This window comes from Mercenaria mercenaria, unplaced genomic scaffold, assembly GCF_021730395.1.
Source record: "Mercenaria mercenaria strain notata unplaced genomic scaffold, MADL_Memer_1 contig_4721, whole genome shotgun sequence".
Classification (NCBI taxonomy): Eukaryota; Metazoa; Mollusca; class Bivalvia; order Venerida; family Veneridae; genus Mercenaria; species Mercenaria mercenaria.
The window spans coordinates 1-57,605 of NW_026462972.1; the positions used below are offsets into that span (position 1 = coordinate 1).

General features: G+C 37.0%; 2 protein-coding genes across 2 annotated transcripts; both read right to left on the reverse strand.

Moving 5' to 3' along the window:
* Positions 1–4,222: 4,222 nt before the first annotated feature.
* Positions 4,223–19,547, reverse strand: LOC128554105 (caspase-2-like; the record flags this gene model as incomplete). Its single annotated transcript, XM_053535348.1, has 4 exons — positions 19,305–19,547; positions 17,546–17,793; positions 15,796–15,991; positions 4,223–4,393 (listed from the first exon to the last, which is right to left on the reverse strand). Coding segments are annotated over exons 1-4 (853 nt in total), but the record flags the coding sequence as incomplete, so codon positions are not given.
* Positions 19,548–30,771: 11,224 nt separating this feature from the next.
* LOC128554106 (uncharacterized) lies at positions 30,772–48,568 on the reverse strand. Its single transcript, XM_053535349.1, has 4 exons — positions 48,083–48,568; positions 44,151–44,340; positions 37,692–38,039; positions 30,772–32,556 (listed from the first exon to the last, which is right to left on the reverse strand). The coding sequence occupies exons 1-4, from the start codon at positions 48,173–48,175 to the stop codon at positions 32,228–32,230; spliced, it is 960 nt and encodes a 319-aa protein (XP_053391324.1). The 5' UTR covers positions 48,176–48,568; the 3' UTR covers positions 30,772–32,227.
* Between the last annotated feature and the right edge of the window lie 9,037 nt (positions 48,569–57,605).

The window sequence follows — 57,605 nt, forward strand, 5'->3', positions numbered from 1 at the left end:
GATCTTTATGAAAGTTGGTCAGAATGTTCATCTTGATGATATCTAGGTCAAGTTCGAAACTGGGTCACGTGCCTTCAAAAACTAGGTCAGTAGGTCTAAAAATAGAAAAACCTTGTGACCTCTCTAGAGGCCATATATATCACAAGATCTTCATGAAAATTGGTCAGAATGTTCACCTTGATAATATCTAGGTCAGGTTCGAAACTGGGTCACGTGGGGTCAAAAACTAGGTCAGTAGGTCTAAAAATAGAAAAACCTTGTGACCTCTCTAGAGGCCAAATTTTTCATGAGATCTTCATGAATATTGGTCAGAATGTTCACCTTGATGATATCTAGGTCAGGTTCGAAACTGGGTCACGTGGGGTTAAAAACTAGGTCATTAGGTCTAAAAATAGAAAAACCTTGTGACCTCTCTAGAGGCCATATTTTTCAATGGATCTTCATAAAAATTGTTCAGAATGTTCACCTCGATGATATCTAGGTCAAGTTCGAAACTGGGTCACGTGGGGTTAAAAACTAGGTCAGTAGATCTAAAAATAGAAAAACCTTGTGACCTCTCTAGAGGCCATATTTTTCATGAGATCTTCATGAATATTGGTCAGAATGTTCACCTTGATGATATCTAGGTCAAGTTTGAAACTGGGTCACGTGGGGTCAAAAACTAGGTCAGTAGATCTAAAAATAGAAAAACCTTGTGACCTCTCTAGAGGCCATATTTTTCATAAGATCTTCATGAATATTGGTCAGAATGTTCACCTTGATGATATCTAGGTCAAGTTTGAAACTGGGTCATGTGGGGTCAAAAACTAGGTCAGTAGGTCTAAAAATAGAAAAACCTTGTGACCTCTCTAGAGGCCATATTTCTCAATGGATCTTCATGAAAATTGGTCAGAATGTTCACCTTGATAATATCTAGGTCAAGTTCGAAACTGGGTCACTTGCGGTCAAAAACTAGGTCAGTAGGTCTAAAAATAGAAAAACCTTGTGACCTCTCTAGAGATCATATTTTTCAATGGATCTTCATGAAAATTGGTCAGAATGTTTACCTTGATGATATCTAGGTCAAGTTCGAAACTGGGTCACGTGGGGTTAAAAACTAGGTCAGTAGATCTAAAAATAGAAAAACCTTGTGACCTCTCTAGAGGCAATATTTTTCATGAGGTCTTCATGAATGTTGGTCAGAATGTTCACCTTGATGATATCTAGGTCAAGTTCGAAACTGGGTCACGTGGGGTTAAAAACTAGGTCAGTAGATCTAAAAATAGAAAAACCTTGTGACCTCTCTAGAGGCCATATTTTTCATGAGGTCTTCATGAATGTTGGTCAGAATGTTCACCTTGATGATATCTAGGTCAGGTTCGAAACTGGGTCACGTGGGGTCAAAAACTAGGTCAGTAGATCTAAAAATAGAAAAACCTTGTGACCTCTCTAGAGGCCAAATTTTTCATGAGATCTTCATGAATGTTGGTCAGAATGTTCACCTTGATGATATCTAGGTCAGGTTCGAAACTGGGTCACTTGGGGTCAAAAACTAGGTCAGTAGGTCAAAAAATAGAAAAACCTTGTGACCTCTCTAGAGGCCATATTTCTCAATGGATCTTCATGAAAATTGTTGAGAATGTTTACCGTGATGATATCTAGAACAGGTTCATAACTGGGTCATGTGCGGTCAAAAACTAGGTCAGTAGATTGAAAAATAGAAAAACCTTGTGACCTCTCTAGAGGCCATATTTTTTACAAGATCTTCATGAAAATTTGTGAGAATGTGCATCTTGATGATATCTAGGTCAAGTTTAAAAGTGGGTCATGTGCCTTCAAAAACTAGGTCATTAGGTCAAATAATAGAAAAACCTTGTGACCTCTCTAGAGGCCATATTTTTCAATGGATTTTCATGAAAATTGGTCAGAATTTTTTATCTTGATGATATCTAGGTCACGTGCTCAAAAACTAGGTCACTATTTCAAATAATAGAAACAACGACGTCATACTCAGTTCAACACTGAGTCATGTGGGGATAGGTGAGCAATTCAGGACCATCATGGTCCTCTTGTTTTTAAATCTTGTTTTGTTTGTTTCTTTTGGGTTTTATTGTCGTTTTTCAACAGTATTTCTGTCATGTAACGGCGGGCAGTTAACCTAACCAGTGTTCCTGGATTCTGTACCAGTACAAACCTGTTCTCCGCAATTAACTGCCAATTTCCCGCATGAATTATCAGAGGTGGAACTTCCCCACATGAAATGTCAGAGGTGGAGGACGAATGATTTCAGACACAATGTATTTTATCAAATCGTCACGGAAAACACACGCCCCGCCCGGGGATCGAACTCGCGACCCCGCGATCCGTAAACCAACGCTCTCCCTACTGAGCTAAGCAGGCGGGCTTTTTTGATCTTGTAATACTTAAAACTGATACTTCTATTCTTAGTGTGTGATTCAGTTATGCATAGCACACTCCAAATTTTATTTGCTAAAAGTTAAGTATATCGAGGATCCTAATATTTCGCAGGTATCCGATGTATACAGTAGTATAGACGCTGGTGGGGGTCCGGGGCCTCCACAGCGAACTTTTTGAGACTTAGATAAAAATGGTGCATTCTGGCGCATTTTGTTGCATACATGTATAATCCTAGGGGACTTCGGACATTAAAAGGTCACTATTTCGAAAATTTGAACCGCTGAAAGTACCATTTTGAGTAAGATTGTGAGAAATATTAACATTGACATAAACTGTTTCGACCTCTCCAGGCGGTGACTCATAGCTTTCCCAGCGACAGTTTATATATATTTTTTTCTTGTTTTTTTTTATTCTTTTTTAAATAACATTTTCTGCTAACGAAAGGTGCCTTACATTACTTGCACTTGTAAGTACTATGTTTAAGCATATATGTGATGCGTAATGAACCCCTAATTCAGTGAAATTAGTCACTGTCGTGGGTGTGGGAACGCTAAATGGGGTATCATACTCGCCTGCTTGCATTAAAGGTGCTATAATTTAATAAATCTTGTTTTGGCAACAAACATACCTGGAATTTTTTACATTACGCACGTGCGTACTGTGCGTAATATGACTGATCAACAAATAAACATCTACAGTACATCTACATTTTAGGCCTACTGCCCAACAATCAATACTGATTATAACTGGGAGGCGCTTTGTCTATAAATATTAATATATGCAGTATCTTTTTCTTACAAGAGAGGTAGGGGTGGCATTGATAACTGCTAAGGGTTGTCTAAACCACACATCTGGCGCTGAAATCTTCTATGTCTAAAATTACATATAAGTAGATAGATATCTTTATTCCCCCAATTGTGGAGAGCACAGAAAAACTCAGAATAATTTATCAATTTTAGCATAAATTATACTTTTGAATAAATCACGAACTTCATCGAATGTGCGGATAAAGTTCGATCGATTAAACATGTAGACGAAAACTATGACACTTTTAAGCCATATTTATAGTCGGTATTTAGAAATTAAGCGTGTTTTCACGACTATTTTTGTAAAAACAATTAAACTAGGATCAATTCTGTACAATCAAGAATAAGATTTGTTGCAAGTCAGAAACAAGAAGGCTAGATAATCGCAAAGTTTCAGGATTATGCGGTGGTTAAATTTTGTTGTTATTTACGTTTCCAAGCAGGTGCGCGTCACGTCAATGTGTTGAAACTGTCCTAAGTCAAAAGTTAAGATTATTCCTATGTACGAGAGATACGAGTGTTTCTTGAAACGCACATAAGTGCAATCTTATTCCAGTCCTAACTTTACACTTAGGAATAAGACTTAGGATTCTTTATGAAACGCACCCCTGGTTCTTGCGCATGACACTCGGTCTCATAATGGCGAACATTCATGCCGAGTTACATCAAAAATCCCACCATGCATGAAGAAGAAATGCTCCGGACAAACTTCAATTTGACATTTGACCTCCAACTGTGACCTTGACCTTTGAGATAGGAACATGAGGTTTGCGCGTGACACTCCTTCTCATTGAGGTTAACATTCATGCCAAATATAAACAAGATTGGTCCATGCATGTCAAAGTTATGGTCCAGACAAAATCGGACGGATTCACGCACGCACAAACACCAACCCGCCAAAAGTGACGACTAAGTCGAGTTCACCGCAAGCGGGCTCGACAAAAATCATATATCTGACATCAAGCTTTATGTTCCTTGGATTCTCTATCATAAATATCCCTTACGTATAAAATATATACCTGATGTAACAGGGTACATGATAAGACAATCATCTGGACATGTTAATGCAACAATATCGTATGTTGACTGCCGAACAGGTCTTATTGGCACTGGGGTTGGGGGGTCTGTTTCGACAGGTCCTGCAACATTTTGTTGTGGCGAATCCCTTCTAGGTAACCAACTGTCTGTTTCTGTCAATATATAAAACAATAAGCTAAGTCCAACAGTAATACTAGAACTCACAAGTATACGAAAATAATTGTAATGAGTGAAACATTTACGAGATAATTATTCATGAATTTCATTAAACAAATGTCATCTGTAGGTACAGAAATACTGAAGCAGTGTCTTTCTGAAATACTCTAGCATAAAACTGCTGTTCTTGTCACTTTTCGGGTGTGTTTTAACAGGAGAGAAAACGTGTGTTAACAGAGAGTTTTGTTTGTTTGTTTTGTCCAGTGTTCCTGGATTCTGTACCAGTACAAACCTGTTCTCTGCAAGTAACTGCCAATTTCCCCACATGAATCAGAGGTGGAAGACTTATGATATCAGACACAATATCGTTTATAAAATAGTCACGGAGAACTATTACGCTCCATCCGAGAATCGAACTCGCGACCCCGAGATCTGTAGACCAACGCTTTTACCTATTGAGCTAAGCGGGCGGCTGTGTTAACAGAGAGATTTTCGCATTCACGTGCTGTTCAAACACCTTTTTATATTTGCATGTTCCATGACAAAGTGCAAACATACTGCAGCCCCAAAACGGATAATTCAAAAGGAAATGATGTCAACGTGAAACAAGAGCTGTCCGTAAGACAGCCAAGCTCGACTATTCGAAATATTGTCCCAGAAGCAGGAAAATATTACCCAACAAGAGTGCCAGAATGACACAATATACGCCCGTCACAGCAAATTTCTTTACTCTAGCACCTGTATTTGCAAATGGAATTTTAATTTTTTGGTTGTTAAGTAATCACTGTAAGTCTTTTGTTTTTCTAAGTCCACAAAAAACTCCTTACCAGGTAGAGATATCTTAAAATACATCAAAAATTGGAAAGTAACATCTATGTTGTACCACAGAAAAGTGGTCTTGGTTTTTCCCTACGGTCAATTATAAACAAGAGCTGTCTCCATAGGATGACACATGCCCCCGATGGCACTTTGAATGAATAGTTATGGCCGATGTTAGAGTTTAGGACCTTTGACTTACGGAGCTGGGTCTTGCGCGCGACACGTCGTCTTACTGTGTTACACATTCATGCATAGTTATTTTAAAATCCATGCATGAATGACAAAGATATGGACCGGACACAACCATCAATGCACTATCATGAAAAATGACCTTTAACGTCTAAGTGTGTCCTTGACCTTTGAGCTACGGACCTGGGTCTTGCGCGCGACACGTCGTCTTACTGTGGTACACATTCATGCCAAGTTATTTGAAAATCCATCCATCGATGACAAAGATGTGGACCGGACACGCCCATCAATGCACTTTCCTTTAACGTCTAAGTGTGACCTTGACCTTTGAGCTACGGACCTGGGTCTTACAAGCGACACGTCGTCTTACTGTGGTACACATTCATGCCAATTTATTTGAAAATCTATCCATCGATGACAAAGATATGGACCGGACACGCCCATCAATGCACTATCCTTTAACGTCTAAGTGTGACCTTGGCCTTTGATCTACGGACCAGGGTCTTGCGGGCGACACGTCGTCTTACTGTGGTACACATTTATGCCAAGTTATTTGAAAATCCATCCATCGATGACAAAGATATGGACCGGACACGCCCATCAATGCACTATCCTTTAACGTCTAAGTGTGACCTTGACCTTTGAGCTACGGACCTGGGTCTTGCGCGCGACACGTCGTCTTACTGTGGTACACATTCATGCCAAATTATTTGAAAATCCATCCATCGATGACAAAGATATGGACCGGACAAGCCCATCAATGCACTATCCTTTAATGTCTAAGTGTGACCTTGACCTTCGAGCTACGGACCTGGGTCTTGCGCGCGACACGTCGTCTTACTGTGGTACACATTCATGCCAAGTTATTTGAAAATCCATCAATCGATGACAAAGATATGGACCTGACACGAAAATTGCGGACAGACCGACAGACCGACAGACAGACGGTTCAAAAACTATATGCCTCCCTTCGGGGGCATAAAAAGTTACAATATAAGTTATTTATAGTAACAACTAAGGGAAGTTAATCTTAAAAAAAAAAAAAAAAAAAATCCAAAAAAAAAATTTGCAAGTCCACAAAAAATCTTTACCAGGTAGAGATTTTTCAAAACAGACCTCAAAATTGGATGTAGCATGCATGTTGTACTACAGAAAAGTGGTCTCAAATTTTCCCTACGACTAGTAATGAAAAAGTTACAATATAAGCTATTTATAGTAACAACAAAGGGAAGTCATTCTAAAGAAGAGAACTGCGCATGACACTTCGTCTCATGATGGTGTATAATTGTGCCAAGTTACATCAAAATCCCTCCATGCATGAAGAAGAAATGCTTCGGACAAAGTCATTCTTGTATCTGACCTTTGGCCTCTAAGTTTGACCTTGACCTTAGACTAGGGACCTGATTTTTGCGCACTTTTGACACTCTGTCTCGTAGTGGTGAATATTTGTGCCAAGTTATATCAAAATCCCTCTATGCATGAAGAAGAAATGCTCCGGACAAGATTTTCATTCTTGTATCCTTTGACCTCTAAGTGTGACCTTGACCTTAGACCTAGGGACCTGGTTCTCACGCATGACACTCCACCTCATGGTGTTGAACATTTGTGCCAAGTTATATCAAAATCCCTCTATGCATGAAGAAGAAATGCTCCGGACAAAGTTTCCATTCTTGTATCCTTTGACCTCTAAGTGTGACCTTGACCTTAGACCTAGAGACCTGGTTCTCGCGCACGACACTCCGCCTCGTGGTGGTGAACATTTGTGCTAAGTTATATCAAAATCCCTCCATGCATGAAGAAGAAATGCTCCGGACAAAGTTTTCATTCTTGTATCCTTTGACCTATAAGTGTGACCTTGACCTTAGACCTAGGGACCTGGTTCTTGTGCATGACACTCCGTCCCATGATGATGAATAATTGTGCTGACTTTCATCAAAATCCCTCCATGCATGAAGAAGATATGCTCCGGACAATGTCATTCTTGAATTTGACCTTTGACCTCTAAGTGTGACCTTGACCTTAGACCTAGGGATCTGGTTCTTGCGCATGACACTCCGTCTCATGATGGTGAACAACTGTGCCAAGTTTCATCAAGTCTGTGGATGCCGCCCGCCCGCCCATCCGCCCGCCAGGGGCGTTCCCATAATACGTCCCGTTTTTCAAACGGGCGTATAAAAAGGTTAAATATCAAAAGAGTTTTAAGTTCAAAAGGGGACATAATTTGACCAAAATGCATATTAGAGTTATGGGACTTGGTGCTATCAAGTAGTTTTATAACCCCCAAGTCACATGTGAAGTTTCAATTCAATATCTGCATTAGTGTTGGAGATAGTAACTTGCATGTAAAACTTTAACCAGAATTTTCTAAGTCCAAATGGGGGCATAATTTGGCTAAAATGCAGGTCAGAGTTATGGAACTTGGTGCTATCAACTAGTTTTATAACCCCGAAGACACATGTGAAGTTTCAGTTCAATTAAAAATCTGCATTAGTTTTGGAGATAGTTACTTGCATGTAAAACTTAAACCAGAATTTTCTAAGTCCAAAAGGGGGCATAATTTGCTCAAAATACATGTCAGAGTTATGGGACTTGACCAAGTGAGGTTTGTAATTGATCTAGAAAAAGAAAAAATAAGTTTCAAATCTATATGCCTTTTAGTAATAGCTGTATGCACTTGCATGCAAAACTTCAACCAGAATTTTCTAAGTCCAAAAGGGGGCATAATTTGGCCAAAAATGCAGGTCAGAGTTATGGGACTTGGTACTATCAACTAGTTTTATAACCCCGAAGACACATGTGAAGTTTCAATTCAATATCTGCATTAGTTTTGGAGATAGTAACTTGCATGTAAAACTTTAACCAGAATTTTCTAAGTCAAAAGGGGGCATAATTTGCTCAAAATACATGTCAGACTTATGGAACTTGACCCAGTGAGGCTGGTAATTGACCTAGAAAAAGAAAAAATAAGTTTCAAAGCTATATGCCTTAAAATGATAGCTGTATGGTACTGCAAAACTTGCATGCAAAAACTTAACCATGGTGTGATGCCGGCACCGACGCCAGGGTGAGTAGAATAGCTAGACTATTCTTCGAAAACAACTCAGATGTGCCCGCAGATTTCATGAAAATTAAATGATGCTGAGGGATAATGTATTCATATATTAGTTTTTAATGTTTTATGCTAGAATAGTGTTAGCACATTTTCTTTTCCTTTCATTTTCTTTTTTCTTGAAAAACTGTCTTTTCTTTTATGTATAAACAAAAAACTACTATTGGCGCCATGCTTGCGCGAAGAATCAGTCCCATCATATTTGATATAAATTTTACAATAAAGAACATCTTAGAATTGAAATAATTCATAGCAAAACATTGCTTTAACACTATTCATACACTCGGGCGGTAATATGTCGTCCGAAATAATTTCACTTGGGCTGCGCCCTCGTGAAATTATTACACCCAACGTATAACTGCCCATCGTGTATAAATAGTGATAAAGCACTGTTTTGCTATAAATTATTTCTTAAGTACATGTACTGACAAAGACTATGCTCACTGAAATCTTAAGATCACAAGATTAAACAAAGACTCAGTACATATAAAAGATATAACAAAAACAACTAGAGCTATATATCACTGAAGGTGATGAATGTATCCCCCCACCACATGCACTGACACTGTACATTTCAATTTGACACACACAAGATTGCATAATTACGTGGACTGTATGTATATAGACTGTATGTATATAGTATAGTAATAAAAATTAAAGTCCCATAACTCTGCAGAATATTTTTTTCTGAAAGAACCTTACATGCACCATGCACAAGTAAGGTTGGTACTAATCACTTGTGTGAAGTTTCATTAAATTGTGTGCAATCGTTTGGGAGATTAGGCACGCACATGATTGCATAATTATGCAGACTCTATAATGTACATTGTATATAGTAGTAACAAAAAAAACAAAGTCCCATAACTCTGCTGAATATGTACCTAAAAGAAAGTAACATGCACTATGCACAACTAGGGTTGGTACTGATCACTTGTGTGAAGTTTCATTAAATTGTGTGCAAGGGTTCAGGAGATTAGGTGTGCACAAGAATGCAAATGCAGACTCTATGTATATAGTAAAGTAACAAAAAACATAGTCCTGTAACTCTGCATATTTTTTTCTGAAAGAACCTAACATGTACCATGCACAACTACTGTTGTTACTGATCACTTGTATGAAGTTTCATTAAATTGTGTCAAGGGGATGAGGATGGTGTGCACAAGATTGTGTCTACAGACAGACAGACAATCTGAAACCAGTATACCCCACTTACAACTCTGGTGTTCAAGGAATACAGTAAACAGTGTTAACTTCCGAAAACTGCACATCCTCAGTGTTTGGAAGTGCAGAGTAATTTGGAAAACTGCATACCATAAGTCATTTTTTGTGACTCTGAGTAAGTTCAGTTTTTTTTTTGTCATATCGACTGACTCAGTCATTTAAATTATGAAAATAATAAACATTTCATAAAACACTGTGATTTTAAAGGGTTTCAGACACCACTAGTAGGTAAACAATGAAATAGCAGATGAAATTTTCCAAGAAGTGAACAAATATCTACTTTTTCGTATCCTGCAGTTTTTTAAAATAAAACTGTACTGAAATAACTCAAATTTTTTCGAAAACATCATTTCGTGTTCAGAATTTGGAAGTTCTGATATTTATATGTAAAGTCTAAATAGACAAGAGGGCCATTATGGCCCTATATCGCTCGCCTGAGGTTAGTTGCTTGCTGAAACAAATTTCTTTGCTTAAGCTTTACTAACAAAAACTAAGTGAGTAGGTCATGGTAACGATTATTCAAGATAACTACTAAATTCTGTTTAAAAATGAAACTGGTGGTCCAAACATTTTTGCTTTAGCTTCAAAAACGAAAGTAGGTCAGTAGTTCAGGGTTAAGAATATTAAAGGTGAGTATTGAAAGTAGTATCAAAAGTTATAAACATGGTCCAAATTTTTACGCTGTACCTTCAAAAACAAGGAAGTACGTCAGTAGGTCATGAATAAAACAGTTCAAGATGAATATTGAAGGCTGTATCAAACATTATGCTTGTGGTCTAAATTTCTTTGCCACTGCTTCAATAAAAACAAGAGGACCATGATGGTCCTGAATCGCTCACCTGTCCCCACGTGACCCAGTTTTGAACTGAGTATGAAGTCGTTTTTTTCTATTATTTGACATAGTGACCTAGTTTTTGAGCTTATGTGACCCAGTTTTGAACTTGACCTAGATATCATCAAGATAAAAATTCTGACCAATTTTCATGAAGATCTATTGAAAAATATGGCCTCTAGAGAGGTCACAAGATTTTTCTATTATTTGACCCAATGACCTAGTTTTTTAAAGCACGTGACCCAGTTTTGAACTTGACCGAAATATCATCACGGTAAACATTCTCACCAATTATCATGAGGATCTCATGAAAAATATGGCCTCTAGAGAGGTCACAAGGTTTTTCTATTATTTGACCTAATGACCTAGTTTTAGACCGCACATGACCCAGTTTCAAACTTTACCTAGATATCATCAAGGTAAACATTCAGACCAATTTTCTTGAAGATCCATCGAAAAATATGGCCTCTAGAGAGGTCAAAAGGTTTTTTTTCTATTTTTAGACCTACTGACCTTGTTTTTAACCGCAGTTAACCCAGTTTCAAACCTGACCTAGATATCATGAAGATGGACATTCTGACCCACTTTCATACAGATCCCATGAAAAATATGGCCTCTAGAGAGGTCACAAGTTTTTTTATTATTTGAACTACTGACCTACTTTTTGAAGGCATGTTATCCAGTTTCAAACTTAACCTAGATATCATCAAGCTGAACATTCTGACGAACTTTCATGGAGATCCATTGAACAGTATTGCCTCTAGAGAGGTCACAATGTTTTTCTATTTTTAGATCTACTGACCTAGTTTTGAAGCGCACGTGATCCAGTTTCAAACTTGACCTAGATATCATCAAGATGAATATTCAGCATAAATTTCATACAGATCCCATGAAAAATATGGCCTCTAGAGAGGTCACAAGGTTTTTTTTATTATTTGATCTACCGACCTAGTTTTTGATGGCATGTGACCCAGTTTCAAACTTTACCTAGATATTATCAAGGTAAACATTCTGACTAACTTTCATGAAGATCCATTGAAAAGTATGGCCTCTAGAGAGGTCACAAGGTTTTTCTATTTTTAGACATACTGACCTAATTTTGAACCGCATGTGACCCAGTTTCAAACTTGACCTAGATATCATCAAGATGAACATTCTGACCAACTTTCATAAAGATCCCATGAAAAATGTGACCTCTAGGATGCTCACAAGCAAAAGTTTACGCACGGACGGACGACGGACGCTGCACGATCACAAAAGCTCACCTTGTCACTTTGTGACATGTGAGCTAATAAAACTATGTAAAACAAGCGACCTACAATGTTGCACCGACAGTTGTTGATAATTATGTTCAAGGGCCATAATGCCGAAGTGCCTTGGATGATTTGGCTAGTTATCGAACTTGGCTGAGGTCTTATAATCAAACACATTTTGTTCAACTTTGGTGAAGATCGGATGAGAAATGTCCGACTTAGAGTGTGGACAAGTTTTGTGACAGACAGACAGACACACAGACAGGAGTAAATCAATGTGTGGTGGGAGACATAACTATCTAAGCTCTGGACCTTATGGTTTTTCCATGTACAAGTCTACTTAAACTATATAACCCCAGGGCGGGGCCATATTTGAATCTTGGGAGATAATTTGAATACTATTGGCAGAGGACCACTAGATGATGCTACATACCAAATATCAAAGCCCTAGGCCCTTTGGTTTTGGACAACAAGAGTTTCAAAGTTTTTCCCTGTATAAGTCTATATAAACCATGTGACCAGTAGGGTTGGGCCATATATGACCCTAGGGGGATAATTTGAATAAACTTGGAAGAGGACCATTATATGATGCTACATACCAAATATCAAAGCCCTAGGCCATGTGGTTTTGGACAAGAAGATTTTCAAAGGTTTTCTCTATATAAGTCTATATAAACCATGTGACCCCCTGTGCGGAGCCATATTTGACCCTAGGCGGATAATTTAAACAGTCTTAATAGAGGACCACTAGATGAAATTAAATACCAAATATCAAAGCCCTACGACCTGTGGTTTTGAACAAGAGTATTTTCAAAGTTTTTCCTTTTGGTTGCCGTGGCAACCAGACTTCTGTATGGAATTCAATTCTTTGAACAACTTTTAAAGAAGACCATTGAAGGAACATCCCAGTGAAGTTTCATCAAAATTGGCACAGTGGTTTAGAAGATGTTGTTTAAAGGAAATTGTGGACGGACACCCGGACGGACGCTGGACAGTGAGCCATCACAATAGCTCACCGTTAGTACTCTGTACTAAGGTGAGCTAAAAATAGAAGGAGAACACCTAATTGGCCTTAAAATTGGCCTTGGAATCATCAAGATAAACATTCTGACCAAGTTTCATGAAGATATGGTCATAAATGTGGCCTCTACAGTGTAAACAAGCTTTTCCTTTGATTTCAGCCGTGACCTAGTTTTTGTCCGCACATGACCCAGTTTTGAACTTGACCTAGGAATCATCAAGATAAACATTCTGACAAAGTTTCATGAAGATAGGGTCATAAATGTGGCATCAAAATTGTTAACAAGCTTTTCCTTTGATTTGACCTGGTGACCTATTTTTGACTCCATATGGCCCAGTTTTGAACTTGGCCTAGGAATCATCAAGATAAACATTCAGACCAAGTTTCATGAAGATATGGTCTTAAATGTGGCCTCAAGGGTGTTAACAAGCTTTTCCTTTGATTTGACCTGGTGAACTAGTTTTTTACCCAACATGACACAGTTTCTAACCCGTCCTAGAGATCATCAAGATAAACATTCTGTGTAAGTTTGTAACATATCAAAGCATAAATGAAACCTCTTTATGACTTAAAGTGCTAAAATAGAAAATTTTGCCCCTTTCTGGGGCAGTTACTCTAGAGCTCATGATGGAATCTAGCTGATTTTTGAAAGGAACCAAATATCTCTGGAACCCATGGTAGGATCTGACTAGTTTTCAAAAGGTACCGAGATATTATGCCAATACAAGTTGTGTGCATGTCTGATTAATATTTATTTTAATATGTTGTCTCTATCGTGTTCACAAGCCTTTAAGGGGCCATAACTCTGGAACCCATGATGGGATTGTGGAAGGACAGATGACAGACAACGAACAAAGTGTGATCACAAAAGCTCAACTTGTCACTATGTGACAGGTGAGCAGAAAATCTGGACCGAGAAAATCGTTTAATTTTCAGAAGTTTCCGGATTTTGGAAGGTCAGATATTCAGAAGTTCAACTGGCAACACACGTACACAGCATCTAACATATCCTCCATCTATACACAGGATCTAACAAAGACTACATACATATACAGGATCTAATAAAGGCTAGGGACATACACAGGATCTACCAAATGCTATGTACACAGGATCTAACATAGGCTACAATATCTATCAAATACTACATAAAAACAAAGGATCTAACATGACAGGATCTAACAAGAAACGCGGCAATGCCACAAAACCAGGTTTTCAACACTTTTCATAAGAATAAAAAAGTATACTGAATCACAGTGCACCACTTTAAAGCACATTAAAGAATAATGTCAGTGTCGGAATCCGAAAATTCCGTTGTAACGGATAAAAAATGCTTACCCTAACCCTAAACCCTAACCCTACTATTTTTAGTAACAATGACCTTGACCTTGATCCCGGAAACCCCAAAATCAATCCCAAGCTACAACTTTATATAAGTTTTCTATACACCAAGTTTCATCATGATAGCTCATTCCTAAGTCAAGTTATTGACCGTAAACCCTTTTTCTATTTTAAGTAACAGTGACCTTGACCCCAGAAACCCAAAAATCAATCGCAGCCTTTGTCTTGATGTAAGCTACACACATACCAAGTTTTATTCAAATATCTTTACCGAAACAAAAGTTATTGACCGGAAACACCAGTTTGACGCCGCCGCCCGCCCGCCCGCCCGACCAACGACATACCCCAATCTAATAACTCAGGTTTTCGTTGAAAAACCTGGTTAACAAAGACTATATACACAGGATCTAAAAAATACTAGGTACATACATAGGATCTATCAAAATGCTACATACATACACAGGATCTTACATAGGCTTCATACATTCACAGTATCTAAGACAGGCTAGGTACATACACAGGTTCTATCATAGACTTCATACATACACAGGATCTAATAAAGGCTAGGTACATACACAGGATCTAATAAAGGCTAGGTACATACACGTAATCTAATAAAGGCTAGGTACATAGACAGGATCTAATAAAGGCTAGGTACATACACATAATCTAATAAAGGCTAGGTACATACACAGCATTTAATAAAGGCTAGGTACATACACAGGATCTATCATAGACTTTATATATACACAGGATCTAATAAAGGCTAGGTACATACACAGGATCTAATAAAGGCTAGGTACATACATAGGATCTATCAAAATGCTACATACATACATTCATTCACAGGATCTAAGACAGACTAGGTACATACACAGGATCTATCATATATTTCATATACAGGATCTAATAAAGGTTAGGTACATACACAGGATCTATCAAAATGCTACATACATAAATAGCATCTTACATAGGCTACATACATTCACATGACCTAAGAAAGACTAGGTACATACACATGATCTAACATAGGCTACAAACATAGACATGACCTAAGAAAGACTACCTTTATACACATGATCTAACAAAAACAACATATTTACACAGAATCTAACAAAGGTTATGTATATAAACAGGAACTGACAAAGACCATTAACATACACAGGATCTAACAGAAGCTATATACATACAGAAGATTTAACAAAAACTACACACATACTCAGAAACTCACAATGACTACATACATATATGGGAATCTCACAATTAAATTCTCTGGATCTAACAAAGATAAATACGTACATAAGATCTAACAAAGACTTTGTACATATCCAACATTTAAATTAAGCTATGTAGGCACAATATTGAACAAAGACTTTATACAGAAAAAAAGACCTGACAAAAGAATACCTTTGCAGAAAAGATCAATCAAACACTACATAAGTACAAAAACTCTAACGGAAACTACACAAGACATAACACAAGGTATAAGAATGACTATGTACACAAACAGGATCAACTGAAAGAATACGCACATAGAAAAAAATTAATCAAGTCCTTGAGTTCAAACAGAAGATCTAACAGACAACATACATACACAAGACCTAAAAAGGACTAACCGTTAACACATTCTTGGCTGATTCTACAAGAGGATAGAGTGGTCACTAGATCAGCGAATTTGTCATCGTGTAGCCCAGCATCTGATGGTTGAATGTTTGACAAATTGGTAGATGAAATGGACACTTTAACTTTTGCCCCTGTGTCATAACTGGCCAAGGCTCCGTCCCTGTATGCAAGGTGACCTGATCTACAAGCCTGAAATTTGAAAAACCAATACGACCTTCTCCAGTACAGCATTCTGATAGCAGCCAACATGTATAATCACCAAAATATTAAAAATCATCTCCCACATAACCAAACAAAACTAGATATGTGTCCATATGACACTACTCCCCCCACTCCTGTCACTGAATGAATATTTTTGACTAAGTCAAGGGCCATAATTCTGGTTTGGCTGTGTGAAATCCCAGGCAAAAAACTAGGTGCACAACTTCACATGCAAAATTACCATCCTGTGACATTTATAGCTACTTAAAAGCTACTCGCCCACGCTGTGTAACACCTCAGTAGCCTAGTGGTAGAGCACCCGCTTTGAGTGCAGGAGCTCGTAGATTTAATCACTGGCCACATGTCATAATACCAAAGACGTAAAATGGTTCTAGTAGCTCCCTTTCCCAGTGCTCAGCATTAAGAGGATAGTGCTAGGACTGGTCAGCCAAGTGTCAGTATAATGTGACTGGGTGGGGTATCATGCCACATGTATAAGGCGTGATATTCAATGAGGCAGCACTATAAAGTTTGGCATTGTGCTTACTGCTACACAGACCCACCAACAGTTTGGGCGAAATTTTTCAACATTTTCATTTCCACCAAGTTTGGCATAATGACAATGAATAATGAATAAGTGGGTGAAAATAAAAGTTAGATATTGGTAAAAATGCAAGAAGAATGTAAATTTTCTGCATTATTTCAAAAGCATTACAACAGTTAACTAATTTCTGCACAATATTTTTGATTATTTATAAGAAGTAAATATCTTATGTATAAATATCTTAAGTAATTATCTTGCAATAATCTTAAGAGAGTAAGTTTGTACCACTAGTCTCTTTCAGAGGACTCACCTTTTATTGACTTTTGAGAGAAATTATTTTTGCTTAAAATCTGTGGGTTAGTCCCTTTTATAACCCTTGGTCAAATACTTTGTAAGATATATATATATGCATGACACAAATTCGGACATATATAAGGACAAAGGCAAATTTGCTATCTGCCACCCACAAACATTTTTGGGAGCACAATAAACTTGCTAATAGGCTTTTTAAATAATTTCATAATATCTATAGCTATTCTTCATTGTTATTTGAATTCAGTAACTACAATATGGAGGGATTTTTATAGCGGAGTGCCTTCTCACTGAATCACTCGTCACATCAATATAGCTTCTAAATCACATTCTTCAATTAAGGGAGTCATGAAGCTGGCTTACGGAAGATAGGTGGTTCTAAGCATGTGCCCACCCATGCTTGAAATGTTGCACAGAGTCACAGGTACCTGGGATTTTCCTCCACCAGTAAAAGATGAAAAAAGTTGCCAAATGACATAAATTGTGTCAGAGGTGCTTCAAGCAAAACAATAACAACATGACAGTTAAATAATGTAACTGTTATATACATATTGTTAGAGAAAACTGAAACATAAAATGTTGTCTGCATTCAAACCTTATCCCTTGTAAGAGAATGAGTAGTTTTCAGTAACATTTCATGATATGCACAATGAAATGGAAGAAACAAATAACCTCAAACAAATTACCTGTAAGAAAAATAATTTTGGTTTCTCCTTTAAAAAACTCTTTTGATCACTCTTACTATCAAAGAGTTCTAGAATATCATCCACGTACACTGGCAGTCCGTCAGTCCCAAGTACAGCGTGACGCCAGACCGCCGCATCTTGTGGTAGATGCATATGCATTGGGGTTTCTGTTACCTCTTCCTCATGCCCGTGTGTACTCAATACAAGGACGAAGCAATCCGCATCCAAATTCACATATGATTTACTGGCTGTTGAATTAAAAGAGAGAGTAAAATGGTTGTATTTTATGCAAAGCATTGTTTGACACATCACAGTCGAAACCTAGGACAGCTGGGTTATAATATTAACTTTTGAAGTTGAACCCTGCTGTCTCACTGTGGCTCATACTAAAAGTCTTGTGTGATGTAAAATACTAATAATTTATATTACTGTGTGAAGAGGGTTATGATGACCCTGAATCACTCACCTGAGTAATATGAGCCACATGTTTCAAATGGCAAACTGATGCTAAGATATTAAGAAATTAGGTCAGTAGGTCACATTCATGGTCACTGAAAGTCAGTTTTTTGACCCCACATGACCCAGTTTCGAACTTGGCCTAGAGATCATCAAGATGAACATTCTGTGCGAGATTGCATCAAATCAAAACATAAATGAAACCTCTATATTGCTGAAAGGGCCAAAGTAGAAAATTTTGCCCCTTTCAGGTGCAGTAACTCCAGAACCCATGATGGAATCTAGCCTGTTTTTGTATGGAACAAAGATCTTATTGCAACTTAAATTGTGTGTAAGTGTGGTTAAAATCAAATGTCAAAATGTCACTCCTATCTTGTTTACTAGGTAAAAATTAACAAATGTTGACTCTTTCAAGGGTCAGCCAGGGGCCATAACTCCAAACCCTAAGATTGGATCTGACGGATTCATCATGTAATCATTGTTAAAGATAATTTGCAATTTTAAATCAAACAATAAACTAGAAATGCTTTTGAGAAAAGCGCATGTCTCCCACAACTGCCTTATCATCTAAATAGTAAGTCAGTCTTTATATACTGTTTACTTAATCCACATGTGCATGCGCTTTCTTGACACCAAAAGGACGCCTATACTACTAGTAGTATAGGCGCAGGTTTTGGGGTAAAACTGCGCAAGAAATCTGAGTGTTTTTGGTAATTCAAGGGCCATAATTCCAAAGTGCCAAGGCCAATTTGGCTAGTTATCGAATTTGGCCAAGCACTTATTGGCAGACACATTTTGTCGAAGTTTGGTGAAGATTGGATGAGAAATGTTCGTCTTAGAGTGCAGACAAGCTTTGTGACAGACAGACAGACACACAGACAGACTAGAGTAAATCAATATCTCTTCCACACCACTGTGTGGTGGGAGACATAATTAAGTCTCTATATGGCTACAAATGCCAAAATAGCAAATTTTGACCCTTTAAGGGGCCCTAACTCTGAAACCCATAATGGGGTCTGGCCAGTTTTCGAAAGTAACCAAGACATTATGCCAATACAAATTGTGTGCAAGTTTGAATAAAATCGATTTCAAAATGTGGCATCTATCGTGTTCACAAATAATTGTGGATGAACGCCGGACGGACGATGGACGATCACACAAGCTAACCCTGTCACTATGGGACAGGTGAGCTAAAAATAATTATTTAAGTCAGGTTAGAGTAAAGAAAAAATGACTTTACCATCATAACTTATTTTTTGTTCAAATATTCACACATTACTTCTCAACACTGAAACATAATTACCTTGCTTTATTATTTTTTTCATGTCTGATGAAGTCAAAGCCTTAAATACTGACACATGGAAATCGAGAGCTTTGAATAAAGTTTCCATTTTCAAAGCATCCATTTTTGCTCCAGAACGGTTTGGCACATTCCCTGTAAAATTCTCATTAGCGATAATAACAGCATGTCCTCTAAACATGTTGTTCATAGCATAGCACTCTATCCCAGGCTCTGTACTTACTTCCATTGGTTCCGTCATTTTCCTGAAGCACAAAGATTTCTGACTTGATAGCAGTAAAATAAACAAGCAAATTCAATGAATTGGTATCCCCCGCCGAAAGGGTCTGTGGTGAGGAACGGCAAAACAAGAGCTGTCTGATGACAGCGCGCTCGACTATTCGAAGAATTGATTGAAGAATGGGGTCAAAATATTTCCGCGGAGATTCAGGCAAAAGAAATAAATAGATTAGACAAACAATGTTCCTGTATTACTTTGATTTCGATAAGTCTTGCACTAAATGGCAATATATGAGCCAATTTCAAAGTCCAAAAAGGGCCATAATTCACTCAAAATAGTTATGTACTCTTGCCTACAGATGGAAATCATAATGATAAACATGTGTTCAAAGTTTAAAAGCCATATGTCAAATAGTTTTGACAAAACATGGACTTGTATGAAAACAGAACCAGTTTCAAAGTCCAAAAAGGGCCATAATTCAGCCAAAATAGATGACAGAGTTATGTTCTCTTTCCTACAGATAGAGACTATTATACTAAACAAGTGAAAAAAGTTTCAACGCCATATGTCAAACACTTTACAAAAAATATTAACTGGTACGAAAAACTTAACCAAGATTTTTAAGTCAAAAGGGGCCATAATTCAGCCAAAATCCTTGATGGAGTTATGTACTCTTGCCTATAACTGGACATGGTGATGGTAAACAGGTGTTGAAAGTTTCAAAGCTTTATCTCAAAAGACTTTGTCAAAATATGAACTGGTACGAAATATTAACCCAGATTTCTAAGTCAAAAAGGGCCATAATTCAGCCAAAATCCTTGATGGAGTTATGTGCTCTTGCCTATAGCTTGATATGGTGATGGTAAACAAGTGTTGAAAGTTTCAAAGCTTTATCTCAAAAGACTTTGTCTAAATATGAACTGGTACGAAAAACTTAACCAATATTTCTAAGTCGAAAGAGGCCATAATTCAGCCAAAATCCCTGATGGAGTTATGTACTCTTGCCTATAACTGGCCATGGTAATGGTAAACAAGTGTTGAAAGTTTCAAAGCTTTATCTTAAAAGACTTTGTCAAAATATGAACTGGTACAAAAAACTTAACCATGATTTCTAAGTCAAAAGGGGCCATAATTCAGCAAAAATCCTTGATGGAGTTATGTGCTCTTGCCTATAACTGGCCATAATGATGGTAAACAAGTGTTGAAAGTTTCAAAGCTTTATCTCAAAAGACTTTGTCAAAATGTGGACTGGTACGAAAAACTTAACCAAGGTGTGACGCCGACGCCGTGGTGAGTAGGATAGCTCTACTTATTCTTCGAATAGTCGAGCTAAAAATATATCCAGCAAAAAGTTACAAAGAATGTTACAAAGAAGCAAATAATTTCATTAGTCCAAAACAAATGAACAGAAAATGAATTTGGGGTGGTGAGCATGACTGGGTGGAGGAGTGAGGTGAGAGAATGGTATAACTTTGCATGTTGATAAACATTCATAGAAGGGTTGAAAAAAGAAATAAAAAAGGAATGAAAAAAAAATTGCGGGGGGAGGGGGAGGGGAAGGAGGTGTGACCAAGGCAAGGTGGCGACCAGGTGTGGGTACACAACTTCACATGTTTATAATAAATGTTCATGGAAAAGAATGAAAGAAGTTTAATGAAATTTTTCCAATTGGTTGGTTTGTTATGTACAAAACTGTGTTTTTTTAAATAATTAAAGGGCAATAACTGTATGAAAAATTGACCAATCAAAAAAGAAAATGACGGGCATCATCAAAGTATGTCGGTTCATATTTATTTCAATTTTCATGAAATTCTACAAACTTGTTACTGAGAAATGGCTGCAGACGTGTATTTTTCATTAAATCAAGGGCAATAACTCTAAGAAAAATCGACCAATCGAAAAGAAAACTTGAAGAGCATCATCACAGTATCTTGGTTCAGGTCTATTTCAAGTTTGATGAAATTCTACCTACTAGTTACTGGAAAATGGCTGCAGACGGACATTTTTCATTAAATCAAGGGCAATAACTCTAAGGGAAATTGACCAATCCAAAAAACAAACTAGACGGGCATCATCGCACTATGTTGGTTCATGTTTCATGAAATTCTACCAGGTAGTTACTGAGAAATGGCTGTGGACGGACGGACGGACAGACAACGCCATTTCAATACCCACTCCCGATTTCATTGGCGGGGGATAACAATACCTGTCTAAACAGACAACACACTGAACTATTTTGATTGCAGATATTGAAGAGGTATATACTACGTATGAGATAGCAGAGAATACTCCTAATATATATAGTGAAGCTATACATAACTCTAAATGGCTAGAAACTTTGTTTATTTCTACATTTGCTTATCAAAATAAAATTTCTAAATGTGATAATTGGGAAATAGATTTTAGTTTTTCATGCTTTGTTGGCAAATAAAACATGGTTTAGAGTTCAGATAAGTAGTAATCCAATCACAAAGGCCAAAGTGATAAATTATGATGCATCTGAACGAAAAAACTTGTTTTATTTGCCAACAAAGCACACAAAACTGTAATCTATTTCTATTCTAACACGTTCAAATTACACCAGGTAGGGATACTAATCTGGTATCCTTTTTTAGGCGTATATGGACCGAGTAAACCGGAATAGCCAGAAGTAGGTCATTTTGCGAAACGTATTTTAATCAACAAGACAATAAATGGTAAAATCCATTTTTGTTTATATAAATCAAAATCTTAAGTGTTAGAATCAGGGTTATATAATGAAAGGTAAATTTTACTTATCTCATTGATCAATAACTTGTCATAATGAGGTCAATAGAAAATATACTAACTGTAAAAAGTGATGTTCTTGTAAAGAAACTTGAATAAGCAACTATTAAAAAAAAATCTCACAAGCTATATTGTATTGCATAGAATCATTGAATACAATGCAGCATTGTATTACAGGTTACTTCTGCTTTTTGTATAGGTGCACCCTCCAGAGAGGTATTTTTCCTTTAAATGAACTGTGCTCAATAATTATAGGCTATTAGCTTTGTATCGGGTAATATGCACAAGTTCTTCACCGGAAATACTGCGCGACTTTAGGAGTGCAATTTTCTTCCCCTGAAGAACGAGTGCATATTTCCCGATGCAAAGATAATAACCTTTTTATTACATACTCATCTACATGTATCAATATAATGTAAGTATCACAAATTTTTCAATAACCTGAATATGACTATACAAATTTTCTCGACGATTAATTAAAATAATCGGAAAAAGTTGTCTCCCTTTGAACATGAATGCCATTTGTACTTAAAGTAATCGGAAAAAGTTGTTTCTCTTTAAAAATGAATACCATTTGTAAAGAAATAAAGATAAACAATTGCTGAAAACCATGTTCCCCCTTGTTATGCAAAATTTCACCACTTGCACACTATTGCAAATGCATCAAAACGAACATGCATATGAGTAAATGTTCTTTGAAAATGTTGAGTTTTTAAAGGCGTTTAACTGTCCGGAAATGGAGCTCCTTTAGGCAGTCCTTTTCCAGAATTCAATATTTATATCAGTATACTGACACTTGATTCGTAAATTAATATACATGTTTTACAAGCTGTTCAATTTTCATGTCAAACAACTCTTTCTTTCTATGATTTGGTGTTGTTTGATTTCTGTTTCTCAAGGCCTATTTCGAAACCTTAAGTTATTAAATAATTTTAAGTGTAGTCATAAAATTTATACACTTATTTCTGATAATATCTGTGAATATCTATCTCTGGACCTCAGACAAAAGTGATACTTACCCCATGATCATACAGTTTGATATTTAACAAATTTTATTTAAACTAGAAATGTGTCCATGGGACACAAATGCCCCCACTACATGACAAAGGACACAGATCAACTTTTGGAAAAAATATGTTGCTATTTAAAATAAATGCAAAAAATAACCATATATAATGTACATATAAACATATATGCTTTCTAGAGATTTTTAGATACCTGTCCATGGTGACTAGGTCAAATACTTTTATAGCTACACGCCACAAAACATTAAAATGACCAATCCTTAACTAAGTCAGGGGCAATAACTCCTACACGACTGAATGAAAATGGACGCGAAACCCCAGGTGCACTGCTGCACATGCTGACCAACATTCCTGTAAACTTTGGTGACTCGAGATCTAAGTCAAATACTTTTGGAGCTACGCGCAACACAACATTAAAATGACCAATTATTTACTAAGTCAGGGGTCATAACTCCTACACAACTGAATGAATCTGGACGCGAAACCCCAGGTGCACAGCTACACGTGCTGACCAACACTTCTGTAAAGTTTTGTAACTCTACGTCAAATACTTTTGGAGCTATGTGCGACACAACACTAAAATGACCAATTTTTACAAAGTCAGGGGCCATAACTCCTACATGACTGAATGAATCCAGACGCGAAACCCCAGGTGCACAACTACACATGCTGACCAAAATTCCTGTAAGGTTTTGTGACTCTACGTCAAATACTTTTGGAGCTAGGTGCGACACAACATTAAAATGACCAATTATTTACTAAGTCAGGGGTCATAACTCCTACATAACTGAATGAATCTGGACGCAAAACCCCAGGTGCACAACTACACATGCTGACCAACACTTCTGTAAAGTTTTGTGACTCTACTCAAATACTTTTGGAGCTATGCGCGACACAACACTAAAAGGACCAATTTTTACAAAGTCAGGGGCCATAACACCTACATGACTGAATGAATCCGGACGCGAAACCCCAGGTGCACAACTACACATGCTGATCAAAATTCCTGTAAAGTTTCGTTACTCTACGTCAAATACATTTGGAGCTAGGCGCGACACAACATTGACGGAAGGAAGGGCGGACGGACAAGGGCAAATCTATATGCCCCCCACCCAAAGTGGGGCCATAAAACAGAATTTGGAGATGTATTTGAAGTGTCAAGTTTAGTTCTATCTTTTCATTCACATATTTATATATTTAAATTTTATACTATTCAGTTTACAAAGTTTTTCTATCAGTTCATATAGCAACCTAGGGCCTCCGTGGCCGAGTGGTTAAGGTCGTTGACTACAAATCACTTGCCCCTCATCGATGTGGATTCGAGCCTCACTCAGGGCGTCAATATTATAATACTGAAAAAGGTCAATATCATAACACATGATGCCCACATGTTGAGCACGCCAGCTGTCAAAAGGACTGGGAGAGCAAAAAAAATCTAAGTCCACACAAAAATCCTTACCAGTAGAGATAGGTCATAATATACCAACATGCATGTTGTACTAAAGAAAAGTGGTCTTGATTTTTCCATACGACCAGTAATAAAAAAAGTTACAATATTAAGCTATTTAGAGTAACAACAAAGGGAAGTAATTCTAGGTTCTTGCGCACGACACTCCATCTCATGATGGTGAAAAATTGTGCCAAGTTACATCAAAATCCCTCTATGCATGAAAACGAAATGCTCTGGACAAAGTCATTCTTGTTACTGATGTTTGACCTCTAAGTGTGACCTTGACCTTAGACATAGGGACCTGGTTCTTGCGCATGACACTCCCTCTCATAATGGTGAACATTCATGCTATGTTACATCAATATCCCACAATGCATTAAAAAGAAATGCTCAGGACAAACTCATTCTCAGATTTGACCTCTGATCTCCAATTGTGACCTTGACCTTTGAGATAGGAACATGGGGTTTGTGCACAACACTCCTTCTCAATAAGGTTAACATTCATGCCAAATATAAACTAGAGCTATCACTAAAGGTGATGAATGTACCCCCGCATGCACTGACACAGTACATTGCAATTTGACGCACACAAGATTGCATAATTATGTGGACTGTATGTATATAGACTGTATGTAATGTATACAGTATAGTAACAAAAACAAAGTCCCATAACTATGCAGAATATGTATCTAAAAGAATGTAACATGCACCATGCACAACTAGGGTTGGTACTGATCACTTGTGTGAAGTTTCATTAAATTATGTGCAAGGGTTTGGTAGATTAGGCACGCACAAGATTGCATATGCAGACTGTATGTACATAGTATGTTAACAAGAAACAAAGTCCCATAACTCTGCAATTTTTGTCGCTGAAAGAACCTAACATGCCCCATGCACAACTACTGTTGGTACTGATCACTTGTGTGAAGTTTCATTAAATTGTGTCAAGGGGATGAGGAGAGATGGTGCGCACAAGATTGTGTCTATGTATATAGTATAGTAACAAAAAAACAAAGTCCCATAACTCTGCAAATTTTTTTTCTGAAAGAACTTAACATACCCCATGCACAACTACTGTTGTCACTGATCACTTGTGTGAAGTTTCATTAAATTGTGTCAAGGGGATGAGGAGAGATGGTGCGCACAAGATTGTGTCTATGTATATAGTATAGTAACAAAAAAACAAAGTCCCATAACTCTGCAAATGTTTTTTCTAAAAGAACCTAACATGCCCCATGCACAACTACTGTTGGTACTGATCACTTGTGTGAAGTTTCATTAAATTGTGTCAAGGGGATGAGGAGAGATGGTGCGAACAAGATTGTGTCTATGTATATAGTATAGTAACAAAAAAAAACAAAGTCCCATAACTCTGCAATTTTTTTTCTAAAAGAACCTAACATGCCCCATGCACAACTACTGTTGGTACTGATCACTTGTGTGAAGTTTCATTAAATTCTGTCAAGGGGATAAGGAGAGATGGTGCGCACAAGATTGCGTCTACGGACAGACAGACAGACAGACAGACAACCTGAAACCAGTATACCCCCCTTACAACTTTGTTGTCGGGGGGGGGGGGGGGTACAACAAGATTGCTCCATGCATGTCAAAGTTGTGGTCCGGACAAAATCAGATGGACGGATGCATGCACATACAACAAATGGCCAAAAGTGGCAACTAAGTCGAGCTCACCGCAAGCGGTAGCAACAAAAATTATGCCTGGACCAGGACTTGAACCTCTACCTGTCTGTCCGATATTACCAATGGTATAATAAACCAATGCCTTAGCCCACTGCCTCACTCTGGAACTTTCAAAGTATGAGGCTGATTAAGTTATCTCATTACTGACTAAAGGTTTTGAGCAAATACCACTTCCTTGTTATCAGTAAGAGTGACCTTGACCTTGACACAAATACATTCCAAAGCTGAATGTGTCGGCAATATGCACAACTAGGCTTGGTCCTGATTACTCCTGTGAAGTTTCGTTGAATTCTGTCTAGCAGTTTGACCTGTGAAAGCCAGAAACAATTTTTCTATTTTTAGCTCTGGTGGTCATTTTGTGCTGCGAAGTGGGACATGTAAGCTAAGGCTGGTACTGATCACTCCTGTGAAGTTTCATTGAAATCCAGCCAGCAGTTTGACCTGTGAAAGCCGGAATTATTTTTTATTTTTAGCTCTGGCGGCCATGTTGTGCAGCGAAGCAGAACGTGTCGGTGATATGCACAACTAGGGTTGGTACTGATCACTCCTGTGATGTTTCATTGAAATATAGCCAGCAGTTTTATCTGTGAAAGCCGGACAAAAGTTTTCTATGTTTAGCTCTGGCAGCCATTTTGTGCAGTGAAGCGGAACGAGTCGGTGATATGCACAACTATGGTTGGTACTAATCACTCCTGTGATGTTTCATCGAAATCCAGCCAGTAGTTGGACCTGTGAAAGCTGCAGAAGATTTTTCTATTTTTAGCTCTGGCAACCACTTTAATTTGTGCAGCTAATCAGAATGTGCCAGCAACATGCACAACTACGCTTGGTACTGATCACTCCAGTGAAGTTTCGTTGAAATCCAGCCAGCAGTTTGACCTATGAAAGCCGAACAAGAGTTTTCTATTTTTAGCTCTGGCGGCTGTTTTGTGCAGCATGGTGGAACGTGCCGGCAATATGCACAACTAGGGTTGGTATTGATCACTCCTGTGAAGTTTCGTTGAAATTTGGCCAGCAGTTCGACCTGTGAAAGCCAGACAAGCTTAATGCGGACGAACAGACGACAAAGGCAAAAGCAATACATTAGTGCAAACTAAAGCTCCATTGAGGAAATGTTCTTTTTTTTATTTTTAGCAACAGTGACCTGACCGAACTTCACTGAACTTAAAGTGCCCAATATTTAAAGTAAAGGGGCATATGGGTTCTGTATCTTATTAATGTCATGATGAGAGACAACTATTTAGTTAAATGCACACACATGGTAAATCATACTGTTTAATTTTTGATAAACATATTTTTTCTGCTGTATATTTTTTTCAACTTTACAAAACTGTGTTGAGTGAAAAACAACCAGGGACCATGTTTTGACAAATCTGAAGCAACTGTACAGTAATAAGTACTGGTGGTCAGGAAATCCTGTGATATTCTGAATATCACTGCTGAATTATTACGAGTCCAGAAAGTCAGGACTTTAAGATGACTGGCACATTTTTATACATTATAGCCAGGCACACGACGATTGTATGTTTTTGACAACACAGAAAATGATGTAAGACAATCTTCAGCTTTTTACAGTAGTAAAGAAAATGAAAGTACACAGGACAAACTCGAAAATGAAAGCTGCATTTCCACTGGTCTATAGTAAGGACTCACGCGCAGGGGTAAAGGTATACGGAGATTTTTGGAACTCCATCAAATCATTAAAAAAGTCCTTTTTGATGTTGTCTAATGGTGTCAGTATACATGTTTATGCCTCGGATGTCTGATATTTCCGTATTTGAGAGCTGCAGACCTAGACATTTCAGAAATATTTTCAAAACGAATTTCATGTAATAGATGTTGATTCTATGGAAGCATGAAAGGGTCATCAGACTCTCATAGCTTTTATTACGTTACAGCCGCGAAAATCAGGAAAATAATGAATTATCCAGCACTTAACGGAGACAGCCAGGACAAATCAAAACTATGGTATGTGGCCACCAGGCATGCTTAGCACTTTTACAGAAATACATAATAAATTTCTTGTCAATTCACCACATGGACCCATGTTCACAGAACAGTTTTTGGTCTCAACTGAGTCTGATATTGAAAGTTTAATTGTAAATTTTACTAGAACTTCAAGATTAAATTTCAGTTGAGACTGACAATCAATATTGAAGTCACTTGAAAATCGTCATTAACTTAACATTTACCTTTAAACAATCATTAAATTAAGATGTTAAGGTCAAAGTTTCATTATCAAACTCAGCTGAAACTGAAGTTGTTTGTGAACACGAGGCCTGGACTTACGAATTTTTACTGGACTTGGTAAAATGACATAAATTATATAACAAAACACTGTAAATAACTATGCACTCAAAGTCACTGTAAATAACTATGTACTCAAAGACACTGTAAATAACTATGTACTCTGAGACACTGTAAATAACTATGTACTCAAAGACGCTGTAATAACTATGTACCCAAAGACACTGTAAATAACTATGTACTCTGAGACACTGTAAATAACTATGTACTCTGAGACACTGTAAATAACTATGTACTCAAAGACACTGTAAATAACTATGTACTCAAAGACACTGTAAATAACTATGTACTCAAAGACACTGTAAATAACTATGTACTCAAAGACACTGTAAATAACTATGTACCCAAAGACACTGTAAATAACTATGTACTCTGAGACACTGTAAATAACTATGTAATCAAAGACACTGTAAATAACTATGTACTTCAATAACTATGTACTCAAAAACACTGTATATAATCGTGTACCCTATACAACAAGTTTTTAATTAAGAAATAATAAGTGTCAAAATTAGGTTTATCATAGAATAATGACAAAATTAGGTTTATCGTAGAATAACGACAAACGAGGGTTATTCTACGATAAACCTTATTTAGATACTTATTATTTTGATTCTAACACAACTTACTTTAAATAACATTAGACAAGAATCAGAGGGGTATTTTCATCAAACGTAAATTACAACTGCATGCTATGCCGCAGCGTAGAACAGCCAAAACACGGTGCTTGCGCAGCATAGTTTAAGGTCAGTTTATTGCAGAACAACACCCGAGATTGTTTTTGCTCTGCAAGTATGTAGGTTAATAGCTGGTCGGGTTTGAATTAATCATAGACCAGGGTGTCTCTGATTATAACACTGATAAATTATTTACTGATAATACATAGTTGAAACTTTGTTTGCTCAAACTCGCCAGGACCAGCAAAATTTGTTCTAGTTATCAGTAGTTCGAGCCATCAAACAAAATGCTCTATATGAGCCGCGTCATGAGAAAACCAATATAGTGGCTTTGTGAGCAGCATGGATCCAGACCAAGATCCATGCTGTTCACTAACTGTTTCTCCAATTGAAATAGACATTGAAAGCGAACAGCATGGATCAAGATCAACCTGCGCGGATAGACTGCGCGGATGCGCAGGCTGGTCTGGATCCATGCTGGTCGCAAAGCCACTATGTTGGTTTTCTCATGGCGCAGCTCATATAGAGATTTTGCCACGACTGAACGAGGAGTTCAAGGAAGTTTGACTGTATTAAATACCATGATGAATGTTTGTAACAATATTAATACACATATGACCACAGTCATCCCTGTCTGCCTACTTGCCTACTTCATTTCCCTGTTGTTTCCTTACAAATAACAATATTTTCAGTAACCGCCTCGGTAGCCTAGTGGTAGAGCGTCCGCTTTGAGTGCGTGAGGTTGTGGGTTCCATCCCCGGCTGCGTCATACCAATGACGTAAAAAATGGAACTAGCAGCTTCCTCGCTTGGCGCTCAGCATTAAGGGGATAGTGCTAGGACTGGTCAGCCCAGTGTCAGTATAACGTGACTGGGTGGGGTATCATTCCACATGTCTACGGCGTGATATTCCAGTGAGGCAGCACTATAAAGTTGGGCATTGTGCTCAATGCTACAAGTAGACACCGTCGTTTATATGACTGAAAAATTGTTGGAAAATATGTTAAACCTGAACACGCACGCACGCACGCACCCACCCACACACACACACACACAATATTTTTAGGCTGTTAAAAATGTGTTTCAGTTTAGTGTATCAAGACCTTATTTGACTAAGAGTTATTTTTCTAATAGCTGTTTTGTTTTTTAAAAAGAATGTCTATTGTCTGACTGTAGAAATAAGAACACAAGAAAAATCTTATATTAGTATTTACTGATCGAACTGTGTTTTAAAATAATAAAAATCTCACATCAAATATGAACAAATACATATAGTTAATGTAAACTAAAAACAAGAGCTGTCGAAAGACAGCAATGTTTGGCAATTCAACAGCTATATGTCAATTGAATGAATATTAAAGTCGAAAAAGGGGCATGATTTTGTAAAATTGCAAAACAAGGTTATGGAACCTTTACAATGCATATCAGCTCGCATACGAAAACTTAAATAGGTGCGTTCAACAGCTCTACCTAATTTCTTTGAATAGAACAACTTATTAAAACATTTATGTGTCTTAACACAGCTATGTATTAAGTGTGAAGTTGAACACACTTTATATATCTATTGCTGAACACAATACAACAATAGGGTCATGATGACCCTAGATTTCTCCCCTTAGTTTCGCAGCTGGACTGAACAATTTTGGTAGGGGGTCACCCAAGGTACATTTCTATGGAATTATTTCAAAATTGGGCAGTTTCTGACTTCAGAAATTAATTTTTTTTTAAAGACATACATGTATAGAGAAAACTATCCCAGACCCTGCCAATCATGTTTGTAGACAAATCAAAGTAACTAGAGAGTCACCCAAGGAACATTGCTGTGAAATTATTGCAAAATCAGACCAGTGGTTTCAGATATTTTCACGCTTTTTCTTGAAGCCATATTGGGAAGACTAGCCCCTGGGTGATCTTTTTACCTAGATTATCTAGTTTCAAACTTTACCTACATTTCCTATACACAACATTCTAACAAATTTTATGAAAATAAATTGGAAAATGTGGCCTATAGAGTAATGTTGACCAAGTTTTTTTCTAGTAACCTAGTGACCAAGTTTTTGACCTCAGTTGACAAAGCTTTAAACTTGATCTAGATTTAATGGAGACAGACATTGACAAAAAATATACAATGATCAATAAGAAAATGTGGTCTCTGCCGAGTTAACAAGAATTTCCTAAGATTTGACCTAGTAACTTAGTTTTTGCCTTCAGAAACTCCAGTTTCAAACTTGACCTAAGATTCATAGAAGTTCCTTCAAATGAAGTTTTATGCATATGAGGTAGAAAGCCTCGAGAGAGTTAACTTGGTTTTCCTACTATTTGACCTAGTGATGTACTGACCTAGTTTTTAACCCTTGGTGGCCCAGTTATGAATGTGTCTAGGATTTTGTTGAGGGTAACATTCTGATCAAGCTTCATGAAGATTAGGCAAAAATTGTGATCTCTAGAGTGTTAACAGACAAACTGCTGACAAAGTACGACAGACACAGTGTGATTACAATAGCTCTAAAGCTAAAGCTTGTATATCTCTTACTTAACAATTACTTTATACATTTAGTAAAGATAAATCTAATGAGTATTTTCTACATGCAGATTAAGAATACAGTTAATTACTGCTGCTTTGAAGCAGTGTTATATATATGTACATTTAGGCACGTGCAACATAGGGATATATGTCAAGGGTACTACCAACCCAGAAAATTGTTAAATAATACTATATGAACACGGCATCTGCATGACCTCAATTGATCATACAAATTTGGCACAAGTTAAAACATCACTTCAAATGAACATCTTCTTGAATTTCTTCAGAACTGCCGCCATTATCGATTTCTTTGTCTTCGGTTCAAAAACCACAAGCTTCTGTAGCCTGTGCAATATTACCGTTTTAACTTTAAAAGGCATGTTCTTCTTCAATTCTTCGACTTCCTCCTTTGTGTATTCGTTCACATCGGGTTCAAAGTTAATTTCTACCCTAGCCATATCTCCAGACACGTCAGTCAAGTACTGTAGTAAATTACGACCTCGAACCAGCTTTTGCAGATTCTCTTCTTTATGCATACAGTGAAGTAATCTTGATCCAAGATCCTTACGACGAAATGCCATGTTTCCTGAAAAAGGAAATCACCTGTTTCTCTAACACACTTATTTATTAACCCTTATCATGCTGGACACGACTGAGCTGCCTTTGTGACCAGTGTAGATCATGATCAGCCCACACATCCATGCAGTCTGATCAAGATCTGCACAGTTTGCCATTCAGTCAGTATCTTTTGGGTAAACACCCCTTTTAACAGTTAATGGCACTGTCCAAATTGAAAGATGGACCAGTTCCATATAGAAAATTAGCAGGGTAAGGGTTAACAAGAGCACTGCAATGCTGAGCAATATTTGCCCAAAGGTATGACCTTTGACCCCACAAGTGTGACCTTGACCATGAAGAAAGCCATCCGAAACATGCGCTCTGCATGTGTTCTAGACGTGGTGAATATTTGTGCAAAGTTTCTTTAAAATCCTTCAAGTAGTTACAAAGGGGACACGAAACAAAGTCATGACCTTTGACCCCAAAGTGTGACCTTGACCTTGAGGGAGCCTTCCAAAACATGCACATGAACATTTGTATGAAGTTTTTTTTGAAATACTTTAAGGGGTTCAATAGCGGACACACAATTGCTAACAGATAGAAGCACGGACGGACGTACTTATGGTATGATACTTAAATGAACTTACAATGTTAAATTTTAGCCACAAAAACCCAAATATTAGTCACATAAACCCACGTTTGGACACTTTTTAAAGTGACTGTCATATAAACAAAGAGTCCAAACCATAACCTGCTAGACACTCAAGTACCAATTTGTTAGGCTGGATAGGTGGACAGACAGATGGACACCAGCATCATAACATAATACGTCCCTTCGGGCATATAATGAAGTGTTTTACAGAAACTACAGTAAAGGCAATACAGAATGTATTAACATGAGAACATGTTCATGTACTAACTACACAGCAAGTTTTCAGACTGGCGTTGTCAAAGAGATCAACATACATGTGTTTTTAAGATTTACACGTACCTAGAATAAACAAGAGGGTCATGATGACCCTGGATCCCTCACCTGAGTGATATGAGTTACATGTTTCTTTTTTTTTTGTTGGGTTTAACGTCGCACCGACACAATCATAGGTCATGGCGACTTTCCAGCTTTGATGGTGGAGGAAGACCCCAGGTGCCCCTCCGTGCATTCTTTCATCACGAGCGGGCACCTGGGTAGAACCACTGACCTTCCGTAAGCCAGCTGGATGGCTTCAGATATCCAACTGACGCTAAAATATTAAGAAAGTATAGTCAGTAGGTCACATTCCTGGTCACTGAAAATCAGTTTTAAGATCGGTGTGCACAACTGTATATGTCATTCAAATTTCAAGGCTGTATCTTAAAAAAAAAGTAGGTTAGTAGGTCAAGGTCACAGTCAAGTGACCCCTAATTACTCGGGGTCATCAGGTAATTATAATTAAACAGTCTAAGAAATATGATCAGATAATTTTTGAAGCATTTTTCCCTATATAACTCATATAAAAACTATGTGATCCTCGGGGTGGGCCCTTTTTTCACCCCAGGGGCATAATTTGAACAATCTAGTTAGAGAGCCACTAGGCAATGCTACATACCAAATATACCAAATATCAAAAGCCTAGGCCTTGAACTTTCAGTCAAGAAGATTTTTAAAAGTTTTTTCCTATGTAAGTCTATGTAAAACTTGGGACCCCCGAGGCAGGGCCTCTTTTTATCCCAGAGGCATAACTTGAACAATTTTGATAGAGGATCACTAGGCAATGCAACATACCAAATATCAAATATCAAAAGCCTAGGCCTTGCATTTTCAGACAAAAAGATTTTTAATTTTTTTTCCTATATAAGTCTATGTAAAACTTGGGACCCCCGGCCTCTTTTCATCCCAGGCGCACAATTTGAACACTCTTGGTAGAGAACCAAAAGGCGATGCTACATACCAAACATCAAAGGCCTAGGTCCCTAGGTCTTGTGGTTTCAGACAAGAAGATTTTTAAATTTTTTTCCTATTTAAATCTATGTAAAACTTGAGACCCCCAGAGCGGGGCCTCTTTTCATCCTAGAGGCATAATTTGAATAATTTTGGTAGGGGACTACAAGGCAATGCTACATACCAAAAATCAAAGGACTAGGTCTTATGGTTTCAGACAAGAAGATTTTTTAAGTTTTTTCCTATATAAGTCTATAGATGTAAAACTTGGTACCCCCAGGACCAGGCCTCTTTTCAACCCAGGGATATAATTTGAAAAATCTTTATAGAGGACCATTAGATGATGTCACATGCCAAATATTGAGGCTCTATGCCTTGTGGTTTTGGACAGGAAGATTTTCAAAGTTTTCCCTATATAAGTCTATGTAAACCATGTGACCCCTAGGGCGGGGCCATATTTGACTCTAGGGTAATAATTTGAACAATCTTGGTAGAGGACCACTAGATGATGCTACATACTAAATATAAAAGCCCTATGATCTGTGGTTTTGGACAAGAAGATTTTTAAAGGTTTTTTTTGGTTGCCATGGCTACCAGAGTTCTGTATGGAATTCAATTCTTTAAATAACTTTTAAAGAAGACCATCCAAGGAACATCCCTGTGAAGTTTCTTAAAAATTGGCCTGGTGGTTTAGGAGGAGATGTTTAAAGGAAAGTGTGGCCGTACGGACGCTGGACGGTGAGCCTTTGGCTCAGGTGAGCTAACAAAAAGTGGAAAAAAAAAACGGTTTTTATTATACATTTCGTCATTGCTTTTCCACTGAACACACTTTTGTGGGGGATGAATCAGTATTATCTGTGTCAGAAATTTGAAAATCAAAATGGAAGCACACGACAGAAATACATTGTATCAGCAATCGAATTGCTTAAGATCAGACTGAGTCAAATGTTGCGCATGTTTGAATGTCTACCAACAAAGGATACAGCCCATTTTAATTTGATGAAATAACTTATTTCATATAGAATTCCATTGCTTGGACCTAAAGATGACTGTTCAAAGTAGGGTCACACTATACTTTTTAACAAATGACTGTTACACATTTTTATAATCTAAATTTAAATGTACCGGTAGTTACAAAAACTGTCAGATTATATGTTTAGTCAAGACCCCGGGGGTCCCAAGTTTTACATAGACTTATACAGGGGCCATAACTCCTACAATACTGAATGAATCCGGACGTGAAACCCCAGGTGCACAACTGCACATGCTGACCAACATTCCTGTAAAGTTTTGTGACTCTACATCAAATACTGTCAGAGCTAGGCGCGACACAACACTAAAATGACCAATTTTTACAAAGTCAGGGGCCGTAACTCCTACCCGACTGAATGAATCCAGACGCAAAACCCCAGGTGCACAACTACACATGCTGACCAACATTCCTGTAAACTTTGGTGACTCTGGGTCAAATACTTCTGGAGCTACGTGCGACACAACATTAAAATGACCAATATTTTACTAAGTCAGGGGCTATAACTCCTACAAGACTGAATGAATCCGGACACGAAACCCCAGGTGCACAATTACACATGCTGACCAACATTCCTGTAAAGTTTTGTGACTCTACATCAATTACTTTCAGAGCTAGGCGCGACACAACACTAAAATGACTAATTTTTACAAAGTCAGGGGCCATAACTCCTACATGACTGAATGAATCCGGACACGAAACCCCAGGTGCACAACTACACATGCTGACCAACATTCCTGTAAAGTTTTGTGACTCTACGCCAAATACTTTTAGAGCTAGGCGCGACACAACATTCTCGGAAGGACGGACGGACGGAAGGACGGACGGACGGACAAGGGCAAATCTGTATGCCCCCCCCCCCCCAAAAAAAAAAAGTGGGGGCATAAAAATTCATAAGTTACAGATCTTTAAAGTTTGTATCTTACAAGAGCTGTCACAATTGGTGACAAATGCCTCCTAAGAGTGCCCAAGAATGCTACAGTTGTCTTCACAAAATATGCCAGAATAGTTTAGGTAAGAATCATTTTGTGACCTTGACCTGAGCGACCTGGGTTATAAGCGTGACACACCTTCTCAATATGGTTAACATTTGTGTCAAATTATTTTTAAATCCCTTTATAAATGGCAGTGTTATGGACCAGACAAGAAAAAGACCATATTAACATTTGACTTCTTATCGTGACCTTGACCTTGGAGCTAGGGGTCTAAGTCTTGCACATGACATATCATCTCATTATAGGGAACATTTATGCCAAGTAATTTTAAAATGCCTTCATCGATGGCAGAGTGTTATGGACCAAACAAGAAACATGTTAACCTTTAAGCTCTATATATGACCGTGACCTTAGAGGTAGGGGTCTGGATCTTGCGCATGAAACATTGTTTCATTATGGGAAACATTTATGCCAAGTTATTCTAACCTGTTAACCTTTGACTTCTATGTGTGACCTTGACCTTAGAGATAGGGGTCTGTGTCTTGCGCATGACATATCGTCTTACTATGGTAAATATTTATGCCATGTTATTTAAAAATTCTTTCATAGGTGGCAGAGTTATGGACCGGACATGACACAGACCCTGTTAACCACTGACCTCTAAGTGTGACTTTGACCTTGGAGCTATGGGTCTGGGTCTTGTGCATTACATCTCATTATGGTAAAAATTTATACCAAGTATTTCAAAATTCCTTCATGGATGGCAGAGCCTGGACAAGAATTTACATGGAGGCATGCATGCACGGACTCACGGGCGGACGTACAGATGCACAGACGGACAGTGCAGTTTTAATATGGCCATCTTTGATGGCATAAAAATAACCTGCTTAGTGAAAGACGAGCATTTGATATCTTTAAGACAATAGAAGCATGCCATAAAATCTTAACCCAAACTATTAAAACTCTGACACATTTCACATTTGGGACATATTACCCTAAACTAAATAATATTTGGCCCTTATCAAGATCAATCTTTAAGTGAGGTTTGATGCTAACCTCTGTGACCTTAATCTACAGAGTGCCTGGCCCTTAACCACAATGTCTGCACCTTACCAAGACCAATCCTTTTGCAAGGACTGATATTCTAGTTAAGATTTAGTGAAACTGCCAAGCATGGCATTAAACTTTGACCTGAATGCAAGGCTGACATATGTACAATAGGCCTCCTTATGCTTTGACTAATCAGGCCAAAAGGGGTATTGGTATTTCCTTACAATTACCTGACATGGCAGGATAGACAAGCAAGCAGTCTTCAGGGCATTTGATAGGAACAATGTCGAATGGTGATGCTTGGATTACACCTGTATCTTGGGAGTGCTTCACATCTGCCTCATCTCCTGGTGGCTCTTGGGGTATGTCCGTGTCCTGAGGCCCTCTATCTGCAGGAACGGTAGGACCCTTGTCATCCTTTGCTGGAAGCAGTGGATTGGGAAGATCCATATCAGGTGGTGGCGGCATTTTACCCGAATCAGGATCACCTTTGGCATCAGAAATATCTTCATGCGAATAAACAATACTGTCTTCATCACTGGAACCTGACTCCTGGTCACCTTTCCATTCCTCATCATCTAAATGATATAGAAAATGTCTTCATATTGTCAAGTTTTTTGCAGTGTGTTTACTTACCTATCTTCAAATAATTTAATATGTTCTTCATAGAATATTACTCTTTGTAATACAACTGTGTGAATATCAGTGTTCAGAGAAAGATTCTTAAAACAGGTTGTAAAAGTCTGTCCTATATAAGTTATACTAGTCTTCTTCTGCCTTTCGTTTGTTCTTAATGAACAACAAACAAATATTTCAGAATTTTTTTTCCGCATGTTCATAAATTCAAACTTTTCAAGCTGAAAGTGTAACTGTAATTTCTTTTATATTAAAAAGAAAAAGTTTAATGTTCAATACAAAACAGATCATGAGCATTTTAACTGTCCCTATATAATAGGCCATGGGCATTTTAATGTAGACTCTTCAAAACCGACCATGGGTATTATAATTTTCTCTATAAAATAGGCCATTTTGGCATTTTAATGTTTGCTACAAAATATACCATAGATATAATTATCTCTATAAAAAAGGCTGTAGGCATTTTAATGTCCTCCAAAAAAGAGACCATGGACATTTTAATGTTTTCTAAATGATGAACCATGAGCAGTGTTTAATGTTCTCTACAAAATAAAACATGGACACCATAATTTTCTCTATAAAATAGTTCATGGGCATTTTAATTAAGAAATAATAGATACAGCAAAACCGTGTTTTAACACTATTTACACACCAGACGTAATAATTTCACGAGGGAGCAGCCTAAGTGAAATTATTTTGAACTGTGTTTAACCACCCAGGTGTATAAATAGTGTTCACACATGGTTTTGCTATGAATCATTTCGTTTCTAATATGTCTTTTATTGTAAAATTTAGATCAAATATGACAGAACTGTTTCTTTGCAAATGCATGGCACCAAATAGTAAGTCTTCATGGACCCTTGTTTATACATGCCAGGACCGGAAATGGTAATACCTCATAAGGAAGGATTCAATTTAGGCTAAAATGATGGCAAATTTTTCTGCAAAATGAATAGCCAACTCACTATGTGTGTAAATTAATCAAGACAGTTGTGCATGTGACATTTCATTTTAAACTTGATCAAATTTGAAAGCGCTATTTTTAGATGCATACATAGCGCTAATTATCACATTGATATGACGTTGCGATGATTAAAGCTTTGCTAGTCATATTAGAATGTTTCATACATAACAGGCAATGGGCATTTTACTGGCCTCTCCAAAATAGGCCATTGATATTTTAATGTTCTCTACAAAAATTGTGAAGGGTATTGATACTGGTTAATGGCAGCTAAAACAGTAAAATATACCTAATTTAAGATATGAAGAGTGAACATTAAACCATTTTATATAAATAACATTAAAATGATGTTTGTTTTTCTTTTTTGTTGGGTTGAATATTGCAACATTAAAACTTAGATCATATGCTGTCTTTCCCGCTTGGATGGTGCCTCTGTGCCCCTCTGTGCATTATTTCATCACGGAAGGGTATTTGCATAGAACCACCGGCCTTCCGTAAGCCGGCTGGATGGCTTCCTCATCTAGAAGCAAGTTATGTTTGCACTCACTGATACTATCAGTGATTCGACACCAATGAAATTTCATTTTGTAGCTACCTATACATTTTGATAAAAGAGGGCATTTATCTATCCATATTTATCCTGTTTAATCCACCAGAAACCAATTTTCTGTTCAAGTCACTATGATAGGGATCATTTGCTTCTCTAATGAAGCCTTTTTTAGTTATTAGTTGGAAACCAATCTCAAAATCAATCAGGGTCAACTGTCACTCAAGACAAACTGGGCTGCAGAGTCTGAGGTTCCTGTGCCAAAGCATTCTTCAGTTATCCAGTAGAAACAGATTTTCAAGCTCAAGGTCACTGTGACCTTAACCTTTGAGCAACCAACCTCAAAACTGATTTTGGATCATCATTCTGTTAGTCATGACCAACCCGCCTGCCAAATTTAAGGTTCCTGTCCTGAAGCATTTTTCAGTAACTGATTACAAAAAAACTTGCCATTCCATATCACTGTGCAGAGCTCCAGATAAGGTTTTGTGCAATTAGTAACGGTACTACCAGATTTTCTGTGAAATTCGTAACGGTACTACCTGATATTTTGTGAAATTAGTAATGGTAGTTCCAGATAACAGACAAAAATAAGCATAAGTCATATCATCGGTGAACAGTATCTCACTCCAATAAAAACTGAAAGTAAAACTGTGTAAACTAAAATTACATATATTCAGATCAATTCATCGATGGAAGTCAGTTAGATTTAACGTAATAATACATTACATGTCGTTCTTTTACCATATATAACAAAACATGTGGACAATATTCCAGTTAATCGCACGGTTATAAATATTGTTTTTTGGTTGTTTTTTTTTGGTTTTGTTTGCTCTCGGACATGCTGACAATTAAACAAAGTGTCAACTACGTAACCACGGCGCTAATTGGCTGAACACAATCGACTGTAGTATATCGGATACACACTTCTCGGGAAAATCTCGCAAGTACCTGAAGTAGGCGGAGCTTACATTATGCTATTGGCGTGTATTTCGTGTATTCCACACTCATTTTACACCGTACAAATTGTCAACAGTTGGGATAGCGTTGATTAACGCAACTTGGTGCAGACATGCAATTCGGCTTGATCTTCCTTTGAAATTTGTAATACTGTTTACATGTCGTACTGATACGACCACATTTTAAAATAAATTTGTATTGATACGGCCACAATTTAAAATAAATTCGTATCCGACCCCTAACAAATTCATAATGACGAAAATACGGCCCTTATCTGGAGCTCTGACTGTGACCTTAACCTTTCAGCAACCAACCTCAAAATTGGCAGGAATTAGCTACCAGACACCATCAAGTTTGAAATTCCTGTGTTGAAACATCCTTCAGTTATTGATCAGAAAATACGGGGCTGTACAGACCGACAGGCAGAAAGACGTCCAATTTCTACATGCTGCCCTTCTGAGGCATAAATATATCCTGATCCTGGAAACAGGAGGGATGCCTTTACTACAGGGAGAGCATTTTTCAGATTTTTGTTGTTTTTTCTTGCAAGACTTTGAGGGGTTTAGTATTCATGGGAGGAGTACTTATACTGGGTATACAGAATAATACACAATTTTTGTATGATTTGACCTTGTTACATTGATTTTGACCTCAGGTGACCCAATTCTAAAACTTGAGACAAGAGGGCACTGAAGGCCCTGTATCACTCTATTGACCTAGTTCTTACCCCAGATAACCTAGTATCTGATTTGGCCTTGATTTCACAAATCAAACATTTTTACCAAGTTTTATGTAACTCAGGTAGATAAATCCAAGTTCTGCAATGATTTTGACCTACTGACATAATTTTTGACTTCAGGTACCCCACTTTTGATTAGATTTCAAACATTCTGACAAAGGTTTATGATCATCAAGTTGAAAAGTTGCCTCTAAAGTTTTAACAAGGATTTTCTATGATTTGATCTAATGTCCTGGTTTTTTTCTCAAGCGACCCAGTTACACAATTATCATAGATTTTAAACAGCATGTCTCTCATGAAGATCAGGTAGACCGTTTGAGTGTTAACAATGTCTTTCTAAGTTTTGACCATGTGATCTAGTTTTTAACCTTGATAATCCAATTTCAAACCTGTCACAGATTTCATAGAAACAAACATTCTGACAAAGTTTTATGTAGATCAGGTACAAAATGTGGCCTTTAGAGAGTTTACAAGGTTTTTTATGATTGACCTAGTTTCCTAGTAACCAAGTTTTGAACTAGACCTATATTTCTTAGAGACAAACATTTTAAATATTTTTTTATGAAGATCAAATGGAAAATGTGGTCTCTACAGTGTTAACAAGATTTTCTATGATAGTGACCTAATTTTTGACCTCAGGTAAACCAGTTTTGATCTTTAGCTAGATTACATAGAGATAAACATTCTGACAAAGTTTTATGAAGTTCAAGTTAACAATGTTGTCTCTGGAGAGTAAACCTGGCTTTTCTACAACTTGACCTAGTGACCTAGTTTAAAAGTCAAATAACCAAGTTTTAATCTTCGCCTAAATTTCCTAGATATAAACATTCTGACAAAGTTTTATTGAGATAAAGCAGAAAATGTGGCCTCTTGAGTGTTAACAAGGTTTTTCTATGATTTGGCCAAGTGAACCAGTAAAAGATCTCAGAAAGCCCAGTTGTAAACCTGACCTAAATTTCAAAATGACAAACATTCTAACAAAGTTTTATGAAGATATAATTGAAAATGTGGTCTCTACAGTGTTATCAAGGTTTTTTCTATGATTTGACCTAGTGACCTAGTTTTTTAATCTCCGGTAATCCAATGTTAAACTTTTCCTATATTTCACAGAGAAAACATTCTGGTATAGATTTATAATAACAAGAGGGTCATGATTACCCTGGATCACTCACCCGAGTAACTGGGCCTACAGCCTCTAGAGTGTTATCAGGCTTTTCCTTTGATTTGACCAGATGACCTAGTTTTTGACCTCATGACCAATATTCAAACATGGCATAAAAATCATCAAGATAAACATTCTGACTAAGTTTCATGAAGATAGGATCATAAATGTGGCCTCTAAAGTGTTAAGAATCTTATTCTTTGATTTGACCGGGTGACCTAGTTTTTGACCCCATATGACCCAGATTCATAATTCTAGAGGTCATCAAGACAAACATTCTGACCAATTCTCATGAGTTTCAAATTCAAACTTTGGACTTTTTTTGACCTGGCCTATTGACATACATGTAGTTTTTACCGTAATCCCATATTACCCAGTTTCGAACTTGACCTTGAGATCATCAAGACAAATACTCTGAGCAAGTTTCATGAATATAGGGCCATAAATGTGGCTTCTGGAGTGTTCACGAGATTTTTCTTTGATCTGACCTACTGACCTAGTTTCTGACCCCACATGCTCCAGTTTCAAACCTGACATCAAGACAAACTGAGATTCTGACAAATTCTCATGAGTTCAAACTTAAAATGTGGTCTCTAGACTGTTAACAAGATTTTCCTTTGATCTGTCCTAGTGACCTAGTTTTTGACCCAACATGACCAAGTTTTGACCTTGGCCTTAAGATCATTAAGATAAATATTCTGACCATGTTTCATGAAGACAGGTCATAAATGTGGCCTCTAGAGTGTTAAGAAGTTTTTCCTTTGTTTTTACCGGATGACCTTGTTTTTGACCCCACATGACCCAGATTCAAACTTGATCTAGAGGTCATCAAAACAAACATTCTGAATAATTCTCATGAGTTTCAAACTTAAACTGTGGACTCTAGTGTTAACAAGATTTTCCTCTGATCTGGCCTACTGAGCTAGGTTTTGACCCCACATGACCCAGTTTTGAACTGGATCTAGAGATCATCAAGACAAACATTCTGATCAAGTTTCATAAAGCTTAGGTCACAACTGTGGCCTTTAGAGTGTTAAGAAGACAAATGGTAGCGGGCAACAGACAAGGACCAGTCACAACAGCTTAATTTGAGCACTTCATGTTCTGGTAAGCTAATAAAAAATAAATTGTAGCCTCTAGTGTGTTAACATGGTTATTCTACGACTTGACCTAGTTACCTAGTTTAAGACCTCAAGTATTCCAGTTTCAAACCTGATCTAGATTGATTTTCTAGATATTCTGATAAAAGTTAATGAATACGATGTAGAAAATGTGGCCTCTAGAGTGTTAAAATGGTGTTCCTATTTATTGACCTTGTGACCAAGATTTTGACCCAAGATGACCCAGTAACAAGCTCAGCTAAGATTTTATTGAGGGTAACATTCTGGCCAAGTTTCATTGTTAAGCCAAGTGATATTAAAACCAGACAAGTCACAAAATTACCCTGCAGACCTTTGACCTTAGAGAATGACCTTAACCTTTGAGGTACAGGCCTGGGTCTTGCCTGTAACACTCTCTTGAAGAGAACATAATTTGTTCTTATGAAAAATACATTTTGGACATAATAATTAGATACTCAAAAGGTTTCTTCCACATATTTCTGGAAACTGCTACAATGATGCATAGCCTGTATTTGGTTCATACAAAATACAGCTATTAAAATGTAGCAGTAAGACCGGCTTACCATCATCAATGCAATCCTTATATATATCTTCTATCTCTGTGAGACAATCCAGACTGTCCAACACAGCATTATCTCCATGGTCCCCGGCATCAGATGGCTGAATGTTTGACAGTGCACCACCCACTGACACATTGATATTGACACCATAGTCAAATCTTTTATGTTGAAATCCATGCCTTGACCTACAAGCCTGTAAATATCATTTCACAGTAATGGTAACTTCGCATAGAAAACCAAGACAATATACAAAGTAGTCTGGTCTAGCTATCACATAGAGTGATCTTGCCTGCCAACTTAGCTCAGTAGGTACAGCGTTAGTCTACTGATCACAGGGTCATGAGTTCGATCCTTGGGCGGGGCGTATGTTCTCCGTGACTATTTGATAAACGACATTGTGTCTGAAATCATTAGTTCTCCACCTCTGATTCATGTGGGGAAGTTAGCAGTTACTTGCGGAGAATAGGTTTGTACTGGTACAGAATCCAGGAACACTGGTAAGGTTAACTGCTCGCCGTTACATGACTGAAATACTGTTGAAAAACAGCATTAAACCCAAAACAAACAAATCACATACATGTAGTGTGATCACTTCATTTCAGGTGGGCAATGTATAATTTCCTGCACATCACAGAATCATTTTTTGAAAACTGCAGATGGAGAAATTGAAAACATCATAACGAAGTCAGATTTAAAAGACGAAAATGTGGTTAACAAAATTAAGACATTTTTCTATGCATTTATTGATGGCTGATTAGTTAAACAGTTGTATTTTTCTGTAATCAGCTAAAAAAATCCTTTTTCAGACAATATTTTCATCATTTTTATTTTCTTCTGGTTAATTTTATGGAATAGATTCTAAACATTTTCAACCATCATAGAATAACATATACCGTATTTTACTTTAAAAAAAATATATATAAAGTGTGTAATTTTCCTAAAAACGTAACATTACAGACGGCAACGCATAATATAACAACAGCTGTCTGTAAGACAGCCAGTGCTCGACTTTTCGAGTTATTGTCCCATAAGCAGGAAATTATTACCCTAAATGTTAAAATGTCATTAGAGTTTCAATCCAGTATCTGTATTAGTTTTGGAGTGCAAAACATTAACCAGAAGTTATAAGTTTAAAGGGGACATAATTTGGCAAAAATGCATGTCAGTTATGGGACTTGATGCAGTCAAGTAGTTTTATAACCCTGAAGACAAATGTGAAGTTTCAATTTAATATCTGTATTTGTTTTGCAGGTAGTTAGTAACTTGCATGCAAAACTTTAACCAGAATTTTCAATGTCCTAAAGGGGGCATAATTTGGCCAAAATACATGTCAGAGTTATGGGACTTGGCCCAGTAAGGTTGGTAATTGACCTAGAAAAAGAAAAAATAATTTTCAAAGCTATATGCCTTTAAATGATAGCCATATGTACCTGCATGCAAAACTTTAACCAGGATTTTCTAAGTACAATAGGGGGCATAATTTGGCCAAAATGCATGTCAGAGTTATGGGACTTGATTCTATCACCTAGTTTCATAACCATGAGGACTTAATCATGTGAAGTTTCAATTCAATATTTGCATTACTTTTGGAGATACTAACTTGCATGAAAAATTTTAACCAGGATTTTCTAAGTCCAAAAGGGGGCATAATTTAGTCCAAAATACATGTCAGACAGAGTTTTAGGACTTGACTCAGTGAGGTTGGTAATTGACCTAGAAAAAGAAAACGCTAAATGCCTTTAAATGATAGCCATATTTCAACCAAGGTGTAATGCCAACGCCAGAGTGAGTAGAATTGCTGAGCTAAAAATCACATGAACTCCGTATATATTCAATACATAAAAGTGAGTATGCATTTCTTATATGTACTATCCTATAGTGTCTACATTTTAAATGATATTGTGCCTCCAATTCTATAAATATTTTGACTTCAAGTTTTTTCTTTCCTTTTAATATACATGGAAGAATATTTATTATCAATGACAAAAACCAAATTAATACATTCTCCAACAAAAAAGGTAAACCTACACTGTTAAATCCTTTTGTTGAAGGTTGTCCAAAAATATCCACAACAAGTGAGTCTGCCTTTGTAATCATTGCAGAACAAGATTTATGTTCATTATTTTTCATTTTTGTTGTCCATATCCAGAAATTCAATTTATATAATCTGCATGGCCATATCAAAAATGAAATACAATGTGATTTCTAATCTCAGCCCTACTTTTTTCTCTTTAGCATTTAATAAGTCAAAAAGATCTTTATAATGCCAATCAAAACTAGAGATGCTTTTGAGAAAAGCGCATGTCTCCCACAACTGCCCCTATGTAAAATGTCTAGTTTCTTTAGATGGTTTAGACGAGTGGATCCAATTATATGATCTGGATGAGTGGATCCAATCAGTAATCCAAGGGCCATAAATCAAAAGTGCTTGGATGGATTTGGCTAGTTATCGAACATGGCTAAGGTCTTATGGCCAAACGCATTTTGTTCAAGTTTAATGAAGATCGGATGAGAAATGTTGGATTTAGAGAGCGGACAAGAGTAAAAAGGCGGATTTTTCGGTAATTCAAGGGCCGTAACTCCAAAATGCCTAGACCGATTTGGCTAGTTATCAAACCTGGCCGAGGTCTCATGGTCAAACACATTTGTTCAAGTTTGGTGAAGATCGGATGAGAAATGTTTGACTTAGAGTGCGGACAAGAGTAAAACTGCCAATTTTTCGATAATTCAAGGGCCGTAACTCCAAAATGCCTGGACCGATTTGGCTAGTTATCGAACTTGGCCGAGGTCTCATGGTCAAACACATTTTGTTCAAGTTTGGTGAAAATTGGATGAGAAATGTTCGACTTAGAGTGCGGACAAGCTTTGTGACAGACACACACACACACACGCACACACACACACACACACACACAGGCTGGAGTAGATCAATATGTCTCCCACACCACTGTGTGGTGGGAGACATAATGACTAAATTAATCATACTTATTAACAGTCTGAATATTTCTTTAATAACAAAAATGTGTTTAAGTACTTTCTAAGCTCAATTTGTGGCCTTGACCTTTGACCTATCAGCTGGTTCATGTGCTTTGCACATAGTCTCATTCCCATCTCATGCTGTGTTCAAACTTAATTATGCTCTGAACATGAAATGTGAAGGACATAATAAATTTGACCCTGTTGCTACCTTGACGTTTGACCTACTGACTCATTAATGGGATCTGCACATACCTATATCCAAAGATTTATGTCGATACCTTCAATGGTTATCACTGGTTATGTTCCAGACACAAAAAATATTACAGATCTGACATCTGAGCTCAATCTATCACCTTGACCTTTGATACACTGACCCAGTTTATGCACTCACCACAACATCTCATTTCTACTTACTTAAAAGCAAATCTTGAATGGTTATTGAGTTACGCACTGGACACAAAATACCATAGACAAATGGACAGAAGGACACATGCACTGAGTATGTGCCATCATATACATGTAATACATCCTTCTATTCCAAAACAGGCCCCTAAAAATGATGTGATGGCACTCAGCATTGTAAAGGAAAATAGCTTTCCCTTTCTCATAATTTTATGGCGATCTACACTGGCAAACTTGTTCCTCATCAACCTAAACAAAATTAGGGTAAACCAACAAAACTATTATTTTAACCTTTACCTTGCTAAATTCCTAAAATGGACTGGTCCATTCAATTTGGGCAATACCAGTTATTATTCAAAGGTGACCGGGTGTTAACTGAAAATTTACTGACTTAAAAGCGAACAGACTGTCAGTGCAGACCATTATCAGCCTGCATGGACGTGCATGCTGATCTTGGACTGCACTGGTCGCAAAGGCAAAACGACTTGCGGGCAGCAGGCTAAAGGTTAACTAAAAGTTATAAGTCTTTTACAAAAAGAAATATGTTACTGCACCTGTATGAAGAAGAGCTTTGGTTTTCCAATCAGGCCTTTAGCTTTATCATCCTCGAAGCAAATTATCATGTCATCTATACGAGGTGCCGCCATATCGTCGCACCTTTCGGCGGGTAGCGAACTTTCTTCTCTTCCACTTCTTCACCATGGGAACTTATCACAAGTGCAAAACTATCAGACTTTTGGTTAAAGTCCTCGTTCTGACTCGCTGAAACAATGTAATTATTTACACAATACAGAATACTTAAACTGTAAAAAGTGAAACATTCGACCCAATATTTAAAGTCAAAGTATAAAACTACTGACCACAGATTCTAGACAAGACCATTCTCTGATTAATGACAGGAAACTGTTGTCAGTTGCCATACAGTGAACATTAAGTGGTAGTACTAGATTCTCATGTATAACAATAGTGCCATACTGTGAACGTGAAGTGCTAATAGTACTGATTTCATGTGTATAACACTACTGCTACGAGGGTTGATCCAAAAGTAATGTCACTGCATCCACGGTGCGCTTATTCATCTGAGTATAATAATAAACAAGAGCACCGCCTTGCGGGTGCTGACGCTCATCTGATTTTTTGTATAATAGAAATTTTGTCCTACCCATGATTTTCTAAGTCTAAAAAGGGCCATCATTTGCAAAAAGCAGGATAGAGTTATGTTTCTTGATGTACAGCATCCACTTATGATGGTGAAAAACTGTTGCAAGTTTTAAAGCAATAGCTTTGATAGTTTATGAGAAAAGTTGACTTAAAGATAATACTCAACCAAGAAAATGATTTTCTAAGTCCAAAAGGGGCAATAATTATTGCAAAAAGCAGGATGGAGTTACGTTGCTTGCTGTACAGGGTCAGCTTATGATGGTGAACAAGTGTTGCAAGTTTCAAAGCAATAGCTTTGATAGTTTAAGAGAAAATGTTGACCTAAACATAAAACTTAACCAAGAAATCTGATATTTTCTAAGTCCAAAAGGGGCAATAATTCTTGCAAAAAGCAGGATGGAGTTATGTTTCTTGCTGTACAGGGTCAGCTTATGATGGTGAACAAGTGTTGCAAGTTTTAAAGCAATAGCTTTGATAGTTTAGGAGAAAAGCTGACCTAAACATAAAACTTAACCAAGAAAACTGATTTTCTAAGTCCAAAAGGGGCAATAATTCTTGCAAAATGCAGGATGGAGTTATGTTTCTTGAAGTACAGGGTCAGCTTATGATGGTGAACAAGTGTTCCAAGTTTCAAAGCAATAGCTTTGATATTTTAGGAGAAAAGTTGACCTAAACATAAAACTTAACAAAGAAATCAGATATTTTCTAAGTACAAAAGGGGCCATAAATCTTACAAAAAGCAGGATGGAGTTATGTTTCTTGCTATACAGGGTCAGCTTATGATGGTGAACAAGTGTTCCAAGTTTGTACAAAAATTCAATTATTTCCAGCGTTTTTTTTATTTAAAATGCACAGGAATTAAAACAAGAGGACCATGTTGGTCCTGAATCGCTTACCTGTCCACATGCATCATTGAAAACTACCAAGTAGTTTCAGAGTAGATGCCATAAAAAAATTGTTAACAGACGGAAGGACAGACGATGGACAAAGTCGATTTGACTAGTCCACCATCTGTAGATGGTTGGCTAATAAAGAGTAACCTCTCGGGAACTTGACCTAGATATCATCAAGGTGAACATTCTGACCAATTTTCATGAAAATCCATTGAAAGGTATGGCTCTATGGTGGTCACAAGGTTTTTCTATTTTTAAACCTACTGACCTAGTTTTGGACCGCAGTTGACCCAGTTTCGAACTTGACCTAGATATCATCAAGGTGAACATTCTGACCAATTTTCATGAAGATCCATTGAAAGATATGGCCTCTAGAAAGGTCAAAAGCTTTTTCTATTTTTAGACCTATTGACGTAGTTTTAGACCGCACATGATCCAGTTTCAAACTTGACCTAGATATCATCAAGATGAATATTCAGACCAACTTTCATACAGATCCCATGAAAAATATCGCCTCTAGAGAGGTCACAAGGTTTTTCAATTATTTGACCTACTGACCTAGTTTCTGACGGCACATGACCCAATTTCGAATGCGAACTAGATATCACCAAGGTGAACATTCTGACCAATTTTCATGAAAATCCATTGAAAAATAAAAAATAAGAGACCTACTTCAAAAGGAAGATACACCAAGGGGCATAATTCCATCAAATACACAAATCTGAGTTATTAGGATTGTTACAACACATGCAGCTGATGATGATAAAGATATATTTTGAGTTTCAAGTCATTACCTTATATAGTACCAAAGTTATGTCCAGAAAACGAAGTTTGTAAAAAATGTAAGTGTAAAAGGGGCATAATTTGGCCAAAAATACAAATCAGAGTTACGGGGATTGTTACCACACATGCAGTTGATGATGATAAGGATACATTTTAAGTTTCAAGTCTTTATCTTATATTGCATTAAAGTTATATCCAGAAAGCGAAGATTGCAAAAATGTTTAAGTACAAAAGGGGCATAATTCTGTCAAAAACACAATTAGAGTTATGGGGTATGTAGCCACACATGCAGATGATTATAAACAAATATTTTTAATTTCAAGTCATTATATTTTAAAGTACTAAAGATATGTCTATAAACGAAGCTCTCGAAAAAATTTAACAAGAAATAATTCAAAGTATAACTTCTTAGTAACCTTGACCTTGGGTATAATGGGCCCAGCCCCTGCACATACTTTGTTTGCATGCTAGACAATGTTTATGTGAACTTACAGTATGATATAAGCACAAGTAACAAAGATATGACAGAACAAGAGCTGTCTCCATAGGATGACACATGCCCCCGATGGCACTTTGAATGAATAGTTATGGCCGATGTTAGAGTTTAGGACCTTTGACCTACGGACCTGGGTTTTGCGCGCGACACGTCGTCTTACTGTGGTACACATTCATGCCCAATAATTTTAAAATCCATGCATGAATGACAAAGATATGGACCGGACACGCCCATCAATGCACTATCATGAAATATGACCTTTAACGTCTAAGTGTGACCTTGACCTTTGAGCTATGGACCTGGGTCTTGCGAGCGACACGTCGTCTTACTGTGGTACACATTCATGCCCAATAATTTTAAAATTCATGCATGAATGACAAAGATATGGACCGGACACGCCCATCAATGCACTATCATGAAATATGACCTTTAACGTCTAAGTGTGACCTTGACCTTTGAGCTATGGACCTGGGTCTTGCGCGCGACACGTCGTCTTACTGTGGTACACATTCATGCCAAGTTATTTGAAAATCCATCCATCCATGACAAAGATATGGACCGGACACGAATGCACTATTATGAAAAATGACCTTTAACGTCTAAATAACCTTGACCTTTGAGCTACGGACCTGGGTCTTGCGCGCGACACGTCGTCTTACTGTGGTACACATTCATGCCAAGTTATTTGAAAATCCATCCATCCATGACAAAGATATGGACCGGACACGAATGCACTATCATGAAAAATGACCTTTAACGTCTAAGTGTGACCTTGACCTTTGAGCTACGGACCTGGGTCTTGCGCGCGACACGTCGTCTTACTGTGGTACACATTCATGCCAAGTTATTTGAAAATCCATCCATCCATGACAAAGATATGGACCGGACACGAATGCACTATCATGAAAAATGACCTTTAACGTCTAAATGTGACCTTGACCTTTGAGCTACGGATCTGGGTCTTGCGCGCGACACGTCGTCTTATTGTGGTACACATTCATGCCAAGTTATTTGAAAATCCATCCATCCATGACAAAGATATGGACCGGACACGAATGCACTATCATGAAAAATGACCTTTAACGTCTAAGCGTGACCTTGACCTTTGAGCTACGGACCTGGGTCTTGCGCGCGACACGTCGTCTTACTGTGGTACACATTCATGCCAAGTTATTTGAAAATCCATCCATCGATGACAAAGATATGGACCGGACACGAAAATTGCGGACAGACCGACAGACTGACAGAATGACAGACGATTCAAAAACCATATGCCTCCCTTCGGGGGCATAAAAACAAACGTTGCCGAAAAACTTTAACCTTAAAAATAACCTAAGTATAAGACCTTGGTGACCTTGACCTTGGGTATAATGAGCCCAGTCCCTAAACATACTTTGTTTGTATGCTGGACAATGTTTATGTAAAGTTACAGTAAGATATAAGCAATAGTAACAAATATATGACAGAAAAACAAAGGTTGCCGAAAAACTTTAACCTTAAAAATAACCTAAGTATAAGACCTTGGTGACCTTGACCTTGGGTATTATGGGCTCAGCCCCTACACATACTTTGTTTGTATACTGGACAATGTTTATGTGAAGTTACAGTAAGATATAAGCAATAGCAACAAAGATATGACAGAAAAACAAAGGTTGCCGAAAAACTTTAACCTTAAAAATAACCTAAGTATAAGACCTTGGTGACCTTGACCTTGGGTATAATGGGCTCAGCCCCTACACATACTTTGTTTGTATAATGGACAACGTTTATGTGAAGTTACAGTAAGATATAAGCAATAGCAACAAAGTTATGAGAGAAAAACAAAGGTTGCCGAAAAACTTTAACCTTAAAAATAACCTAAATATAACAGCCTGGTGACCTTGACCTTGGGTATAATGGGCTCAGCCCCTACACATATATTGTTTGTATACTGGTCAATGTTTATGTGAAGTTAAGTAAGATATAAGCAATAGTAACAAAGATATGACAGAAAAACAAAGGTTGCCGAAAAACTTTAACCAAGAAGGGTCACGCCGACGCCGGGGCGAGTAATATAGCCCCCCTATTCTCCGAATAGTGGAGCTAAAAAAGTACTTCGGTATGTATTTTTGTGTCTTTCCTTTCATCATGATGTTCATTATATTCGATTTTACAGCTACAGTGACATTACTTTTGGATCAACCCTCGTATATGGTGAATATAAGGTGCTAGTACCAAATTCTCCTGTATATCAATACTGCAATACAGTGAACATAAAGTGCCAGTACTGGATTCTCCTATATAACAATACTACCATACAGTGAACATAAAGTGCCAGTAATGGATTCTCCTTTAAAACAATAGTGCCATACAGTGAACATAAAGTGCCAGTACTGGATTCTCCTTTAAAACAATAGTGCCATACAGTGAACGTAAAGTGCCAGTAATGGATTCTCCTTTAAAACAATAGTGCCATACAGTGAACATAAAGTGCCAGTACTGGATTCTCATGTATTATGAACAATAGTGCCATACTGTGAACATGAAGTGCTAGTACATAATTTTCCTGTATAACAATACTGCAATACAGTGATCACAAAGTGCCAGTACTGTATTCTCATGTATACTAATACTGCCATACAGTGAATGTGAAATGCCAGCACTCTTCTTTATAACAATAATGCCATACAGTGTGAACATAAAGTGCCAGTACTGGATTCTCATGAATAATAATTCTGCCATACAGTGAACATAAAGTGCCAGTACTGGATTCTCCTTTATAACAATACTGCCATACAGTGAACGTGACATTCTAGCACTCTCCTTTATAATAATAATGCCATACAGTGTGAACATAAAGTGCCAGTACTGGATTCTCATGAATAATAATACTGCCATACAGTGAACATAAAGTGCCAGTACTGGATTCTCCTTTATAACAATACTGCCATACAGTGAATGTGAAATGCCAGCACTCTTCTTTATAACAATAATGCCATACAGTGAGAACATAAAGTGCTAGTACTGGTTTCTCATGTATAATAATACTGCCATACAGTGAACATAAAGTGCCAGTACTGGATTCTCCTTTATAACAATACTGCCATACAGTGAATGTGAAATGCCAGCACTCTTCTTTATAACAATAATGCCATACAGTGTGAACATATAGTGCTAGTACTGGATTCTCATGTATAATAATACTGCCATACAGTGAACATGAAGTGCCAGTACTGGATTCTCCTTTATAACAATAGTTACAATACTGCCATACAGTGAACGTGACATGCCAGCTCTCTCCTTTATAACAATAATGCCATACAGCGTGAACATAAAGTGCCAGGACTGAATTCTCCGTTATAACAATACTGCCAAACAGCAGTGAAAGTGGTGTGCCAGTTCTGGAGTCTCCTTTAAAACAATACCTCCATAAAGTGAAAATGTGCTATTAATAGATTCTCAGATTTAACCCAGGCTCTTAATCTTCAACTTGAATAATTAATGTATGTACAGAAAGAAACTATGTTCTTTCCTGGTAGATCTTCTTTTTCCCAGAGATATACTTTGATCAACATAAATAAGTTAGAAATTAACTTACCTTTGTATATTTTTTCTTTCATTGACTTAGCTGTCAAATCTTTGTAAACTTTGACTTTAAAGTCAAGAGCTTTAAACACATTTTCCATTTTCTTTATGTCAACTGTTGAGCCCCTTCTCTTCGACTCTGGGTTTGGAACTTTTTTACCTCCTTCGATTACCCAGAAATTTTTATTCACTATAATTATAGCACAGCCCCTGTACTTGTGATCAAACTTGTAGGTAGGAATGCCTCCTGCTTCTGCCATAGCTCTTTTGTCTTAATGATTTATCTGTCAAATCATTACTGCATATGGGATATGAGTAAACTTTGTAGAATCATTACAACATATGGAATATGAAAACTAATAATTAGCTATCTAAAATTACCAGTACATATGAGTTATCAGAAAGCTACGTTAAATCGTTGATACATACAGGATATGAGTAACCTATTAGTAAAGCTACATAAAATTGTAACTACATAAGGGATATTACAGTTACTTTAAACTATGTAAAAAAAAAAGAGATACAAGTACGCTATGTAAACTTGTTACTACACATAGGATATGAGTAAGCTATTTTAAATCACCACTACATATGTGATATAAATAAGCTATATTAAATAACCACTACATATGGAATATGAGTAAGCTACATTAAATCACTACAGTCTACTACATAATTGGATATATGAGTAAGCTACATTATATCACCACTACATATGGGATTTAAACTACCTGTATGTTAAATTACCGCTACATATGGGATTTAAACTACCTATGTTAAAGTACTGCTACCGCTACATATGGGATTTAAACTACCTACGTTAAATTACCACTACATATGGGATTTAAACTACCTATGTTAAATTACCACTACATATGAGATTTAAACTACCTAATATGTTAAATTACCACTACGTATGGGATTTAAACTTCCTATGTTAAATTACCACTCCATATGAGATTTAAACTACCTATGTTAAATTACCACTACATATGGGATTATGTTAAATTACTACTACATACGGGATTTAAATTACCTATGTTAAATTACCACAATATATGGGATATGAGTAAGCTATGTTAAATCACTACAACATATAATTATGAGATATGAGCAAGCTACCGTAAATCATTTCTACATATGGGAAATACAGGGCAGACAATTGGACAGAATGATGTGCATGGGTTTGTTTTCATGCAGAATGTTTGCTTATTTAATAATGAGTGCTATATTAAAATTCTGTAAAACCTCAACAGTGGCCTGTTTATAATGTTGATGTTCAACAATATGTATTATATAAATATTGCATTCCTGAGAGGGTAATATGAAAAATGTTCACCGTGAGATAATATATAGATCTTGGCTGGTTCCTCGCTTGATATTCAAATAATACTCATATTTCAAAGGCGAATATTTTTCAAATCACCATAAGGCCAAAATATTTACCGGAAAATCAACACATTGATTTAAATGATTTATTTAATATTAAAAAGTAATTACTAACCAAATAATGAAGACAGAATAAAGGTGTCATTACTTGTTTGCACTCAGAAATTGTAGCGAATTTGCTGTTTGATATGACTTTTTGATAGCTTTAGCCGAGGTGTTTACATATATTGCTTGCCCCTATATTTATTCGCATATTTCAACACTACATGGTGACATTATGCTGAAATCGACAGCAGTTACAAATGTATGTTCGAAAAACGGTGGTAACTTTTTTTATTTCTGAACAAAACATGTAATGTTGAACACCCATTTTCTTAGTTATATCATTTCCAATATGATGGTGATAGTTTCAATTCAGTATTTGATAAACAAGAGCTGACGTCCGTAAGACAGCGCGCTTGACTTTTCTTAGTGCTAGACTCTGAATTAGAGCTTTGCCAGTAAAAAAAAATCCAAGTTAAAAATGGACATAACTCTGTCAAAATTCAAACCAGAGTTATAGGAATTGTGTCTCCTGGTGTAGACTTTGATAGTAAATAACTATTTTGAGTTTAAAGTCAAAAGCTTTAATAGAAACAGAGATATCTGACTTTATCAAAAAAAATAACCCAGAGTTATGGGGACTGTTTCTCCTGGTGTAGACTTTGACGGTAAACAAGTATTTTAAGTTTCAAGTCAAAAGCTTTGATAATAACAGAGATATTTGATTATATCAAAAATTTTAACCAAAAATTCTAAATTAAAAAGGGGCATAATTCTGTCAAATTCAAATCAGAGTTATTGGAATTGTGTCTCCTGGTGAGGACTTTGATAGTTAATAACTACTTTGAGTTTTAAGTCAAAAGCTTTAATAGTAACAGAGATATTTGACTTTATCAAGTTAAAAAGGGGCATAATTCTGTCAAAATTCAAATAAGAGTTATGGGGATTGTTTCTCCTGGAGTAGACTTTGATGGTAAATAAGTATTTTAAGTTTCAAGTCAATAGCTTTAATAATAACAGAGATATTTGACTTTATCATAAACTTTAACCAAATATTCTAAGTTAAAAAGGGGCATAATTCTGTCAAAATTCAATCAGATTTATGGGGATTGTTTTTCCTGGTGTAGACTTCGATAGTAAATAACTATTTTAAGTTTCAAGTCAATAGCTTTGATAGTAACAGAGATATTTGACTTTATCAAAAACTTTAACCAACGCCAACGCCGGGGCGAGTACAATAGCTCTACTTTTTCTTCGGAAAGATGAGCTAAAAATTGTTTTTGAAATTTTTCGCACATTGAACAAACCCATTAAAAACGTAAAACATTAGCCGTGTTCACACATGCATGAACACCAGATAAGGTACATTTTTTGTAATATAATCCTAAGTATATATTTATAAAAGCCTCGTCTGAATAACTTGTGCAATTTAATCCTAAGTAATTTATATAAAAGCCTCGTCTGAATATTTTTCGTCTGTCTTTTAATCAATGCGGAAGTATCAATCTCTCAACGAAATATATGGAAAAATAATATCACATGCGCAGAGCACCAAAATAGCGCTGTTGCACATGTGATTTGAAATAATGGATCATATCTGAGGAACTGTTTATTAAACTAAACTGGATGAAATTCCCAGAGCGAGTCAAATACAAACAGTTATGGTTTATAAGTCTGTCAACAATATATGCCCTCAATACCTACAAGATAAATTTACTCACACCCATACTATTCACAAACGTATCCTAA

Coding starts and splice junctions, on each gene's coding strand:
- LOC128554106 (XM_053535349.1), bottom strand. CDS start 48,175: ATGGCGGCACCTCGTATAGATGACATGATAATTTGCTTCGAGGATGAT. Junction 44,341..48,082: donor CAAAGCTCTTCTTCATACAG/GTGCAGTAACAT, acceptor TGATATTTACAG/GCTTGTAGGTCAAGGCATGG. Junction 32,557..37,691: donor TGTCTATCCTGCCATGTCAG/GTAATTGTAAGG, acceptor TTCCTTTTTCAG/GAAACATGGCATTTCGTCGT.